Source organism: Barbatula barbatula (genome assembly GCF_947034865.1).
Source record: "Barbatula barbatula genome assembly, chromosome: 3".
Taxonomy (NCBI): Eukaryota; Metazoa; Chordata; class Actinopteri; order Cypriniformes; family Nemacheilidae; genus Barbatula; species Barbatula barbatula.
In genome coordinates this window covers 1,103,088-1,175,176 of record NC_136764.1, presented here as the reverse complement: position 1 = coordinate 1,175,176, position 72,089 = coordinate 1,103,088, and the positions used below count along the sequence as shown (strand labels likewise).

The 72,089-nt window shown below is 38.4% G+C and overlaps 5 protein-coding genes across 5 annotated transcripts in view; 4 read left to right on the top strand and 1 right to left on the bottom strand.

The window, feature by feature from the left end:
- Nucleotides 1-14,071: 14,071 nt before the first annotated feature.
- Nucleotides 14,072-14,578, bottom strand: LOC306892168 (uncharacterized protein; the record flags this gene model as incomplete). The annotated part of the gene is made up of 2 exons (XM_079453041.1): nucleotides 14,072-14,347; nucleotides 14,492-14,578. The coding sequence occupies 2 exons, from the start codon at nucleotides 14,576-14,578 to the stop codon at nucleotides 14,072-14,074; spliced, it is 363 nt and encodes a 120-aa protein (XP_079309167.1).
- A 638-nt stretch (nucleotides 14,579-15,216) lies between these two features.
- dis3l2 (DIS3 like 3'-5' exoribonuclease 2) lies at nucleotides 15,217-31,132 on the top strand. Its single transcript, XM_079453020.1, has 21 exons — nucleotides 15,217-15,307; nucleotides 16,235-16,864; nucleotides 17,931-18,067; nucleotides 18,152-18,205; nucleotides 18,324-18,425; nucleotides 20,648-20,786; nucleotides 21,863-21,951; nucleotides 22,222-22,451; nucleotides 22,539-22,712; nucleotides 23,141-23,220; nucleotides 23,327-23,439; nucleotides 24,658-24,765; nucleotides 24,848-25,081; nucleotides 27,552-27,631; nucleotides 27,820-28,003; nucleotides 28,079-28,165; nucleotides 28,251-28,398; nucleotides 28,650-28,780; nucleotides 29,052-29,156; nucleotides 29,372-29,476; nucleotides 29,647-31,132. The coding sequence occupies exons 2-21, from the start codon at nucleotides 16,255-16,257 to the stop codon at nucleotides 29,749-29,751; spliced, it is 3,015 nt and encodes a 1,004-aa protein (XP_079309146.1). The 5' UTR covers nucleotides 15,217-15,307; nucleotides 16,235-16,254; the 3' UTR covers nucleotides 29,752-31,132.
- Nucleotides 31,133-32,609: 1,477 nt separating this feature from the next.
- LOC306892167 (uncharacterized protein) lies at nucleotides 32,610-36,884 on the top strand. The gene is made up of 5 exons (XM_079453040.1): nucleotides 32,610-32,712; nucleotides 32,864-33,087; nucleotides 36,042-36,253; nucleotides 36,328-36,487; nucleotides 36,569-36,884. Exons 2-5 carry the CDS (start codon nucleotides 32,877-32,879, stop codon nucleotides 36,718-36,720), a joined length of 735 nt encoding a protein of 244 aa, XP_079309166.1. The 5' UTR covers nucleotides 32,610-32,712; nucleotides 32,864-32,876; the 3' UTR covers nucleotides 36,721-36,884.
- A 20,294-nt stretch (nucleotides 36,885-57,178) lies between these two features.
- acap2a (ArfGAP with coiled-coil, ankyrin repeat and PH domains 2a) lies at nucleotides 57,179-66,067 on the top strand (the record flags this gene model as incomplete). Its single annotated transcript, XM_079453024.1, has 24 exons — nucleotides 57,179-57,231; nucleotides 58,205-58,262; nucleotides 58,438-58,557; nucleotides 58,632-58,685; nucleotides 59,721-59,779; nucleotides 59,858-60,041; nucleotides 60,258-60,302; nucleotides 60,392-60,487; nucleotides 60,564-60,638; nucleotides 60,888-60,899; nucleotides 61,506-61,618; nucleotides 61,938-61,989; nucleotides 62,068-62,168; nucleotides 62,282-62,390; nucleotides 62,872-63,077; nucleotides 63,353-63,422; nucleotides 63,497-63,591; nucleotides 63,910-64,103; nucleotides 64,187-64,288; nucleotides 64,380-64,463; nucleotides 65,208-65,431; nucleotides 65,527-65,636; nucleotides 65,740-65,850; nucleotides 65,935-66,067. 24 exons carry the CDS (start codon nucleotides 57,179-57,181, stop codon nucleotides 66,065-66,067), a joined length of 2,460 nt encoding a protein of 819 aa, XP_079309150.1.
- Nucleotides 66,068-71,683: 5,616 nt separating this feature from the next.
- Nucleotides 71,684-72,089, top strand: part of eif2b5 (eukaryotic translation initiation factor 2B, subunit 5 epsilon) — a 7,172-nt gene continuing 6,766 nt past the window's right edge. The window contains exon 1 of the mRNA XM_079453025.1: nucleotides 71,684-71,869. Coding sequence (XP_079309151.1) covers nucleotides 71,738-71,869 — 132 coding nt within the window. The 5' untranslated portion in view covers nucleotides 71,684-71,737. The remainder of the gene's footprint in view (nucleotides 71,870-72,089) is intronic.

Here is a 72,089-nt window from a genome sequence, read left to right as displayed (position 1 = left end):
TGTGTGAAAGTTTGTTTGTGTTTTTTAAATGAATGAGAGAAACCATGTAAATGTTTGTGTGATGTTTCTTCTAAGAGTTTGCTTTGAAAAAGTGTTCAAGACAGACATCTATATTTAATTAGGATAGCTATGCCTAGACGAACCGTCTGAAATGGGTAAACCTGTCCTGAGGGTTCTTGTTATGCTAAAGGGTTGTTTGATAGAGACATTTGGTAGACAAACGCCGTTACATGTCTACTAGTGTTGTTAAGACATGTAATGAAACAAACATAAGATTGAGTAAAAATAAAATAGAAAAGGTTATAGCTCTTCATACACTTATAAGAGGTGCTACTTTTAGCTGATTTACCAATAAATAGTTATTGTAATGTTTTAGTGACTATTTTTCAAAAATCTATATGATGGTTTTTGGTTATACCTTAATCAAATTACCTACTAGGTAGACATGGAATACACACACTACCACACAGCTTTTGGGTCTAAGTCTTTAGTTTGTTTTATGTCTTTTAATCTGTTAAATGTGTGGTTGTGACATAGTTTTGTAAGAGTGATTTTGTTTTTAGTTTGTTTTATGTCTTTTAATCTGTTAAATGTGTGGTTGTGACATAGTTTTGTAAGAGTGATTTTGTTTTTAGTTTGTTTTATGGCTTTTAATCTGTTAAATGTGTGGTTGTGACATAGTTTTGTAAGAGTGATTTTGTTTTTAGTTTGTTTTATGTCTTTTAATCTGTTAAATGTGTGGTTGTGACATAGTTTTGTAAGGAGTGATTTTGTTTTTAGTTTGTTTTATGGCTTTTAATCTGTTAAATGTGTGGTTGGACATAGTTTTTGTAAGAGTGATTTTGTTTTTAGTTTGTTTTATGTCTTTTAATCTGTTAAATGTGTGGTTGTGACATAGTTTTGTAAGAGTGATTTTGTTTTAGTTTGTTTTATGGCTTTTAATCTGTTAAATGTGTGGTTGTGACATAGTTTTGTAAGAGTGATTTTGTTTTTAGTTTGTTTTATGGCTTTTAATCTGTTAAATGTGTGGTTGTGACACAGGTTTTGTAAACATTTATTTTGTTTTTATTTTGTTTATTGGCTTTTTATCTGTTAGATGTGTGATTGTGACATAGTTTTTGTAAGAGTGATTTTGTCTTTAGTTTGTTTTATGTTTTTAATCTGTTAGTGTTGTGGAAAATTGATCTTGTAGTTTTCAAAAAATTGCTCAAACAAAGAAGGTCCAGGTGTCAAAGAGTAAACTTTATTTGTTCGAATCAAACAAAGTGAGATCTTCCCAAAGCATCTAAAAATACAGTGTTTTCAACCCCATATTTATAGTGAAAAACTGGTGCAGGGGGTTCGTCTGTTACACCAATCAGGCAAATTCCCGTTATCTCTTATTTTTAATGACCAATAACCCTATTTCTGCCACCAATAGATCCCAGGCAACACAATACGTTTTTAATCGTGGAATCTTGGTTGGCGCATAGACAAATAATTAATGTGCCCATATTTGGACACTTTTCCGGTTCTCTTCCGGTGAAGCAACTTGGTGAACTCATAATGTGTCCTTGACCATGCAATGCATTGGTCAGAGGAAAGCACCTAAGTTTTCTGTATCTCATCCTCTGAACTTTATTTGAACCTTAGGCCTCAGGCCTCTAGGCCTCACAGACATCACTGGATTTTATATTGCTGTAAAATGTTGAAAAGTATTCTTAAACATGCTATATAACTATTTTATGTAAATAATCATTAAACAGGTATACTGATTGTAACATTAAGTCATTAAAACATCTTGGTCATTTGCTCACAATCATCTTGAATTAAATCATCTTGAATTAAATGTGGTTAAATATATTCTATTCTATTATTCCTATGAATACTTCTTAATGTGAAGCAAAATGATATGTAGGTTAATATTCAAATGCATGCATAAATGAAGATATAGTTAACCACAATTAGTATTTTCTATATGTTAATACGTTAAAGAAAATACTCAGATAATAAAGAAAATACTCAATATTAGATGTGTGATTGTGACATAGGTATTGTAAACATTTATTTAGTTTTTGGCTTTTTATCTGTTAGATGTGTGATTGTGACATAGTTTTTGTAAGAGTGATTTTGTTTTTAGTTTTGTTTTATGGCTTTTAATCTGTTAAATGTGTGGTTGTGACTTAGGTTTTGTAAACATTTATTTAGTTTTTGGCTTTTTATCTGTTAGATGTGTGATTGTGACATAGTTTTTGTAAGAGTGATTTTGTTTTTAGTTTTGTTTTATGGCTTTTAATCTGTTAGATGTGTGATTGTGACATAGTTTTTGTAAGAGTGATTTTGTTTTTAGTTTTGTTTTATGGCTTTTAATCTGTTAGATGTGTGATTGTGACATAGGTTTTGTAAGAGTGATTTTGTTTTTAGTTTGTTTTATGGCTTTTAATCTGTTAAATGTGTGGTTGTGACTCAGGTTTTGTAAACATTTATTTAGTTTTTGCCTTTTTATCTGTTAGATGTGTGATTGTGACATAGTTTTTGTAAGAGTGATTTTGTTTTTAGTTTTGTTTTATGGCTTTTAATCTGTGATTGTGACATAGCTTTTGTAAGAGTGATTTTGTTTTTAGTTTGTTTTATGGTTTTTAATCTGTTAAATGTGTGGTTGTGACTTAGGTTTTGTAAACATTTATTTAGTTTTTGCCTTTTTATCTGTTAGATGTGTGATTGTGACATAGGTTTTGTAAGAGTGATTTTGTTTTTAGTTTGTTTTATGGCTTTTAATCTGTTAAATGTGTGGTTGTGACTTAGGTTTTGTAAACATTTATTTAGTTTTTGCCTTTTTATCTGTTAGATGTGTGATTGTGACATAGGTTTTGTAAGAGTGATTTTGTTTTTAGTTTGTTTTATGGCTTTTAATCTGTTAAATGTGTGGTTGTGACTTAGGTTTTGTAAACATTTATTTAGTTTTATGGCTTTTAATCTGTTAAATGTGTGGTTGTGACTTAGGTTTTGTAAGAGTGATTTTGTTTTTAGTTTTGTTTTATGGCTTTTAATCTGTGATTGTGACATAGCTTTTGTAAGAGTGATTTTGTTTTTAGTTTGTTTTATGGTTTTTAATCTGTTAAATGTGTGGTTGTGACTTAGGTTTTGTAAACATTTATTTAGTTTTTGCCTTTTTATCTGTTAGATGTGTGATTGTGACATAGGTTTTGTAAGAGTGATTTTGTTTTTAGTTTGTTTTATGGCTTTTAATCTGTTAAATGTGTGGTTGTGACTCAGGTTTTGTAAACATTTATTTAGTTTTTGCCTTTTTATCTGTTAGATGTGTGATTGTGACATAGTTTTTGTAAGAGTGATTTTGTTTTTAGTTTTGTTTTATGGCTTTTAATCTGTGATTGTGACATAGCTTTTGTAAGAGTGATTTTGTTTTTAGTTTGTTTTATGGTTTTTAATCTGTTAAATGTGTGGTTGTGACTTAGGTTTTGTAAACATTTATTTAGTTTTTGCCTTTTTATCTGTTAGATGTGTGATTGTGACATAGGTTTTGTAAGAGTGATTTTGTTTTTAGTTTGTTTTATGGCTTTTAATCTGTTAAATGTGTGGTTGTGACTTAGGTTTTGTAAACATTTATTTAGTTTTTGCCTTTTTATCTGTTAGATGTGTGATTGTGACATAGGTTTTGTAAGAGTGATTTTGTTTTTAGTTTGTTTTATGGCTTTTAATCTGTTAAATGTGTGGTTGTGACTTAGGTTTTGTAAACATTTATTTAGTTTTATGGCTTTTAATCTGTTAAATGTGTGGTTGTGACTTAGGTTTTGTAAGAGTGATTTTGTTTTTAGTTTTGTTTTATGGCTTTTAATCTGTGATTGTGACATAGCTTTTGTAAGAGTGATTTTGTTTTTAGTTTGTTTTATGGTTTTTAATCTGTTAAATGTGTGGTTGTGACTTAGGTTTTGTAAACATTTATTTAGTTTTTGCCTTTTTATCTGTTAGATGTGTGATTGTGACATAGGTTTTGTAAGAGTGATTTTGTTTTTAGTTTGTTTTATGGCTTTTAATCTGTTAAATGTGTGGTTGTGACTTAGGTTTTGTAAACATTTATTTAGTTTTTGCCTTTTTATCTGTTAGATGTGTGATTGTGACATAGGTTTTGTAAGAGTGATTTTGTTTTTAGTTTGTTTTATGGCTTTTAATCTGTTAAATGTGTGGTTGTGACTTAGGTTTTGTAAACATTTATTTAGTTTTATGGCTTTTAATCTGTTAAATGTGTGGTTGTGACTTAGGTTTTGTAAGAGTGATTTTGTTTTTAGTTTGTTTTATAGCTTTTAATCTGTTAGATGTGTGATTGTGACATAGGTTTTGTAAGAGTGATTTTGTTTTTAGTTTGTTTTATGGCTTTTAATCTGTTAAATGTGTGGTTGTGACATAGGTTTTGTAAGAGTGATTTTGTTTTTAGTTTGTTTTATGGCTTTTAATCTGTTAAATGTGTGGTTGTGACTTAGGTTTTGTAAACATTTATTTAGTTTTTGGCTTTTTATCTGTTAGATGTGTGATTGTGACATAGTTTTTGTAAGAGTGATTTTGTTTTTAGTTTTGTTTTATGGCTTTCAATCTGTTAAATGTGTGATTGTGACATAGGTTTTGTAAGAGTGATTTTGTTTTTAGTTTGTTTTATGGTTTTTAATCTGTTAAATGTGTGGTTGTGACTTAGGTTTTGTAAACATTTATTTAGTTTTTGGCTTTTTATCTGTTAGATGTGTGATTGTGACATAGTTTTTGTAAGAGTGATTTTGTTTTTAGTTTTGTTTTATGGCTTTTAATCTGTGATTGTGACATAGCTTTTGTAAGAGTGATTTTGTTTTAGTTTGTTTTATGGTTTTTAATCTGTTAAATGTGTGGTTGTGACATAGGTTTTGTAAGAGTGATTTTGTTTTTATTTTGTTTTATGGCTTTTTATCTGTTAGATGTGTGATTGTGACATAGGTTTTGTAAAGAGTGGATTTAATAACTTCTAATAAATGTAAGTGTAAAGCCCGACAACTTTGTGTTAACTAAACTCAAATTTTAAAACAACAACTTAAAATATGTAACATGGTAACACAAAACCGTATATTCACCTTTCAAGTAATAAGATTACTTTCAAGTAATAAGGCTAAAACCTAGGGTAGCATCAAATCTTTTAAATGAAGAACTTTCTAAAAGCTGAAACCAGAGGAAGTCTATCTTGGGAGAGCTATATGTTGTTAAACATTTAAACCCCCCATTAACAGCGTTTCGCAAGACACATTGTCTGCATAAGTGGCCCCATTTCCCTGCATGCTATAGGCATTTTTAAGTTTATTAGTAGTTTTTTCATTTAAGTCTAGATTTTTACATTTAAAAGATGTTCTTATGTCTAACACACAATCCTGAACAAAATTAGTCAGATCTGTCTGAAAAAAGAAGATTTTACACATATAGAAAAATACGGTGGTAATTGCAGAGTGGCCTTCTCTAGCTATTATTTTTAATATTTCTGTTGGTTTGTGTCAGAAAATAAAAGTATATTCAATACATGTATTGAGTGAAAAGCATGCAACATAAGAATCGTCTGACAATTAAATAAAACATCCCCAGTTGATTCATCTTATACTTTGTTTGTGTAAAGTTTAGATCTTTAGCAAACCTTTTGTTAAATACTATCAAATAAAATGCTCTTAATGTAATAATGTAAATTGTAAACATTTACTGTCTAGCCTCCTTGGTTTCTTTGCTATCAGGTGTTCAACATGAAATAATGGCGATAATGGTTTGAAAATAAAAACTAAAACATTTACTGTAGTCTCAGTCTTTTGCAGGCTCATAAGTTAAGCAATGAAAAGTGGATGTGGGGTGTTTTTTGAGCTCCCCCAAAAACCTATTACCATAAACACATCCGTAGCTACATTTCTTTAAACAGAAGCTACATTTAAACCCCAACGCTGTGACACAGTCTGTACTCAACACGATGCGTAGAAGTTATTTGACTAGGTAGTCAATCTAGAATTTTGAAAAGAGTACTAAACAATTGTATTTTAACCTTGATTCAGAACTAAACTAGCATTAACCTTTTTTGTAGATCTCTCAAGATCTTCGGAAACTAAACATTTATTATATAAACCACTGTAGAACTAAACAAATTGAAGATATTTACTAGGTTTTTTTTTTCTCATTCCTTGTTTTAAAAGTTTAACCCTAAACCATAAACCATGTTTGATTTGATTCACAAACATGAAAACACAAACCTTATTGGTTCATTGTCTTAAGCCTATACCATTGTTAGAACGCATCCCTTATAGGTGCTAACAAAAACAATATCCCATTCCTCCACGACCAAGAAGAACATGTCAGGCATGACTTTATAAATCATTGTGCCATAAACTACTTTTTGTTTAAAAGTCATGCCTGACATGTTCTTCTTGGTCGTGGAGGAATGGGATATTGTTTTTGTTAGCACCTATAAGGGATGCGTTCTAACAATGGTATAGGCTTAAGACAATGAACCAATAAGGTTTGTGTTTTCATGTTTGTGAATCAAATCAAACATGGTTTATGGTTTAGGGTTAAACTTTTAAAACAAGGAATGAGAAAAAAAAAACCTAGTAAATATCTTCAATTTGTTTAGTTCTACAGTGGTTTATATAATAAATGTTTAGTTTCCGAAGATCTTGAGAGATCTACAAAAAAGGTTAATGCTAGTTTAGTTCTGAATCAAGGTTAAAATACAATTGTTTAGTACTCTTTTCAAAATTCTAGATTGACTACCTAGTCAAATAACTTCTACGCATCGTGTTGAGTACAGACTGTGTCACAGCGTTGGGGTTTAAATGTAGCTTCTGTTTAAAGAAATGTAGCTACGGATGTGTTTATGGTAATAGGTTTTTGGGGGAGCTCAAAAAACACCCCACATCCACTTTTCATTGCTTAACTTATGAGCCTGCAAAAGACTGAGACTACAGTAAATGTTTTAGTTTTTATTTTCAAACCATTATCGCCATTATTTCATGTTGAACACCTGATAGCAAAGAAACCAAGGAGGCTAGACAGTAAATGTTTACAATTTACATTATTACATTAAGAGCATTTTATTTGATAGTATTTAACAAAAGGTTTGCTAAAGATCTAAACTTTACACAAACAAAGTATAAGATGAATCAACTGGGGATGTTTTATTTAATTGTCAGACGATTCTTATGTTGCATGCTTTTCACTCAATACATGTATTGAATATACTTTTATTTTCTGACACAAACCAACAGAAATATTAAAAATAATAGCTAGAGAAGGCCACTCTGCAATTACCACCGTATTTTTCTATATGTGTAAAATCTTCTTTTTTCAGACAGATCTGACTAATTTTGTTCAGGATTGTGTGTTAGACATAAGAACATCTTTTAAATGTAAAAATCTAGACTTAAATGAAAAAACTACTAATAAACTTAAAAATGCCTATAGCATGCAGGGAAATGGGGCCACTTATGCAGACAATGTGTCTTGCGAAACGCTGTTAATGGGGGGTTTAAATGTTTAACAACATATAGCTCTCCCAAGATAGACTTCCTCTGGTTTCAGCTTTTAGAAAGTTCTTCATTTAAAAGATTTGATGCTACCCTAGGTTTTAGCCTTATTACTTGAAAGTAATCTTATTACTTGAAAGGTGAATATACGGTTTTGTGTTACCATGTTACATATTTTAAGTTGTTGTTTTAAAATTTGAGTTTAGTTAACACAAAGTTGTCGGGCTTTACACTTACATTTATTAGAAGTTATTAAATCCACTCTTTACAAAACCTATGTCACAATCACACATCTAACAGATAAAAAGCCATAAAACAAAATAAAAACAAAATCACTCTTACAAAACCTATGTCACAACCACACATTTAACAGATTAAAAACCATAAAACAAACTAAAACAAAATCACTCTTACAAAAGCTATGTCACAATCACAGATTAAAAGCCATAAAACAAAACTAAAAACAAAATCACTCTTACAAAAACTATGTCACAATCACACATCTAACAGATAAAAAGCCAAAAACTAAATAAATGTTTACAAAACCTAAGTCACAACCACACATTTAACAGATTAAAAACCATAAAACAAACTAAAAACAAAATCACTCTTACAAAACCTATGTCACAATCACACATTTAACAGATTGAAAGCCATAAAACAAAACTAAAAACAAAATCACTCTTACAAAAACTATGTCACAATCACACATCTAACAGATAAAAAGCCAAAAACTAAATAAATGTTTACAAAACCTAAGTCACAACCACACATTTAACAGATTAAAAGCCATAAAACAAACTAAAAACAAAATCACTCTTACAAAACCTATGTCACAACCACACATTTAACAGATTAAAAGCCATAAAACAAACTAAAAACAAAATCACTCTTACAAAACCTATGTCACAATCACACATCTAACAGATTAAAAGCTATAAAACAAACTAAAAACAAAATCACTCTTACAAAACCTAAGTCACAACCACACATTTAACAGATTAAAAGCCATAAAACTAAATAAATGTTTACAAAACCTAAGTCACAACCACACATTTAACAGATTAAAAGCCATAAAACAAACTAAAAACAAAATCACTCTTACAAAACCTATGTCACAATCACACATCTAACAGATAAAAAGGCAAAAACTAAATAAATGTTTACAAAACCTAAGTCACAACCACACATTTAACAGATTAAAAGCCATAAAACAAACTAAAAACAAAATCACTCTTACAAAACCTATGTCACAATCACACATCTAACAGATAAAAAGGCAAAAACTAAATAAATGTTTACAAAACCTAAGTCACAACCACACATTTAACAGATTAAAAACCATAAAACAAACTAAAAACAAAATCACTCTTACAAAAGCTATGTCACAATCACAGATTAAAAGCCATAAAACAAAACTAAAAACAAAATCACTCTTACAAAACCTAAGTCACAACCACACATTTAACAGATTAAAAGCCATAAAACTAAATAAATGTTTACAAAACCTAAGTCACAACCACACATTTAACAGATTAAAAGCCATAAAACAAACTAAAAACAAAATCACTCTTACAAAACCTATGTCACAATCACACATCTAACAGATAAAAAGGCAAAAACTAAATAAATGTTTACAAAACCTAAGTCACAACCACACATTTAACAGATTAAAAGCCATAAAACAAACTAAAAACAAAATCACTCTTACAAAACCTATGTCACAATCACACATCTAACAGATAAAAAGGCAAAAACTAAATAAATGTTTACAAAACCTAAGTCACAACCACACATTTAACAGATTAAAAACCATAAAACAAACTAAAAACAAAATCACTCTTACAAAAGCTATGTCACAATCACAGATTAAAAGCCATAAAACAAAACTAAAAACAAAATCACTCTTACAAAAACTATGTCACAATCACACATCTAACAGATAAAAAGGCAAAAACTAAATAAATGTTTACAAAACCTGAGTCACAACCACACATTTAACAGATTAAAAGCCATAAAACAAACTAAAAACAAAATCACTCTTACAAAACCTATGTCACAATCACACATCTAACAGATTAAAAGCCATAAAACAAAACTAAAAACAAAATCACTCTTACAAAAACTATGTCACAATCACACATCTAACAGATTAAAAGCCATAAAACAAAACTAAAAACAAAATCACTCTTACAAAAACTATGTCACAATCACACATCTAACAGATAAAAAGCCAAAAACTAAATAAATGTTTACAAAACCTAAGTCACAACCACACATTTAACAGATTAAAAGCCATAAAACAAAACTAAAAACAAAATCACTCTTACAAAAACTATGTCACAATCACACATCTAACAGATAAAAAGCCAAAAACTAAATAAATGTTTACAATACCTATGTCACAATCACACATCTAATATTGAGTATTTTCTTTATTATCTGAGTATTTTCTTTAACGTATTAACATATAGAAAATACTAATTGTGGTTAACTATATCTTCATTTATGCATGCATTTGAATATTAACCTACATATCATTTTGCTTCACATTAAGAAGTATTCATAGGAATAATAGAATAGAATATATTTAACCACATTTAATTCAAGATGATTTAATTCAAGATGATTGTGAGCAAATGACCAAGATGTTTTAATGACTTAATGTTACAATCAGTATACCTGTTTAATGATTATTTACATAAAATAGTTATATAGCATGTTTAAGAATACTTTTCAACATTTTACAGCAATATAAAATCCAGTGATGTCTGTGAGGCCTAGAGGCCTGAGGCCTAAGGTTCAAATAAAGTTCAGAGGATGAGATACAGAAAACTTAGGTGCTTTCCTCTGACCAATGCATTGCATGGTCAAGGACACATTATGAGTTCACCAAGTTGCTTCACCGGAAGAGAACCGGAAAAGTGTCCAAATATGGGCACATTAATTATTTGTCTATGCGCCAACCAAGATTCCACGATTAAAAACGTATTGTGTTGCCTGGGATCTATTGGTGGCAGAAATAGGGTTATTGGTCATTAAAAATAAGAGATAACGGGAATTTGCCTGATTGGTGTAACAGACGAACCCCCTGCACCAGTTTTTCACTATAAATATGGGGTTGAAAACACTGTATTTTTAGATGCTTTGGGAAGATCTCACTTTGTTTGATTCGAACAAATAAAGTTTACTCTTTGACACCTGGACCTTCTTTGTTTGAGCAATTTTTTGAAACTACAAGATCAATTTTCCACAACACTAACAGATTAAAAACATAAAACAAACTAAAGACAAAATCACTCTTACAAAAACTATGTCACAATCACACATCTAACAGATAAAAAGCCAATAAACAAAATAAAAACAAAATAAATGTTTACAAAACCTGTGTCACAACCACACATTTAACAGATTAAAAGCCATAAAACAAACTAAAAACAAAATCACTCTTACAAAACTATGTCACAACCACACATTTAACAGATTAAAAGCCATAAAACAAACTAAAACAAAATCACTCTTACAAAACTATGTCACAACCACACATTTAACAGATTAAAAGACATAAAACAAACTAAAAACAAAATCACTCTTACAAAAACTATGTCACAACCACACATTTAACAGATTAAAAGCCATAAAACAAACTAAAAACAAAATCACTCTTACAAAACTATGTCACAACCACACATTTAACAGATTAAAAGACATAAAACAAACTAAAAACAAAATCACTCTTACAAAACTATGTCACAACCACACATTTAACAGATTAAAAGCCATAAAACAAACTAAAAACAAAATCACTCTTACAAAACTATGTCACAACCACACATTTAACAGATTAAAAGACATAAAACAAACTAAAAACAAAATCACTCTTACAAAACTATGTCACAACCACACATTTAACAGATTAAAAGACATAAAACAAACTAAAGACTTAGACCCAAAAGCTGTGTGGTAGTGTGTGTATTCCATGTCTACCTAGTAGGTAATTTGATTAAGGTATAACCAAAAACCATCATATAGATTTTTGAAAAATAGTCACTAAAACATTACAATAACTATTTATTGGTAAATCAGCTAAAAGTAGCACCTCTTATAAGTGTATGAAGAGCTATAACCTTTTCTATTTTATTTTTACTCAATCTTATGTTTGTTTCATTACATGTCTTAACAACACTAGTAGACATGTAACGGCGTTTGTCTACCAAATGTCTCTATCAAACAACCCTTTAGCATAACAAGAACCCTCAGGACAGGTTTACCCATTTCAGACGGTTCGTCTAGGCATAGCTATCCTAATTAAATATAGATGTCTGTCTTGAACACTTTTTCAAAGCAAACTCTTAGAAGAAACATCACACAAACATTTACATGGTTTCTCTCATTCATTTAAAAAACACAAACAAACTTTCACACAGTAATGTGACCCTCGGTGGTGTCATGTCAAAAGGGTGAAAAACACCCTTTTTAGGTAGACAAGTCGGCTATAAATCTGTCGTTTTTAGATTGACAGACCATAAAACCATCCTATTTTAGAGTGACATGCCGTAAAACCCTCCTATTTTAGAGTGACATGGGGGGGTGCCATGTCTTATCACCTTGTTACAAAATTTAACTAAAACCGGCCGTGACACATTCATTCCATGTTACAAAAACTATTTTGAATGACATAGGGATATGTCTCATCACCTTGTTACAAAATTTAACTAAGACAATCGAACATATTACAAGGGTTAGCCTATCAATGCCACTATGTATGCCTCTAACTAAACCTCTAACTCTCTCTAAATTTACTCAAAACACATTTCACAGCAGGTGTCCTGATAGAAAAAGCAACCAGGTTGAAATGGTGAGGGGGACTAACCCTGCAGGAAAAGTGGGGGCCATAGGAACCCCCTACATCAGATGTCAGTAAGATTGACAGGCTATAAAAGAACCATTTGAGTGACAGCTGTCAGGATGACAGACTTGACAGGAGGGTCATAAATCAATCAAAACATTTTTGACACATAGTATATGATTATACTACTTCTCTCTCTCTCTCTCTCTCTCTCTCTCTCTCTCTCTCTCTCTCTCTCTCTCTCTCTCTCTCTCTCTCTCTCTCTCTCTCTCTCTCTTTCTCTCACGCTTTTATCCAAAGAGTTCGGGGAGAAAATGAAATCAAAGAAACTTAAAGCTACACTGATCTGGATCATCTCTATTCTGTTTTCTTTTGGGTTGAGAAGAATAGACAAATGTTAACAAATGGTAATAAATACATTATCAGAGAGTTTATATTTCGAATATATATCTTAGATTATCAATGTATAAATTATCTAATGAAATCTGCATTTCAGCATTTTACACCAATGTTCTGCCATTTATTTCCATACAAACATTGAAACCGGTTTCGAATACTTAACATAATCATCTGATGCCTTTATGATTTATTTAATGTTTTTTTCTACAAATATTTTAGTGTAAATTTAAACTTTCCAGTCCAGTTTTTTCCCTTTACCGGAGTGATGCTGTCAGTTCAACAACTCGGAGAATCAAATCAAAGATCACTTCAATTCAACACTTTCAGCAGTAACACTTTTTGGAAACACTTTCTTATCATTTATTTCTTTCTTCCACAGTGATGTGACTATTTTTACAAGTACAATATACAAGTACAATTTTGTTGCCACTGCAGTTTGTAAATGTGTCAAAAATAAATACTTTCCCCAAAGAAGTCCCATAAAACACTGAATCTCTTTACAGCGAAAAATGTTCACGATAAGACGATGGTTCAAAGGTGTAAATAATTATGTACAAAGTAGAATCGCAAGTGTTCTAAAATGTCAAATTAACACTCACAGTGTATATATAATCTAATATAATTAAAGTGTGGATTATATATACACTGTGAGAGTTAATTTGACATTTTTAAAGTGTGGATTATATATACACCGTGAGAGTTAATTTGACATTTTTAAAGTGTGGATTATATATACACTGTGAGAGTTAATTTGACATTTTTAAAGTGTGGATTATATATACACTGTGAGAGTAAATTTGACATTTTTAAAGTGTGGATTATATATACACTGTGAGCGTTAATTTGACATTTTTAAAGTGTGGATTATATATACACCGTGAGAGTTAATTTGACATTTTCAAAGTGTGGATTATATATACACTGTGAGAGTTAATTTGACATTTTTAAAATGTGGATTATATATACACTGTGAGCGTTAATTTGACATTTTTAAAGTGTGGATTATATATACACTGTGAGAGTAAATTTGACATTTTTAAAGTGTGGATTATATATACACCGTGAGAGTTAATTTGACATTTTTAAAGTGTGGATTATATATACACTGTGAGAGTAAATTTGACATTTTTAAAGTGTGGATTATATATACACTGTGAGCGTTAATTTGACATTTTTAAAGTGTGGATTATATATACACTGTGAGAGTTAATTTGACATTTTTGAACACTGCCGATGTTGCTGTGAAAGAGTACATGTCCCATCAACTCATTATTAATCCATTCTGCATCGGGTAAGCAGTCCATTCTGCACCTCAGTCATTCTTGCAGCCCATTCCACTGATATCGCTGATTCTGTCCATCTTGAAACCGAAGCAATTCTTCCGTTTTTCTCTGTTTTTAGCGGGTTGTTTTTTGCGCGCATTGGTCTGATCGCCCGACGCCGGTCGCTGTTTCGCTCCCTTGACGTTCGCGTTCATCTCGTGCGGTTCCTTCGCAGCGCGAGACCTGTTGGACCCTCGCGCCTCCACCGTTTCATTCCTCGCCGTCTGTCTCGCGCTCCGGTTCTCCGCTGGGAGGGTTTTTGTAGACTGAAACAAAACATCATACGTCATCACTAGTTATTCCAAAAGCAAGTGTGCAAAAGTGGTATTTTTGAAAGGGGGCTGAAAAAAAACGTAATTTTTTTTTAAATGCGAACCCAATAAAAATGCAAATTCTATCCGCGCACAAACCTTGTACTGGACTGTGGTGAAGGGTTTTGCATAAAGTGACAGACTGACCACGCACAGTCCGCAGATCAGCGTGTAAATCAAATCCATCCCCGCGACTCTTGCGAACATTCACGTGAAGACTGGATCACACATGCCCACTCCACGCACCGTTTTATAATCCAGCTGTGATGTCACGAGTGACATCTCGTAATCATTTCAGTTTCCTTCTTTCGATGATGATGTCCGACTTGTTAGAAACATTCAAGTGTTTTCAGGATCGAGCAAACGTTTGACATGTTGCTTATACTCTCGCAAAACATTGAATCATACTTTCCTGCCAAATATTGAGGGTTTATCTTGTTTGCATACGTGGAAAGAGGTTTTTGTGTTCATAAAAAACATTAAAGTAGCCCCATAAACAGCTTTGCTGCTTATAAATACTGCAGATAGTTCTTATCTTTAGTGAAACAATATTGTGGAGATTTGCATTAAATCGATTGCCCAGGCTTAAAAGTAACTTCCTGCAAATATAAAGTATATGTTTTTATTCTAATATTGATCTTTATCAAATTGTAAGTGAATGCAGACATATTTTCTCACACGCGTCAACGAAATAATTGTGTTTTCTCAACAAAATCACGAAAACCCACCCACAAAACTGCAGTTCCCACAATGCAACCGCGCTCCAGTAAAGTAGGTGGCGGTAATGCACCGTTACGTTGGCTGCCGCCCGCCGTTAAAGAAACAACAACAACAAGAAGAAGAAGAAGACGAAGACGCGCAGTTAGTGTTGTGGTCCAAGGTCTAGCGAGAACATAAACCTCAAATACACACGCGGTGAGTCCTACATGTGTGTTATAAAACGATCACATACTTTATAAGTATACTTTATAGAAAAGTGCAAAGGATTGTAGGGGTTTACGGAAGCCTGTATAGCAGTGTGACTCATAAAGCCTTGTGCTAAAACATTATGTAAACGATGCCATTGTGTAAGGAACCGAGTCTGGAATATGACTGAACATGATTAACTACGACATATAATCACATTGTTTTTGAGTTAAATAACAGGCTTTCTTTTTTACTTCTTGCGTTTAGCCTATACGAGGTTAACGTACATTGTCTTTGACCACACCAGTAACACAGAACAGTCATAGTGACGTGTTTGTGTGTGTGTGTGTGTGTGTGTGTGTGTGTGTTTGTGTGTGTGTGTGTGTGTGGTGTGTGTGTGTGTTTGTGTGTGTGTGTTTGTGTGTGTGTGTGTGTGTGTGTGTGGTGTGTGTGTGTGTGTGTGTGTGTGTGTGTGTGTGTGTGTGTGTGTGGTGTGTGTGGTGTGTGTGGTGTGTGTGGTGTGTGTGTGTTTGTGTGTTTGTGTGTGTGTGTGTGTGTGGTGTGTGTGTGTGTTTGTGTGTGTGTGTTTGTGTGTGTGTGTTTGTGTGTGTGTGGTGTGTGTGTGTGTGTGTGTGTGTGTGTGTGTGTGTGTGTGTGTGGTGTGTGTGGTGTGTGTGGTGTGTGTGGTGTGTGTGTGTTTGTGTGTTTGTGTGTTTGTGTGTTTGTGTGTTTTTAAATGTTGTGATCAAACACAAATTCTAACATTTGTCTTGAAAACATTTGACTATGCAGATTATTGTTGGTACTTTTTATATGTAGTCATTATGTGGAAACACCTTTACGTTAAATCATAAACAGACTCATAATTGAGAGCTTTCATTGGCTCTCTATACTTGACCAAAGCTAATTTTGTTTAAAGTTGATTTTTTCTTACAGCAAAATTTTAAACGGAGATAATGGAATCATCACCTAAAGTAAAGAGAACCACTAAACCCCGAGATGGGAAAGGTGGAAAAAATGTGCACAGGTCCCACAAGGACACGCATCCCCAACATCTGAATCAGCATCATAATGGCAAGTTACGATCTCAAGACTTTGAAGAGCAGCAGACAGAGGAGAACGCGAGCACGTCAGTAAGCAGGTCTGTTAAAAATGAGGTTAACCGGCGGAAAAAGGCAAATTCAGAGTCATCTTATTCCAGCGATGGCTTGCCGTCTCAACAGAGCGGACATCAGGCCGCAAGCGCTGATGACCAGGGTGGGAAAGCTGGCGCGCTTGAAAAGAACGCCGCGGCAGAGGTACAAAAGGCCGCCGTGTCCAAAAAGTTACCCTCAAAACGGCGACAGAAGAAAAGTGAGAAAGACATGAAAGCGAGTCTGGTGGGATCTGAGGAAAGCGACGCTCCACAGTTGAGCGGTTCATGTCCAGAGGAACAGGCCAAGAAGAAATCAAAAAAGAGGAAATCAAAAGGAAATTCGGACAAAAAAACCAAGGAGGCGTGCGGTCCGAAAGTCGACAACGTGGCTGCTGGGAATTCACAGAGCAAAAAAGCTCCTCAGACTCCAGGTATTTTGTTTCAAATCCAAGCCTCATTTGTACCCAAAATGTTTCATTGACCTTAAAGTCACGGTGAAATGAAAAATACATTTTTCATGTATTATTGCAGTGTTTGTTTTAAATATCTTATAGGTGTGAGACTCTTTTTCTAAAATGTATCTTCCCCTAATAATCTTCTTCAATCAAAATCTTGACAACCCATGCTTGCTCACTTAGATGATTCGGGCTGTCTCCTTTCCTCCATCTGCTACCAGTTCAATTTCAAAATGTAACCCATCAATTTACAGTAGAAAACACATCTCACGGCCGCTACTTGATATTCTGTTTACATTTTCCAATGCCCATTTTACGCTTATGCATTTGGCTGACGCTTTTACATTGCATTATCCTATACATTTATACACACGTATGTGCAATCCCCTGGGATCCAACCTACATTTTGTGCACATGCAACATTTCAGGCCCCTGATGTTGTGCATTAGCTCTGTTTTTATTTATTTTCCATTACATCGTTTTCAGATTGAACATCTGACTAAAATGAGTGGCATGTTGTGTGGTGTTAAGTTATTAAAGCAAGTGATTCCACAGTTGTCGTAAAACACTTGGATATCTACCAGCTTTGTTATTTAGCTTGCTTATAGATATATATAGTTATGAGCACCGTTATGTGTGTGTGTATATATATATATACACACACAGAACCATGTTTGTCCGATTCGTTACAATTTGTATTGTCACAGTTTAACTACACCATGGTTAAACTGTAGTTACTTAAATGAAACTATTTTCAATTTGTGCTCACTATGCTTTACTTCAAATACCAGAGTTAAACCATGCTTACTATAGTAAAGCTATGTTCATTTTCACAACAGCTTTTACTGAGCAGATCACAAGTTAACACATGTACATTTCTGAAAATATGCACACAGGAATTGACAAGAGGTTTAAATTTAATTTCAAGTATCATTTTAGCTTCTGATCCGATTCCGAATTAGCGATTCCCAACCATAGGTATGAATGACACCTGTTTTAGTACAAAGAAATGGAGTGTAAAATAACGTTCTTGATTTCACAGTTCCTAAAGAAAGCGTGCGACTAAACAACAAAGATAGAAACGCCGGAAGTGGTAGAGGTTCACGGAGGCAGCTCTTCGAGCACTACATGTCTTTCGAGAACGTGTCCGCCGGCCTGAAGAGAGGAGAACTCATTCAGGTAATTACATGCAAACGTATGTAGACGAGCGCATATGTAGCATGCATTCATCATAGTCTGAACATTCATGTCGTTTCGTTCAAGGGTGCGCTGAGAATAAATCCTAAGAGGTATAAAGAAGCGTTTACACCGTCTCCGGTGAGTACCGAATGGTTCCAGAACGCACACATTCTAGACGCTGTTTGTTATTTATATCACTTTACAACGTATAGGTTACTTGTAGTTGTGTCCGTGTCATTCAGATGTGTTGTTGCAGGATGGCTCGGCTGATATCTTTCTGGACGGGATTGCAGCTCGTAACAGAGCTCTGAACGGAGACGTTGTTGTTGTGAAAATCCTCCCCCCGGAACAATGGAAGGTACTTTTATCATAATTGACACGGCGTTTGACAGATTTAGTAACTTTAATGGCAAGATGCGCTCCTATTATAAAGACTCATCAGGCCTACAGGCGCGTGGATTCGACTTGAACATTCTTTGATGTTCTGTAGCCGTCAATTCATGACTTGTTGTCTCTGGAACAGAAAGAGAGGTACTGCCTTACATAACCCATTGCTAAATGTTACCTAGCGATGATTATTTCCAGAAAAGCTTCAGCGTCGTGTTTCAACGTGTGGTTTTGTGAAATCAATTCTTCTAGTAGTTGAATGTGGACTGCTAGAAAAGACACGAGACTCGGCAAAGCCTTTGCGCTCACTAGATCTGAGATTATTAATGATTGTAGCAATGACGATACATGTTTGTGTATATTTATATCAATTTAATGATTTATCTTGATCTTATACTTTGTAAGTCCAAGCATGATCTGCCCTAAGGCATTTCAAAGATCCCGTGTTGTTTCAATCGGCTGTAAGTCTTTATATATATTCATTTAAATGTAATATTTTTCATTGGAAAGTGTCCGTGTATAAGCCACATCGCTGAAGCGTGATCGGGTCCCGGTGCATCTAGATATGTGTGCATGTGTGGGCAGTTTTGTGTCAGGAAATCTAAAATGCTACAAGGCAAGATGTGTCAAGAAGACGCTTTGTAAATAATCAGCGGCACAGGAAAGCAATTAAACTGAGAGAAAATGTAGCTATCAGACCCTCAAGGCACAGATATATTTATTCTGAGATTTGCCGAGTCATGTAAGGTGATCCACTATCATCTAAAGTCAAGTATATGGATAAGAACCAAGAACCTTTCAGCCTGACTTCATGCTGGCTCAGAGAGACTGTGAAACCACAGCTGAAAAAGCAACACAGGTTTTACTCAACTTATCACATTAGTGCACATACACTATAAAAATATAAAATATCTCTCGCACAGATTTGTTGTTAATGCACAGCGACGGCAATTCATTTATAATATAAAATAATATATGTCTTTGCACTGAGGATTTTTGTTTTGGATTTATTTTGTAAACACATACATATAATATTTAGGAAATATCTGCATGTGGATAGTTTTTCTTTAAAACACCCTTTCTGAAGAGACATAAGTTTCAGGAAATATGACCCGTCACTTTATTTGTCAATTCATTTTTTACTCAAATGTACTATGGTACGACATGGAAATATATTACTAACATATATACAAATATATAATAACAATATACAAATGGCAAGTGTTGTGTATTTAGTATGAAATTGTTAAATTACATGATTTCCCCCCCCGTGACTTTGTTTTCAATAAATATGAGACACAATTTGCTGTCATCCTTTCAAGATGACAGTCTTTTAAGAGGAGTCATTTACATTTAGTGTTTTGAGCGATGACGATAACTCTCCTACTGCGATAGCTAAACTGCTCTTTAACATATTATGAGATTAAAACTCATTTGTGGTTCTTTAGTATGGTAGTTATTGTTTTTATATGAATTAACACGTTGTTAGACAAACCATTACAATCTAAGGTACAATAGAAGAAAATTTCTGAATGTTTTCACCCAGAATTTCTTTTCTACGTCAGTCAATCAGTATGTATGTATAAGGCTGCTCTTTCTATAAGGAATCATGTTGATCATTCTCTTCTGTGTGAATCTTTGTTCATTTTCTCTCTAGATCCGCGTGCTGTCTCTTCCTTTCATTCTCTCAAAACCAAACCACCACATCTTAGCAAATGTGTTGCAAAAATGATGTTCGTGGATTTGCAGCATTTAAAATCTGGATATGGTGTCACACATGGTTTTCAGTGACAGGGTGTTTCAAGCTTTTAGAAATATAAAGGATACTAGTAAAATGATCGTTTTCTTTTTAATTCATAAAAGTTTAATTTACTGAACCATGCTTGAGACAGACTTGGGACAATTTTGAGATTTGGCTCAAAATGTGTAAAAATGTAATAAAAAAGCCGTTGTTTATAACAATAGGTCCATGTAAGATAAAGATATGCTTAACCATTCACTGGATTTACTATCAAATGCATTTTTATTTTGTGTGACAGGGAAAATACCTTGTCACGTCAACAACCCATGTTTTTTCCTTTTTAAATGCTTTTCTTAAATATATACATGTACACTATATACTATTATAAACATAGACTTTTATTCTGGATGCAGTTCATCAATTAAACCTGACGTGGTTAATGTATTTTGCAGGCAGTCAACGGAGACACAAATGGAAGCAGTTCAGCCAGTCGGAATCTGTCAAAGGTTCCTGATGTCATAGCGAAAGCCCGTTACGATAAGGGTGATGAGGTGGTCGCAAAAATGGAGAGTGTCAGTCTTCACGATAAAGGTATGTTCATTTTTAACTGGTCTTTAGACTTTACAGGGAGCTTTTGGTTCTGCAAAATGATGTAAAGCTCATAGCTTTGTAATCGGAATTTAGATTCTCAATAGATTGTCAATGTGCATGTCAGAAGATTAAATAAACGGTTTTGTTTGCTCCGAACCTGTACAAATAAACCATATGATTGGCTCATAGCTGTCTTTGTTGTATTACTGTAATTGTTAAAGCCAAACCTCCTGCATATCAGCTCAACAATGAGTGTATAAGGGACTTTTATTGTATATGTCTCTTGACTAATGCGAGTTACAATTAAAACTGTTGAGTCACTCATTGAGAAAGAACTAAACAGAATCAAACAGCAAAGAGCTGAGATCATTTTGCTCTTTATCAAGTCCAGATCTCTTTGTTTGCACATGCCTTCCGAAGTTGTCTACATATGCAATCATTAAACGTTTGTAGCTCAAAGACTGCAGCGGATTCCAGAGTGTCAGGACTGATACGAGGCATGTGGCGACTGAAGTGAGCAGGCAAAGAAAGACATGATTGTGTTTGCCGAATGAATGAGCAATTCACCTCCCTTTTCCAAAACTCAGATCCTCATGACTTATTGTTATGTCCTTAAATGACCCTCGTCTTGCTGTTCGACAGTCAGATTTAGTTTACAGTCGAAATTGCAGTTTGCATCATAGTTCAGCTGCATTACATTTATTGTCCATAAATTGATTAATTTGAGGGATGCTTTGGTCCGAAAAGAAAAGAATAATACAACACAAGCAATTCATAGGAGACCGTGACAACAAAACTGTTTTACTGGCCAAAAAATGTAAACAAAAGTAAATAAGGGTTTAGAAAGTAAGTGATTAGGTCAAGTGCTCCTAAGAAGTGTTTTTTGAAAGATCGATTAGACCGGAAGAAGAGATCTTTTGAAAACCAGTGGTAGGAGTGTTCAATAATAGGACTGGGACCAAATACCGAACCCTGAGGTACGCCAATGTGATACGCTGAAGTACCGAGTATACAGACCAGAAAATCAACCAGATTAATTCAGCAATCAAATGTATTCTGTTTTTTCTTTATTATAGCCCCTGTCATGATACAATCTGTCAAAAATGTAAATCCATCCAACAGTTCTGAATCAAGCTCAGACAAAAATGTTCAAAGAACTGGAAAGGTTAGTCATTTGTTCAAAAGAATATTGAGTGTTCAATTTTAAGGACAACACGATTGTTTTGGTTATTCATTACAGTATTCGTGAATTTAACCATTGCAAAAACGTTCGTGTTGGTTGTAATGTGTATAAACAAATGGTTAAGGATGATGTTTAGGCTTACCCTACCTAGAGTGTATTTAGGTATTCATCATATTAATGCATAAGAAATTATCATAAAAATAAATGCTTGAGTTATTTATGTTCTTACCATTGTACATGGATGTATTTCAGGTTGTGTATATTGTGGACCAGAAGCACTCCAGGGCAGCGTCAGGCTTCCTCAAATTTCTCCCCGGCAAGAATTTTGCCATGTTTTCTCCTGTGGACCACCGGGTACCGAGAGTAAACGTACCTCTAACAGACTGTCCTGCCGACTTTATCTCTAGACCTGGGGACTATGAAAACATACTCTTCGTCTGTCGAATCACACACTGGTCAGCAGACAGCAACTTCGCTGAAGGGTGAGTTCTCAACATGGAGGTTCTTCGGATTCTGTTAGTGAACTTGATCTTTTTATCAGATTTAATGTTGCTTCTCTCATGTTCAAGGCGACTTATGAAATCATTAGGACAGGCAGGTGAAATAGAGCCAGAAACGGAGGGCATCCTGACCGAATATGACGTGGACTTTTCCGAATTTTCCAAGGAGGTGTTGGGATGTCTCCCTCGAGATCTTCCCTGGAGTATCCCTCCTGTGGAGCTTTCCCGAAGAAGAGATCTCCGGTAAACTGTTTTCCTGTTCCCTATAGAGCTTGTCAATCGACGTTTGCATGCTGGGGCGGCGCCTCCATCTTGGGAGGTTGTTTACTAGCGATTGATACATGATACATGTGATGGGATTTCCTTCGCGTTGTTTACAAGTCGGAAAACTTAAAAAGTCTAGTTTCTGTCCAAGATGACTGTGTGACTTGCTCTTGCAGTTTGTAACACGGCACAACCGACCCGCCATATTTATGTCTTACTCAACAACATTAAACTGAACTCACTAGCAGAAAAGAGCCACTAACACCTATAAATATGGCCGCGGCGACACCCAGCATGCAACACGGCGTTACGGCAGCGCCGCATTCTTTACAAAACGAGCTTTGCAGACAAAAGTGTGTATGTTTAAATAGGAAACTATGCCTTATTTTTGCAATAAATCTTTTCAGAGAAGAATGCATTTTTACGATTGACCCAGCTACCGCCAGAGATCTGGATGATGCACTGTCCTGTAAACAACTCTCAGATGGTGTGTTTCCTTACTCTGAATTTGAACATTCACGTTTATCAGTGTTTTTTATTGGTTTATTTACAATCCAAGAGATAAGTCACAATTTCTCTTCTTTCCCGTTTAGGTAATTTTGAGGTGGGTGTTCACATAGCAGATGTGAGTTATTTTGTGGAGGAAGGAAACGCTTTGGATCAAATCGCCAGCCGAAGAGCCACAAGTGTCTATCTCGTCCAAAAGGTGAAATGGATATTTTCTTTTTATATAAAACAGGGGAAAGTTACAAATTGACCAACCAATTGATATTAAGTTGGTGCAGTTGTAGATGTTACTGAAATCCAGTCTGAGTGTTTGACAGCGTGGCATTTTGTTGGACATGCACATCAAATCGCTCGAGATCTGAAAGATGATCTGAAATGGGAGAAGGGTGTCGTGTCCAATAAGCATGTTTGATGAAAAGCTTAATCCATCATTCTCCACCAAATTGAATTGAAGTTGAAAATATCAATGATCATTAAGCAGACGATTATATTGATATTAGATTAGTTCTTGCATTTCTTGCAATGTGTTCATGAAAAATTTGGGGATGTGATTATTTACATTTACATTTGGCAGACGCTTTTATCCAAAGCGACTTACATAGCATTATTCTTTACATTTGTTGCCAAGTATGTGCAATCCCCTGGGATCCAGGGGACACAACCTCGGCGTTGTTAGAAAATAATGTCACTATTTAAAGGGATGGTTTACCCAAAAAAGACAATACAGTTTATTTTCTCACCCTCAGGTTTTTCCAAATCTGTATAAATGTCTTTTATAAAAGGAAGATATTTGGAAGAATGCTTGTAACAGATCTATGGGAGTCAATGGGGGATTGGATCTGTTTGGTTGAAGACATTCTTCCAAATATCTTCCTTTGTGTTCAGCAGAACAAATAAATGTACAACCTTCTTGCCGTCTCGTTTTTAAAAGCACATACATCTTTTTCTCGCTCACATACGACGGCTCTTTACTCTTTGATTTATCACAGGGTTGTAGACTATTTTGAGCTTGCTTTGTTTACGAAATAATAGGATTCCTGAATGAGATCATGGAATTTCGACTTCAATAAGTCTAAAGACAAGTTTATATTAGAAACGTAGAAATGTGCTTTGTTTCCATGTGATAAAAACAAAGCTTAAGGCTAGTTGTCTGTTTATTGGCCTTGCGGTAGGTACAATGATACCCGGTACGTTTCATTGATCTCAGTTCAACAGTTTCATCAGCTATACTTCTTTTTTATCCCAGCAAAACGAACACACAGATCAAATGTGATTGGATGAGATCTTGGCCTTTGGACGATGTATTCTCAGGCACTTGCAAATGTTAATCTCATGTTTTTACACGTAAGGACATGTTATAAAGGTATATATATGTCTGTATTAGTTTGTATGTTGACACGCGAGTGTTTGCCTGCAGGTGATCCCCATGTTGCCTCGTCTTCTGTGTGAGGAGCTGTGCAGTTTGAACCCTCTGACAGATCGCTTGACCTTCTCCGTCATATGGAAGCTGTCTCCAGAGGGCAAGGTACCTTTTGTCAGATAAACCTTCAGTCCTCTCAAATGTGAATCCGGTGTTTTCTATAGTGTTGCTTCTGAATGTCCTGCAGATCCTAAGCGAATGGTTCGGTCGGTCGGTCATCCGTTCCTGCATTAAGCTGAGTTACGATCACGCTCAGAGTATGATCGAAGCCCCCGACAAGAGCTTCAGTGCCGATGAGCTGCCGCCCTGCTCCCCGGACCGCTCCATCCAAGAGATACAAGAGGCCGTCATCAATTTACACGACATCGCCAAACAACTCCGTGCTCAGCGATTTGAAGGCGGAGCCCTGCGGCTTGATCAGGTCAGACAGACCAATGTGACATAATCACGCTGTTATTCTTTCTCTCTGTTCGAGCTCTCCATCTCATCCCTGTGAGGATATAAGCAGACGTGTATTGGATCAATAAAAGAAATGTCTTTAAAAGGGAAGGGTATTGACGAGACCGCTAACTAGTCTATTTTTGCATTCTGTATCAGTCAGTGATGGGTTATTTTGAAGTAATTAAAATAAAATACAAATCTATAAATAAAATAGAAAAAGCTGATTTATTTTTAAAAACATCAACAGTTTATAAATGGAGCATCTTGTATGTAAAATAATTGCACAGGTCTTTATTATTGAAATTAGGCGCCGTGTCCACCAATGTGTTTCTGCTGGCGTACGGCTTGCTTTTTCTATTGTTTTCAATGGAAACGCCTTGTTCTTTTTAAACCAACCAACGCACCTCCGCTTGAAAGAAGACGCTGGGTTCACACCAAACGTGAACAATCGCATTCCACGCTCTTTTATTTTTACACGCCGTAAAAGTTTATTGACAAATATTTACAACCTTCGTGGAAGACGAGATCGATGCTTGTTCACGGCAATCGCGCCGCCAGATTAGCGTCATTCGCACCACCTGCCTCGAGTTTGCCTCTTTGCATTGACTTCGTCTGTAATTTATTCGCGCAAAACGCTGATTTTTTTGCGTTTGGTGTGAACTCGACATTAGTCTGAACCCCTAGAGAAAACTTCAAAAAATTCAAACATAATATATTATCATAATACAGTTGCAAAAGTATTCATACCCCTTTAATCTTTTTTCACATTTAGTTTTTAGTCAATTTTCCAAGTTGTCACACATCAGTGTTTTGTTTTGTCATTATGTAGTGAAGATTCATATAAGGGTGGATGTAGATATTGATCAGATTTTTCCTTACACAACACTTTGTAACCTAGAATTGAAATAAACATACGAGAACACGCGTCTGCTTTGACTACAGCGATGGATCTGTTAGGATGGTGATGTCCTCGGGCGTTTCCGGCTCGCTCGAGTGTTTAAGGGTTGTGCACGACACCGGCGTTCTGCCATAAAGCTGTTCACCTGCTCTCTATCTCTGTTTATACAACATAAGCTCATGATTCACACAAAACCACCTGAGAGCTATTTCTAAACTGAGGGTCTTTCATTTACATTTCTAGAGCAAATAGATTTAGTATTTTCTCTTTTTTGCTAAATTATTATTTCAGATATCACGGTTACATAGTTACACCCATAGAAAGTGCCTTAAATCTGTACAAATCTGTCGTCTTATCTTACTCTGACTTGCGATGGTAAGCTTATGAGATGTGTGACCCTGTCAGGCTAAAGTCTTAAAATCTGTACATCTGTCAACGTTTGATTTCAGAGATGTCCATTTGTGTATACAGTATGATGTATATAAAGAGGCAAAAGGTGCCTCGGAGGACACATTTGGATATTAAAGAATATAATTGTAAGTTGAGTTTCAACTGTCAAAAATAATAAGCATCCAAAGAACACTGGTTCACTTCCAGGGACAGATTGTATTACTGGGCTGTTTGTTCATTATGTATAATTTATTAATCACGAGAAAGGTGACAAATTACAATACTAACGTCTGTCAAACACTCAGGACTTATAATAAGAGTTAAGAGTTATTATAGTTTTGTTTTTAGCTTCATTCAAATTTTAAATTGGCTTTTATTTTTACTTTTTCAGGTTTTATGTTCATCTTAGTAAAAGTTTTAGCAATTCAGTTTTATGCTTTTGATATTTTATTAAACATTTGTTTATTTTTTATGTTGCTATAAAAGTGCTTAAAACATATTTACGTTTATTTCGTTTACTTTCAAAATGGTGTTCGTTTAGTTGAAGTTTTTCCAATCAATATCTGATTCCATTTCAATGAACAGAAACCTTTTCCAAAGTTTTAAATTTGCTAAACTAGAATAACCTTGGGACCGAGGTTTGGCTTTAACATCTTGTCGAGTCTTGTATAGCGAAGCTACATTTATTGTGAGCTCGATCCTTTTAATTCCTTGCAAACCGTAAATCTTTGATGCCATAACCGTGTGCGTAATAAAAGACTTCCGTGACCATAGCACAAATGAAGTTAAATACCGTTCAAAATATCCGAAGTCAATCGACAAACAATCCGAACGTTATGTAAACTTGAAAAATGAACAAAATAATAGTAATACAAATGTTTTTTTTAATAATGGAAAGAACAGAACATTAATAGTAATAGTAAACACATACTGTTTTACAGCAAGGGAAACATCTCTGTATTTAGATTTTATGAGCAAAATAAAAGTGCACGATTCCTTTAGCATTTTTCACAAAAAATCCAAGTAATCTTAAATCTGATGATAAGGTTATGACTACCAGCACTCGGTTTTTGTATACAATATACATTACAAGCAGTTTATTGCTCCAAGTCTTTGTCATAATAAGTTTGTACTTGAACATGTTGTCTTTTCACTAACGCAGATGAAGCTGTCCTTCACTCTGGATCATGACTCCGGCATGCCTCAGGGCTGTTATGTCTATCAGTATCGGGACAGCAACAAGTAAGCCAGAACACAGACACACACGCACGCACAATGTGTGGGTTCCCTCGTGTAAAGGCAGCTTTGTTCGCTTCTGTTCTTCTTCTGCTTGCCATTCTTTCCCTGCTCTTGAAGTTCTCCCCTTCTGTCCCAGTATTGCATAACGTGCCACACATCCATATAGAGCGTTTGAGTCCTTTGTCACACAGACTGGTGGAAGAGTTCATGTTGCTGGCGAACATGGCGGTGGCCCATCAGATCTACCGGGCGTATCCCGAGCTGGCCCTCCTCCGCAGACACCCGCCGCCTCAGAGCAAGATGGTGGATGACCTGCAGGAGTTCTGTGATCAGATGGGCATTGACCTTGACCTCGCCTCATCTGGAGCTCTGCACGTGAGTAAACGAACACGGGCCTGCGATGTGACGGTTGATGTGGTGAATGTTCAACGGGTTTGATGTGCTCGACAGCGGAGTCTGAACGAGCAGCTCGGCGATGACGAGTACGCCGCAGCCAGGAAGGAAGTTCTCACTCATATGTGCTCCAGGCCCATGCAGGTGAAGATGCGCTCCTGTTAAACACCATGCGCAAACGCAAGAACAGCTGATAGATATTGAAAGATGATGTTTTCGTCGTGTTTAGATGGCGGTGTATTTCTGCTCCGGAGCACTGAGTGATGAGAAGCTCTTCCGGCACTACGCCCTGAACGTGCCGCTCTACACGCACTTCACTTCTCCTATACGACGCTACGCTGATGTCATAGTGCACCGCCTACTGGCCGCCTCCCTCGGTGAGTTACCCTAGCGCCTTGTGACTAGCGTTAGTCCAGGGGATAATTCTGTTGTAACGGATGGTTGGCAACAGCAAGTCTTTCATTGTCAAGATGTCGAGATGGCAAAGAGAAAGCCGCCTCTTGTGTTGATGTCTGAAGGTGGCCAAATATTTGCAATACACCGGTGTACCACTAGACTGCAGTACATCATTGGAGATTTAGAGTTATATGCTGATGGGCTCTCGCGCTTGCTCTCTCCGTGCTGTCAGATTGCGGGCCGCGATTGGGTCTCAAGGGGGAGGATGTCCACAGACAAGCTTCCCAATGCAATGATAAGAAGACCGCTTCCAAGAGAGTTCAAGAGCTGAGCTCTGAGCTTTTCTTTGGCATCTTTGTGAAGGTAACTGTCAGGGCTTATTTCATTTCAAGACTTTAAGTGCTGCTAGTACAAGAGATGAACGCATAAATGCAGAATGTCCCCGTTGCTGATTCTGATGTTGTGTATATCATTGTGGTTTTGGGCTAAATGCAAACAACGCTCACAAACCATTTACTTCTCTAATGTATATTATATTTACTGTAGGTTACTTGATTCATAAGAAACTAAATGATTGAATTGGGTTATAAATGAAGACTTGGTTTCTAAAAGAAAAGGGTGTTGTTGTTTACAGGAGTGCGGTCCGCTGGACTCTGAGGCCATGGTCATGGGAGTTCTGGATCAGTCCTTTGATGTCCTTGTGCTTCGCTATGGAGTGCAGAAACGAATTTACTGTAACGTATGTCAAGTTGTTTTTTTTATTTTCGTGGCTAGCGATTTATAACACGAAAGGTTTTAGTTTATAACACAATATCTTGAAGAATTTAGGAACACGAACAGTTCTGTGGCACCTTTGACTACCATTTCATGTATCCAAACGATCAAAATATGTATTTCTTCTGAACCATTCATGACATAATGAATAATGCATAGTGTCCTGTCTCTGTCGTGAAGTCATTAGAAGGACTGAAGTCGTTCCACTTCCGTAAAGTTGGGAAGAGACCTGAGATGACGCTTGTTTGGGAAACCGATGACCCAGCGAAGGACTCAATACAACAGGTGCCTATTTCACGCTATGTTAATCATGTTAATGCCATTAAACATAATGTAAAGATGATCTTCACCTGACAGATGATGGTTCAATAATGGTTCTCTGGACCTTATCTATAGAAACTTGTGGATGACCACAACACCCGTGCAGCATGCTCATGTGTGTTTCTCTTCTGTAGGAGATCTCCATCTTCACCCGTCTGAATGTTCAGCTGAAGACTTATGGACCTCCGATGAAATACAGCGCTGTGCTGCAGAGACCCTCAGACGACACGGATTCATAAACACACGTTCATATGAATTTGCTTATACACTTTGATTTCCGCAGGTTTCAGTAATGTCAAAACCAGAAGACGTGTGTCTATAGCGATTCAGGTCGCTCTTCTATTTATTTTCTAAGCACCAAGAGACCACGAAGTCTTTTTCCATTTTAAGAGATCCTCTTTTTAATTTAGTTCACAAAGCTTTGGATTTCGTTTGAGTCGTAAATGTTCGGTGTGTACATCATTTAAGACTCAGGAAATGAGGAAAGTATTGTTTTCAGGGATGTTGCCAAATAATTGAATCCTGTCCCCGGTCTGGAAATCCTCAAGATTTTAGTCGTTTCGATGCCGGTGTTTCATTTAGACCCTTTTGACGTTGTGTGCTTTATAACATTTTGGCATTGTTTTTGTTTTCCTTTAAAACTACTAGTACGCAGCCTTTGCATGAATGAGGATCACTTCACACGTGGTGTTTTGTCAACTTCAGAAGTTGCTGTTATGTTCATGATTATTTTGTTTTCCCAATGGGAAGCATTGATCCCTTAATGAAAAGGCTATTTTAATACGTGTTTTTTGACTCGAGTAGTACAGAATTGTGGCGTAGTAGTAGTAGTAGTGTGCCATGTAAGCATTTTTTCTTTCTTTTAAATGATGAGATGAACATGAGCTTTGACGCCATCAGTTGTTTACTGTCATTTTTAAGTATTTTAATTACGTTTTTTACTTTTTAGTTCAAAACACTTCACCTCAGAGGACAGCTGTGTATTGGCTGGAGTTCACGTAAAGCCGTTACCCCAAATTCATTTGCGTGCATTCTATTATTTGACATATTTTAAAGCCGTTTTAGGGTGTAATTTATCCTATTTTTAGGCCTTTCATTGCACCGTTATTTTTCTGGTTATCTGACATTGCAGACATTGCCAGTGACCAGACCGTGTCGGAATAAGTAATGAATTCATTGCATTCATATTAACATCTACTGTGTGCTGTAATATGTCAGACTTAGGACCCAATATAGGAGTTAAAACTAAATAAGCAATAACCGTATAACGTTGTCATTAGAATTATATTCATGCAGATTAACAAGAATGCAATGCACTGCTTATTTATTTGCTTCTGGTGACGTAATAACATAAGCTGTTGTGTGTTGAGTGTCCGTGGATAAATCATCTCAGAACTGAATATTATAGCATTTAAAGGACCGTTGTTGTTGCTTTCACTTCTGTAAAGTGTCAAACTTGATGTTAATGCACATTTATTGCTCTAAAACTGCAGTCTTGACATACATGTAAACATTGTGAGTACTGTGGCGTGTGGCATACGTCAATCCGTGATACAGACCGTGCAACTAATAAAACTCATCTACACCAAAACCTGAATATGGTCTGTGGTGTTTACAGATAAATGTGTCTATGGTGGTGTAGTCTTTTATGTTAAGCGTATACGTGTTGTTCCAAACCGCTTGTCTAAATAACAAGAACGATGCAATTGATAACGTAAACATATTTATATGCTGTCTTCATATAATATGACTTATACATGTCAACACATTTAATTTAAGAGTGAACAGTATGACGAATGCAAGTAATAAATATGACCACTAGGTGTCGATATTGACCAACGCAAGCAGTGATGTGACCGTAAGTACCGTTTTAATTGGTTTTGTAAATGTATGTGAATAATCATGTGGCAGTAAAACGTGTTTGTGTGGTTTATGTGGCTGTGTAGCATTATAAAGTAAAAGAGGGAATTAAAAAACACGTAACACCTGTATCGTTATGTTATTGAATTAACTTTATAAAATACAAACACTTTAAGAAGCAGTTTACAATGATGGTTGCACTATTTTAATGCGCAAATAGAGACCGTCATTAAATCAATTATGACAAATCCGGAAACACTGTATGACCGTCCATATATGGTGGTGCATGACGTCATGCTTAACAAGCGGCACCCGCCTACCCCGGAACCGGATAATCTAAACCGGAAGATGATATGGTCCAAGCAACAAAAATATCTTCTCTCAAATAAAGTCAAAAAATTATACTTTTAAATACTCCATAACATTTACCCTGTCAACACTTTTCTAAAGAAAACATTTGGATCTGACTTTGACACCAAATGCATTGTTTTGTCAGAATGACACTGAATCTCTTCTTCGCTTGTTTTGGTCGCGCAACTGTATTCAGCAACTTTGGAAACACGTTGGTTTGTTTATTTCAAATACTATTTTCAAGGGTTTTTTTATGAATCCAAAAACTTTTATTTCTGGATTTTTTTAAGGTGACCATAATGCTTGTTTTATAATCAACCTAATTCTTTCTCTGTGTACATTTTATATACATAAATGTACATTTTCTAATAGCAAACCTGTTTTTATAGTATTTCTACAAGAGATAAAACTGTATTTAAAACAATTATGTTTTCTTCCAATATGAAAGGACTTTTCAACATATTTAATTTGTAATTTTTGTATTATTTGTGTAACTTTCGGTTTTTAAGCATTTTTATTCCTCGGCTTATAAACCGGCATGAGAATTGTTGTAATTGTCTGGTTGTTGTATTCTGTGTATTTTAATGTTTCATGTCAATGTACAGCACTTTGGTCAACATAGTTGTTTTTAAATGTGCTTTAGAAATAAAGTTTGTATTGTATTGTATTGTAACTCCCTCTCCTGTATTTATTTGTGTTTTGTCCTATTATTCTTCTGCATTTTTTTTGTCTCGTTTTGTCTGTTTCGAGCAATGGTAATGCTTTGTTTTCTCTCTCTTCATTAATCTAAGTGTTTCTTTATGTTAAGTTTCTGTTGTAACATTGTTTTGTTATAACAAAATATTCAATAAAGCATTTAAATAAAATACCCTAGGAACCGGAAGTTGCGTAGAAGTCCTACGCTCATATTTACCAATACGCACACACACAGTGTTGAACTTCAAGCGCGTTTGTTTTGTTTTTCTCTCGCGCGTCTTCAACACAGTGAGGTAAATGTTTGCTTTCAAAATAAATTAAATATCAACTCGCAGATTTCACGGATTTCCGGCTGCCGGTCTCTACCGCAGAGCAGCACGATTTATTTATTTATTTATTTCGCAGTGATTTTCTGTTCAATGTTTTGATTGGTTTTAATTCCAGTGTTCTTCTCGTCATGGAGCGGAAGTGGGCATTCAGCAGACGCAATAACATCAGAAGAAGGGCAGTGAAAATAGTCAATAAGGTGTTTGATTCTTTGGAAAAGGAGATTAATGCTCAGACTGACAGAAGAGTGGAAGCGAACAGCGGTGGTCAGTCACAGTGGCGTGAAGAGACCCCGAGTCTCCAGAGAAAGAGCCCAGCGTGCTGCGATCCGTTCATTAAATGTAAGATTTCCTTTGGACGATTCCGTGAAGATGTCAACCTTACCGTGAAATAATCAAGTTTTTAGCAACGGTACTTATACAATGCTAACAGCACAGAAATAAACATTTAGTGTTTCTTATGCACACGTGAAGTCATTAAGGATGCAACGACTCAAGATGCGATTCACGATTCTGGTCTCACGGTGCGATTCACGATTCTGGTCTCACGGTGCGATTCACGATTCTGGTCTCACGATGCGATTCACGATTCTGGTCTCACGATGCGATTCACGATTCGATTCACGATGCGATTCACGATTCTGGTCTCACGATGCGATTCACGATTCTGGTCTCACGATGCGATTCACGATTCGATTCACGATGCGATTCACGATTCTGGTCTCACGATGCGATTCACGATTCTGGTCTCACGATGCGATTCACGATTCTGGTCTCACGATGCGATTCACGATTCTGGTCTCACGATTCTGGTCTCATGATGCGATTCACGATTCTGGTCTCACGATTCTGGTCTCACGGTGCGATTCACGATTCTGGTCTCACGATGCGATTCACGATTCTGGTCTCACGATGCGATTCACGATTCTGGTCTCACGATTCTGGTCTCACGATGCGATACACGATTCTGGTCTCACGATTCTGGTCTCACGATGCGATTCACGATTCTGGTCTCACGATGCGATTCACGATTCTGGTCTCACGATTCTGGTCTCATGATGCGATTCACGATTCTGGTCTCACGATTCTGGTCTCACGGTGCGATTCACGATTCTGGTCTCACGATGCGATTCACGATTCTGGTCTCACGATGCGATTCACGATTCTGGTCTCACGATTCTGGTCTCACGATGCGATACACGATTCTGGTCTCACGATTCTGGTCTCATGATGCGATTCACGATTCTGGGATTCACGAATTTGGGGTTCACGATTCGATTCACGATTCTGGTCTCACGATGCGATTCACGATTCTGGTCTCACGATGCGATTCACGATTCTGGTCTCACGATGCGATTCACGAGTCTGGTCTCACGATGCGATTCACGATTCTGGTCTCACGATGCGATTCACGAGTCTGGTCTCACGATTCGATTCACGATTCTGGTCTCACGATGCGATTCACGATTCTGGTCTCACGATGCGATTCACGATTCTGGTCTCACGATGCGATTCACGAGTCTGGTCTCACGATTCGATTCACGATTCTGGTCTCACGATGCGATTCACGATTCTGGTCTCACGATGCGATTCACGATTCTGGTCTCACGATGCGATTCACGAGTCTGGTCTCACGATGCGATTCACGATGCGATTCACGATTCTGGTCTCACAATGCGATTCACGATTCTGGTCTCACGATGCGATACACGATTCTGGTCTCACGATTCTGGTCTCATGATGCGATTCACGATTCTGGGATTCACGAATTTGGGGTTCACGATTCGATTCACGATTCTGGTCTCACGATGCGATTCACGATTCTGGTCTCACGATGCGATTCACGATTCTGGTCTCACGATGCGATTCACGATTCTGGTCTCACGATGCGATTCACGATTCTGGTCTCACGATGCGATTCACGATTCTGGTCTCACGATGCGATTCACGATTCTGGTCTCACGATTCTGGTCTCATGATGCGATTCACGATTTTGGGATTCACGAATTTGGGGTTCACGATTCGATTCACGATTCTGGTCTCACGATGCGATTCACGATTCTGGTCTCACGATGCGATTCACGATTCTGGTCTCACGATGCGATTCACGATTCTGGTCTCACGATGCGATTCACGATTCTGGTCTCACGATGCGATTCTGGTCTCACGATGCGATTCACGATTCTGGTCTCACGATTCTGGTCTCATGATGCGATTCACGATTCTGGGATTCACGAATTTGGGGTTCACGATTCGATTCACGATTCTGGTCTCACGATGCGATTCACGATTCTGGTCTCACGATGCGATTCACGATTCTGGTCTCACGATGCGATTCACGATTCTGGTCTCACGATGCGATTCACGATTCTGGTCTCACGATGCGATTCTGGTCTCACGATGCGATTCACGATTCTGGTCTCACGATTCTGGTCTCATGATGCGATTCACGATTCTGGGATTCACGAATTTGGGGTTCACGATTCGATTCACGATTCTGGTCTCACGATGCGATTCACGATTCTGGGATTCACGATGCGATTCACGATTCTGGTCTCACGATGCGATTCACGATTCTGGTCTCACGATGCGATACACGATTCTGGTCTCACGATTCTGGTCTCATGATGCGATTCACGATTCTGGGATTCACGAATTTGGGGTTCACGATTCGATTCACGATTCTGGTCTCACGATGCGATTCACGATTCTGGGATTCACGATGCGATTCACGATTCTGGTCTCACGATTCGATTCACGATTCTGGTCTCACGATTCGATTCACGATTCTGGTCTCACGATGCGATTTTAATCACGATTTTTTTAACAACTTCCATTTTATTATTTCTCTTATGTTGCACATAGTTTGCAGTCCTGCTGTTCACAACACGAACTGCCATTCTTTTGACATCTCGACACATATTATAATCGTTTTCAACAGACTCACGGTGAATCGTTATACATTTAAGCATTTGGCAGACGCTTTTATCCAAAGGGACTAACGTTGCATTATCCTAAATGTTTTTGTTGCTAAGTATGTGCAATCCCCTGAGATCAAACCCATGACCTTGCCGTTGTTAGCGCCACGCTCTTACCACTGAGCTACATTAAGCATTTGTTTTATTTGAAGTGCAGGATTTTTCAGTGTTCAATTGATGACATAACAAATACATTCTCCAGGCATTTTTCCGTCAAACCCATAACGCAAAATGTCATGTCCATAACGCTGCCCCTTTCTTTTATTCTGTAGTGCAAGTGATTTGGTATTCTTACATTGCTTGTGTTTCATGTGTCAGCGCTTCTTCATGAGGTGTTAAGAAACCAGGAGATTCTTATGGAGCAACAGAGGAGCATCATGATGATGGTTCAGGATCTCCAAGTAAACAACGACAGTGAGATGGCAGATGAGGACCATTTAAGTCAAAGACACTTTCCAATTGAAGACCTCAAGGCATTGACTGAGCTTGAAAACGAGCTTCGATCGTGTCCGGAAACCAGGCGAAAAATGGTGAATGAGTGCGTTTAATAGCTGTATTCGATACAAAAGATTGTTGTTTAAGGTGTTTCAGCATTGTTTTACAGGTACATGAGCTTGGATTGTTGGGTGGAGTGGATGTGAAGGACACAGTGTGGCGAATCATGAAGCAAGCCATCAAAAACGACTTTGCCAAAACGGTGAACTGGAGAGGTGTTAACGGGAAAACACCTTTCCAAAATCTGGAGTTTAAAAGTGTTGTGATTGGTAAGAAAGTGAAGAATCTTCATGTCATGATTAAATGTTTGTTTGGTAGTTGCTTTAAACTCCATTGGTTGTATATTCTAGAGGCTGTAAGGAGAAATCCCTCGTGCGCACAGACGACTGAGCTGGAGGTTGAAAATGTGATTAAACGCTGGTTTCATCTCGCCGGTGACCGTGAGGGCGGAAGAAAAAAAAGATCACAGTCGCAAAGTATTAAAATTGAAAACTCATTTTAAGTTCTTGTAAATCTCGACAATAACTAACAAGACAATACTTGCACTCGACATTTAAAGTTTGTCACTGGATTTGTTCAGTGTCTAAACATGTTTTCACATTCTGGTTTTTATTTGCACATCCTTATATTTGTCCATCTGTAAATATACATTTTTATTTAACCAGTTTTAGTTTTTTCTGCTTTATTATTTAATATTTTGTATGCATTACATTATTGTTCCATTACACATAATTGACATATGAAGATATAGCAGTTGCAATTGTTAACTCTGGCTTAGTTTTGGGTCTTATGGTTATTTTATGTGGCACAGTACCACCTTAACCCCCGACTCACAAGTATAATTTGGATTCTTGTGGCATAAATTTTCACCACCTCATTTTTTTTCATCAAATATTTTATTCCTATTCATAATACCTGACGCTTCATGTTTTATTTAAACATGTATAGCTTGAACGTTTAGTTCTTTAAGTCAAAGTTTTTGTCAAATTCGTTTTATTACAGAATCATTCATTTTGCTTTTACATGTTGGTATATTCTGTTTGTGAACGTAGTCGAAGTACAACAAACTGTTCTCTCAAAACGATATTTTAAATCCGGTGTTTTCTAGCAGTATAGACCAATATCAATCAAATAAGTGTTTCTAACATAAATGTGAAGATCAGATGTTCATATTTCAACAATATGCTGACATGAGCATTTTTGGAGTGTGAGGTTTCAAACTAATAGCCTTGTTTTCATGACGGGTTAGTAAGTTGATGTTACATGTGTTGTGATTCCTTGTTTTAGAGACTGATTCAAATATGGAAGGATTTGCACATAGTAAGTCCAGACAGACTTCGATAGGTTAGATGAAAATGTGTAGTTAATGAGATACAAAATCATTTTGTTTTGTCTCAAAAGCAATTTAGCAATAACCACCTGCCTTAATAGATCAAATTGTGATTTTGAGGAAAGGTGTGTGCATGTTTATTTACAGAAAAGGACGCGTCTAGACTCCTGCAGGAGGTGAGGACTATAATGCTTATAATAATGGGTAGACAGTGGAAAAATGATTCCCGGTGTGAACATTTGTTCTCGTCATTACTGCAACATTAAGCAACACAATTGACCCTGTATGAACAACAGAATGCTTTCTTAAAGTGCGTTTGAATGTTTTATTTTCTGTTTTGCTTTTGACCTAAATATTACATTCATTATTTGGCTTCCTTGGTACGCGTGAATCCTACTTTTAGAGTCATCACTTTGTATAAGCAATGCAAGGCCAATATCTGCTATGTGATTATTACAGTCAGTAAAGGAAGTTGATTTAAAAAAGGTTATTTGTAGTTAATTTGCATGATATTGCATAGCACCCGACACACCGTGTTTAAACTGTCAAAATAATGCTTTTAAAATCTGGTTTTCCTTCAATTCATGGAATCAGATTAATGGTTTGTGATGTTGACCTGCTCAGCTGCTCCAGCATGTTTGCTGTAATCCTTCACTTGTCCACTGGGACGCAAACAAACACGTTACGTTAATAAAGGCGTTTTAAAATCGTGTTACGGTTTCGCGGTTTTGCGTAATCGTGTTACGGTTTTGCGTTCTCATTCGATCACGTGATAACAACACTTTCACGCGCAATACTGCGGGATCGCGTCTGCGCTTCTGACTGGAGAAGCACCGCCTCATCATAACACGAACTCCTCCCCCAGTCTTACTGAAATGATGTACCAGAATCCCTTGCGATCAAAACGACACCACGCGCAGAGTTCACCGCCGTCCGGTGTGCTGTCTCAAAGCATGCGTTGTGTTCCTCAGACCCACTGTAGGTATCGCTTCTCGGCCTTTTGGCTAAGATCAAGTGTAGTATCTGTTCTTATCAGTTTAATATCTGATACGTCCCCTACCCGGGGACCATATATTAAATTGATTTTTGGAACTGGGAGATGGAATAGGGGCTTGCCCCGACCACTCCACGCATCGACCCGGTATTGCAGTACCTCCGGGAACGGTGCACCCCCTCAAAGAGTGAAAAATAGATCACATGTGTTATCACGCATAATTGATAATACCGGACTTCACTGTCTGTAGACAAATAACATTTCAGCGTAATTTAGTTTGAGCTAGAAGTGCAATTATCGACTGCAGAACATATCGTGAATAAATACAGAATGCAGTATTAGAAAATTATTATACAGTGGTCATGGATTTTGAAAGTACTTGACAGTAGGTATATTATATGAGAAATTTACAGTAGGGTTGTACTTTGAACACTATATACAGATGGCTATATACTGAAAGCAGAAATGTACAGGTGGCTATGAGCAGATAATAATTTAGATTAATTAGTGTAAGTGCATAAATTATAGACATTAGCTATTAAAGTTGCAGTGCAATAGAAGAGTTAATAAAGTTATTGAAGGTGCAGTGGATGAGTTAATAAGGTTACAGTGCAGTAGATGCAGTTAATAAAGTTGCAGTGCAGTAGATAAAGTTGTAGTGCAGTAGATGCAGTTAATAAAGTTATTGAAGTTACAGTGCAGTGGATGAGTTAAATGCAGTTGAAAGTAGTACAGTAGTGCCAATGAGCATTCAGTATAATATTTCTGGTGTGCAAGTGAGCAGTATAGAGTGCAAATGATGCTGTGTGTGTAAAAACAGACGCAGATGCAGGGAATCAATATTAGCATATAGAGTTAAACTACAATACGTCACTGTTGTAAATGTATATACTCACCACGACTGGATTTACGATAATAGATGATGAGCCTTGGAATGTTATATTATACTTCAAGTCTGATTCAGGATCTGATCTCATATATAACGTTGTTCATACTTGATCATCATTTGTGAGTAGGGGGAGGCTGCAGACCTGGAGCCGGTAGATATACGCCCCAAGCAGTTTACGTCCCTGTTGTAACTCATGCGTCCAGTAGGGGGAGAAGGAAATACGGCGAAAAGCACTATATGGGGAGGGTGCAGACCTATGACCTACTGTAGAATAAATGTATTATTTATATTTATTTATAAACTGCTTTTATATGCAGGAAACTGACTGATATATGATGTTGTGAATTTATATTAAGTTACATTTACATGTATCAGTCTTACAGCCTTTCAAGTGGGCCACAAAGTTGTCACGTCTGATTTGTATGGAGAAACAACAATGGTAGTGTAATTGTGACAAGAGATGTATACATGTTTGGAACAACTAGAGAGTAAAGATAGCGTATGATAAAACACACATTAAGTGCACATACATTTGTTCAGATCAGTAAGCTATTTTAAGAAAACTGTATATTAAGATCTACATTAGAGAATTAGATCATCTCATTTATGAGAAACAACTCAAACCAAAATCTAAATTCAAACCATATGGGACCAAAGTTTTTAATGTGGGTTTTATCATGCATGACGTATGTATGCATTATTTGACAAAATACTTGAGTGAGTGTGCAGTTTAACTCTTTTTACTTAGAGACTTAGAGACTTCGAGAAGTGCATTTTTTAACAGCTACGGGGGTTCGTGTCGTGCCTAAACCCCCCTTAGCTGTTATAAAATGTACTGTAACCCACTGCTTCGCAGGGCTTATTGCTTTTATAAAACGGTTATTCCATATGTGTAGCAAGGTCTCATAAAATAAAGTAAATACAATTAAATTTAGACTATGTAATGCAGTCAGACTTAGAAGTCGGCTCGGCCAATCAGAATCAAGGACCAGAACTGACTGTTTTACAATAAGTGTTTGTGTCCGGTGAAGTAAAAAACAGAAACAGTGAGCCCGATGCATTTGATGGCTGGTGAGAAATCTGACGCGAACGGTAAACGCCTATCCTCTTATTTGCTCGTCTGTACACCCCCGGGACCTGGAACATGAGTACATTGAAATTAGTGCTAACATGGCTTCGCATCTAACAATGACGAACGAAATGATGATGGTCCGATCCTTATCTGAGTGAAGCAATGTCGTTGTTTCAACAAAAAATTAATCTGTATTTGGAAGATGAAGAAATATCAGATGCAGAGAAACAAGCAAGAAAAATACGCAGAGACATAGGTGATGAAGGATTTAAGCGACTCAATGCAAGTGGACTCAGTGATACACACAAGAGAAATCCTGAGACCTTGTGGATTTCTTTGAAGGACAATTAAAGCTAGACTCAAACTTCAGAATACACAGGCTTACGCGATGTTAAATGTTAATTTTATAATTCTTTTTTTTACTGAAATGTCAGAACCTCAATGACGTATGTGGTTGACAAATGCGACTCTCGGAAGACGCACCCAAATCCTGGCAAGGACACATGGCACATTTGGTCACCCTGTCTTTGATGCATTAAGAAATGACCTCTACAGTAAGCCTAAAGGCTATCCCATTGCTGATGTACTAGCAGAGGAAGGAAGTATGAAGCCTTAACAGCTGGAATTGGAAATGAACAAATAAAGCAACTCAGTTTGTCACACATCAGATGGTTCCACATTAAACAGCGTGGCAAATAACTTCAGTTCCTTTTGTTTTACTTTCTATCTCTCCAAATGATTGAAAGCAGAGAGCTGAGAAGCTGATTTGGAACTTGGAGCTTGACGTTCAGCTCTGACAGGTACATGGTTATGTCCACCATAAAGGCCAAATCACCCAGCCACTTGGCATCACTGAGTTCCACAAACGTTTTTCCCTTAATCTCCATGAATTATTTTACTTCTTCCCTCAGATTGTAAAACCGTGTGAGCATATTTGGGCGACTCAGCCATCGCATCTCACAGTGGTAAAGATCCCTCAACAACTCTTTAAACTGGCGGCTGTTTACCCCTCTGCTTTTGATGAAATGTATGGTGGATTCGGCATTTGTCATTCCACTTTGGAGCTGCAGGGAATGTGCACACAGACTCTCTTGATGTGTGATACAATGGCATACAACTAAATCACATGGATCGAGACAGAGACGACTCATTTCTTTTTTGATCAATGCAGTTAATCCCTTTTGCGGGCCAAGCATGGCAGGAGCTCTTTTTGTGGCAAGGCCACTTAACTTTTCAAATGGTAGTTCAAATTTATTCATTGCCAAAACAACTGGCTTAAACAAATCCTCACTTTTTGTAACCCCATTATAATTGGTTCTAGGCTAGCTAGAGCGGGAAAACAAACAAAAAATCTCCTCTTCGTGGAGAGGATGTTTTCTCTGATGATGACTGCTGCATGAAGTGGAAGCTTAAGGAGAGCACGGTGTTGCTTTGATTAGGTCTGATACGGTCGCTCGTGCTCACGCCTCCGACGTCACATACGTCAGACGCACGTATGCGTCTTTGCTAACCCCCAGAAGAACAAATGCTCTAATGGTGAAACCACTAGCATAATGAATAAACGTAACACTGTGGATACTTTCATTTGGTTTTATTTGTACAGATTGTAATGTAAATAAAAATAACGTTATTATATAAATATATACTTCTGTACTGTACATATTTGTTCTGTAAGTAATGTGCATGCCTGTGCATTCATCCATATCTTTGTTCTTAGTGTGTATGTTTTTTTGTGTGTAGGTAAAACATAGTCGTATGCAGCTGTGAAATGAGAGTGAACAGGAAGCGAGTCTGCCTAGTTTGTGGGGATGCTCTTGCAGTGATGAAAAAGGCAGATCTCGAGCATCATTACAGCGCGAAACATGCTAATCTGGATGCGTTGCGAGGACTAATGCGCTCGGATAAAGTTATCCAAGTTATCTGTCCTCCAGACCAGATTGTGCCAGCCCCTTCTGCCCTTAGCTGTCTGACATCCTTCATGATGAGCTAGCCAAGGCAGAATCTAAATCCTGGGTCCTGATTGTGCTAGACCTATCTGCTGCGTTTGTCAATCACCAGATACTGCTATCAATTCTGTCATCTTTTGGAATCCCAGGCTCCCCTATCCGCTGGTTCAAATCCTACATCTCCGGCCGATCCTTCAGAGTGTCATTTAGGGGCTCGCTGTCCAGTGCTCACCACATGATCACTGGGCTCCCTCAGGGATCAGTGCTTGGACCGCTTCTTTTGATCACATTGCAAAGACAATGCGATCATGCCAATATGCCTTTTTCAACATTCGAAAGATTAGACCCTATCTCACTTGTGCATGCGGCACAACTCCTTGTCCAGGCTCTGCTAGTCTCAAGGTTGGACTACTGCAATGCTCTCAAAGACTACCAAACCACAGTTGGTTCGATATGCCGCAGCACGCCTCGTCTTCCAACAGCCCAAAAGGGCTCATGTGACACCCTGTTCATCTCTCTACACTGGCTACCGGTTGAACCCCGTATCAGTTTGCCTACAGGACTATCACTTGATCTGCACCTGCATACTTTCACACCCTTCTTCACTCCTACACCCCATCAAGAACCCTGCGTTGAGCGGCGCCTTGTATTGACATCTAATAAGGGCACTAAATCCCTTTCCAGCTCATTCTCCTTCACATTTCCTTCCTGGTGGAACATTTTTCCTATGCGGTCCTATATCTCTTCTGTGAATACTTGAAAGACAATTTAATAAAAAAAACACTAACCCTCTAAGTACACTAACCATCTTCTCTCAACAGGTAGTGGTCTAGCTTTTGTTGAAACTAGTATCTTTGTATTAGCACCTATTGTACTATCGCTCTTTTATGACATTTCCCTTATTGCTCCCCGAACTCTTTGTAAGTCGCTTTGGATAAAAGCATCTGCTAAATGAATAAATGTAAATGTGAGTTGTCTACTATCGGACTTTTGAATCTCGAGTCCTGCGTGTTCAAAATTTGAAGAAAAGTCAAAGAGATCGTTTTTCCCAATAAGTTTAAGTAGAATTTATTATCAGATGTAAAAGCTTCTTCCAGCTGGGGCTGTCACTCAAACATATATATTGAGCCGAACAACTGAATACACACTTCTGGGTTACAAGTATTTATAAAGTATGTGACGTCGATTCTATCTTCGGGCTCCTCCCCTTCATCGGGCGGGCGTTGAATCCTCCGGAACCAATCACCTCGGGACATGTAAATCTGACTCCATTCTCCCCCAACTATTGGCTCCTGCAAAACATTTTGAAAATAGCCGGTCCTGCCGAGAGATGCGATTGACGCACACACACATACACTCACACACTTGTTATCTGAGACCCTGCTTCTGCATTCCTCAGAGCTCATGTTACACACTTCTGCCAGCTAGCTTTCAAGACAAAGAACCCAGCACAGCATGGACATACTCATATCATTATATTTAACAGTAAAAGAACAGTAAACATGAATTTATAATACATAAAACATCATAATCCCAATAATCCCTCTCTTGACCTCGACAGAGGTCAAAATTCTTGGTCCTCCGTGTCGTCAGTATAGCTGGATAACAATGGCATATTAAATGGTTTGGGGCTTTCCGGTCTCTCAATAGCTGAAACTATTAAACGATTACACAGTGATCTAAGGCAAGGAATGCAACAACAACCACACGTAATCAAAATCGCTATGAATACCCCTATAGACATCACAATAGACATTACTATTGCTTTCCATCTTCCCAATGTTTTGTCTAGCCAATCTCCAATAGGATTATTTACTCCTGAATGTTCCTTCATCTCTATAGACAAAGTTTTCAAACCTTCCAATGCCCTCGTCACTGATCCATCTGGGGCAGTATTATTGGGAATGTACGTACAACAAAGATCACCAAACATTACACATACTCCTCCCTTCTCTGCCAACAGCATGTCCAGAGCCATACGGTTCTGTATAGCCATCAGTGAAGTTGGTGCTAGCTGCTCCGCTAAACCATCTACGGCATCCCTTGTCATATTCGCTAACCTCATCACATTATAATGCACATAATTAATCCTATCTACATTCTTGTTTGGGGTGACTGGAAAAAGGGCAGCTATTATGGGTATATTCTCAAAACCTGCTGCCACTTGGTTTGCTAGTTTATACTCATCCGGCACACCTCGTGGAATGCCTATCGCATCAATGTATGTCGGGCTATTTAATGATAAATCAACACTTGAACCTATTGCTCTCCGTTTTATGATGTGTCTCCTACGTTTTCTTGTCAATGTTGCTGAATTTATAGTTTCCGTTCTGACTGCTCTGTCACCTATCAGAGTTATTGGGGCTCCCAGTCTTACCAAAGCACACACTCCCTTTGCCTTCTCAGGTATCCTAGTAAACAATCTTCGATCTCCACAATAATAATACAAACCTGCTCTAGCCCACGTACCTATTTCAGTCCCATTATCCACTATGATGTGATCACACCACTCCTTATTTATCTCCCCCAGGTTGCTGGTTGGTGATAGACGTTTAATATCAAAACAGGTATAATTTGCTTTCTTTGGTGTAAATGGACCTGCCCGTGAAAGGTTAGTTATTGGTGGGAATATTGCTGCCAATGTGGTACAATTTTTTGGACTGGCCATCCGTGTCAATGCCAGCATACACTCATAGCCCCACGTATCATTTTGGTACAACGGGGCTGGTTCAATATATAAATGAGGTCTTGCATTAGCACATCCAACACAATCATCTAACCTCTGCTCTCTGGCTGTGGTAATTATCCATTCCAGCCACAAATTATTTTCCCCATATCCTGTAGCTCTCTCTATCATATCTTCTGGTTTTAACATGGTGTAATCTATTTCCACCACTACATTCTTTTGTCCTACCGATAATGGCTCAGCTACTGTCTCATTTCTTTCCTCCTCAGGTGAACTGTCTATAACAAATTTTATTACTGCTTTTTTATCTGTTCCTGGGCTGTGCACCCCCATTATAAGGAAAAACTCCCCTGTATAATTGGCTGATCCCGTTCTGGTGGATATTGAAAGGGTGAGTGGATTTTGACTTGCACTGTAATCTCTCTGCATTTTTAAATCAAATTTTGCCGAGGTACGGGTCCAAAGGCTAGGTTGTTCCGGAGTCCAAGCACCTGTATATGCGATTACCTTATTCCATGATGGACACCATTCACCCCTATAGGTTTGCCTAGACTGGGACACCTTACAAACACTATCCATATTCCCATCCATGCATATATATATATTGTACCCCCTCCATGAACTATTTTTTCCCCCACAATTTATGACAGCGCATAGGTCGAAAGTAAATGATGTAGTCTTACCCCAAACATAATTAATTACGAGTTGTTCACACGGTAACCTCGTATCGGCTATGGCTTTTTTGTGTCTCGATTTTGATATGGTGTTGTTGCCTTCCTGACCCTTAGTTAGGCTAAAAATTATTCCTACTATAACTCCTGAAATTATTAATAGGATCCCCGACAGCTTACAGTTTTCCCACAGCTTCATCTTGTTGCCCTCTCTTGGACTTTAAAGGAATAATAAACACACTCTTGGAAATTAAAATGGTTAAACACACAATATACTTAATGGGAATATGCAATTAAGGAAAAATATATATGGTTAAAATCACACAAAATAAAATGGTAAGGAATGACAATATAAAAATCACAATAGTAATATAAAGGTATAAAAAATAGTAAATATTAAAAAATATGGAAAACAATAGGTATGAAAATAATAAATATGAAAATCACAATAAGAACAATATATAATATGGTTATAAAGAATATATGGTAATACGTATTTCCCCTTGAGTATTCACTCAAAATTTATTGCACTGGAAAATGATTCTACTGTCCTTCTCTTTGGTCGCAGCTCATTCACCCGGGACACCTGTCTTGTGAATGATTTGCAATTGTTATTGTACTGGTGGTGTTGTGATTTCACCTGTGGCTTCTTCAGCCTCCGATTCTCCTTCCCTCTCTTGGACCTGTCTACGCAGGTCCACCCGTGTCTCTGCAAGATCCCTTGAGGGGGGGTCACAAGCTACACATGAGGTTAAATGAAACCAAGTGTCACCCTTGCCCTGCAATCGAACACAGTGTGATGTCCTCGCTGTCACCCTATAGGGTTTCGACCACCTCGGCTCATTCCACTTTCTCCTGAACGTCCTCAGCCTCACCCACTGTACCGTCGTAGGAGGGGGGTCTGCTGCTGGAGATGGATTGACCTGGCATGAAAAAGTCTTAATGAGAGCAGTCAGTTTATCAAAATAGACAGCGTGAGATAATGGTGTCACAATGGCATCCGACAGTGCATTCCGTGGCCCTGGAAACTGCCGACCTGTAAACAATTCAAAAGGGGTGAATCCTGTGATTCGGTTAACAGATGATCTTACTGACATTAAGGCCAATGGCAAAGCTGACAACCAATTTAGTTTTGTCTGTGCACAGATTTTAGCCAATTTGAGTTTTAGTGTGAGATTCATTCGTTCAACCTTACCTTGGCTGGCAGGATGCCAGACTGCACCAAATGCATGTTTGAGGCCTAGGGCCTTTTCGACGACTCGCAAATGTTCATTCTTGAAATGACTGCCATTATCTGATCGTAAACGCCGGGCGAAACCATAGCGCGGAATATAATGGTTAATTAAACATTTTATCACCGCCGTACTGTCTTCTCTGCCTACAGGATAAGCTTCAGGCCATCCAGTGAAATAGTCTACGATTACCAGAAGATAACGCTTACCCTGTATCCTCGTGATCATATCTGTGAAATCAATCACGATTTCGTCCCCCGGACCACCGGTCAAAGGAAACGAACCCCTTGTTGGTTTAATCGTGGGTTTAACGTTATATCCCTGACAAACTTCACACGTGCTCACATGTGCTGAGACCATAGCTTTTAAAAAAGGATGCCACCAATATTCAAGCGCTCTCATCATCTGTTTGTCCCCGACATGGCTCACTCCATGAACCTCTACCATGATGGAATGACACAGACTCGCTGGGAGCGCCGGACGTCCATCCGGAGCTTGCCACAGTCCGTCAGAGGCACGAACAGCTCCATGTTGTGCCCACACAGAGACTTCTTCGGGGGTACAGCGCTGATGCTCTTTACAAAGGTATTCCCTTGTGAATCTCGGCAATAAATCATTAGATGTTCTTTCTGATGTGCACATCATCTGCGAGGACACATAACCAGCAGCAGCTTTTGCCGCCAAGTCTGCTGCGTCATTGCCTCTGCTCAAAGAGCTATCCACCTTAGAGTGACCAGCGCATTTAATCACTGCCACCTCTGAGGGGATCATCAGAGCCTCTAAAAGGTCTCTGGCTTCACATGCATGTGTTATTGGTCGACCTGACGAAGTGATAAAGCCACAACGTTTCCACAACGGCATTTCTACGTGTACAGCTGTAACAACATAAGCAGAGTCAGTATAGATGTTTACACGGTGTCCACCAGTATGTCGCAAGGCTTTGATCACTGCTATCATTTCTGCCCTCTGTGCTGACTGCTTCCCCTCTAACCTTGCTGCATCCCTCGTAATCATCTCATGTCCTACCTGCTCTACCACTGCATAAGCCGCTTTCAAACTTCCGTCCTCCGCCCTGAAACAGCACCCGTCAGTGAACAAAATCATGACTGGCTCAGGGCCAGTCAATGGTTTTGCAAACAAACCTGGTCTGACCACTGATGCCCTCTCTGTGATCGGTGCACAGTCGTGTGGTTCTCCCTCCTCCACCAAATCTGCCATGTTAATGCCCTCATGCGTGTATATGATATGGTCGGCGAGCAAAATTGCTGCAATGCGTCGCTGTCGTAAAGGGGAAAATGTGAATGATTCAGAATTAACAAAAGATGCGATTGAATGCGTGGTTAAAACAATTAGGTGGTGGCCCATAACAATGTGAGACGTTTTCTTCACTATCTTTGCCAGGCCTGCGACAAACCTGCTGCATGGTGGCTGTCTTTGTTCTACACTGTCCAACAACATGCTAACATACATCAACACTTTTCTGCCCCCCTGGTCTTTTTGATAAAGTACCCCATGTGCACTTGACCCTGTCTCAGAGACGTCTAAGTGAAATGGTGATCTGTAATCGGCACTACTGAGATTAGCTGCATGTGCCATCTGTTGTTTCAGGTTAATGAACGTCCGTTCAGCTTCCTGTGTCCACTCAATGTCTGCTCTCAAATTCTTCATACCCTGTTGTTTTACAAGATCTCTCAAAGGGGCTGTTAATGAAACATACATTGGAATATAGTGTCTACTATACCCTGTTAGGCCTAGAAATGACAACATCTCTTTAACCGTGGTTGGTTTTGGATGACTCAAAATTCCTCGTCTATGGGCTACAGTTAGCGTGGAGCCCTCTGGGGTGATCATGCGACCTAGAAATGTAACACAAGGTCTGCAAAATTGCAGCTTTTCCTTGCTTACCTTGAAGCCACTTTTGTGTAATTGTCTTAACACAGCTTCGCTCCCCTCCAGGCATCCTTGCTCTGTTTTGGCTGCCAAAAGGAGGTCATCAACATACATGATCAACACACAGTCTCCAGGCAAACTACAGTCCTGTAATTGTTGTTTTAATGCATGGTTAAAAATTCCTGGTGATAAAACAAACCCCTGGGGTAATCTGTTGTAAGAATATTGACAACCTTTGTATGTAAAAGCCACACACGCCTTGCATTCCTCTGCTAAAGGGATACAGAAAAATGCGTTAGCCAGATCAATACATGTAAACCAATTGTGCTCAGGTGTTATCACAGAGAGTGCAGTATACGGATTAGGCACTGTTAACGATGGTGTAGCCACAACAGCATTGATTGCTCTCAGATCATGTACCAACCTGTACTTATTCGTGCCTGGTTTTGGCACCGGAAAAATAGGTGTGTTCCACCTAGATTTGTATGGTGTAATAACACCCCTCTCTAGGAGACCTTTTACTGTTGCGGCCACACCCTCGTCCGCCTCAGGTTTGTTGCGGTATTGTGGAATCCAGATTGGGTCAGGTGTGCTTAACTGAAAGTAAACTGGAGACATGTTACAAAAACCTACATCTGTTGGGCCCTGAGACCAAAGATCCTCAGGTAAATTTTTTATGATGTCTGGTGCTCCCACACTATCTGACAGCTCCCTGCCATGGAATCTAGAAACCTGCACATGCTCTAGAGCTCCAGTGTCTCGTGTGGCACCTTCTATCCAATAGGCTTTGTGTTTAGGTGAATATTTAACATCTGATTTTTCCGTGGGCTCCCAATCCTGGGTGGCTAACAGTGTTTTTGTAATCTTACCTAGCTCCCTGGCTTCATGGCTTGGGTGTAAGGCTAACGATATGTGAGGTGCTGCTGTGTCTGCCATCTCATACCACTTCAACTGCTCTTCTGTCAGCTTCACTGGAGCCATCACTCCTTCTTTACTCACAAAAATTCCAGCTCCCTCCAACACCCATCTGTCTCCCTCCACTTCCTGAAACATGTCTTCATAAATGGTTATGTCATTTCTGTCATAAAACAATGTACAATGCAATGGGTCTATGGGGGGTAAATAGATATCTAAATTTGAAATCCATGAACGGTATTTGTTATACAGTTCCATTGCTGTGCCCCACTGTGTATCATCATCTAATTTTACCCAGTATAGATCAGCTGCCTCCTCCTCCCCACACGAGGTCAGCATCCACTGGCTGTCTGTCGTATTACCTGATAGGGAACAGTTAATGGTTGTACCATCTGGAAATGTAACTATTACCCCTTCTGCTGAGCACAGAATGCTAGCCCCTAATTTTATTAATAAATCTCTACCCAAAAGAGGAATGGGAGCATTGCTGGAGAAAAGGAACGAGTGTGATAAGCATTGATTTGCCACTTCTACTTTAAATGGTTGTGTCATTTTTAAGCTTTCACTTCCCCCAGAGAACCCGGTGACTGTCACAATTTTGTCACTCAGATCAGATTGTTTTATGCCGCCTGTGACAGTCGAATAGGTGGCTCCGGTGTCCACCAGAGCTTTTAATGGTTTGTTGTTTACCATTAACGAAATGAGAGGTTCGGCCCTAGCCCTCATTTCGGTTCTCTGGGGGCCCCTTCAATAACTGCTCGCGCCATCCTCCGGGCCCGATGGCGGGAACATCGGCACCTGTAGGTTGGAGGGTGGTGGAGGGTATTGCCCCGGGTTGTATGGGGTTTGTGGTTCCCTGCCGCGACCACCGGCACCACCTCTTCGAGGACCCCATCCCTCCGCAGGTGGTCCGTTAAACTGACCTGAAAGCTGTGGACACTCTCTCATCCAGTGGCCTGCCTCACCACACACGTAACAATTTCCCTCGCCCTGCTGCCTCCCTCCATAAGACCCCCTCCCTCTATTACTACCCCTCCAATTGCTCCTTTGTCTATTTCCCCTCCCACCTGCTGCATGGGCGTCTGTACCATAGGGTGGGCCGTTATATTGGTAAGGGGGTGGCTGATAGGGTTGTTGTGGCATTTGCTTACTCTTTTTTGTCCCTCCCTCATTTTTTGCTTGTTCTAACTGTAGTTTTAGCAACTCTATTTTTATCTTTTCTAATTGTTCTTCCTCTTTTCCTGTTTTCTCTACAGCCCTATCTGTGTGGTGGACTAAATGCCTTTCCCATATTTCGTTACTAGCAATTGGAATGTCAGGGTTATTTTCCATTATTTGCTTAACACCACTAGGGGCACCTGCCATAACCGCTGCTCTGAATATGTCTCGTGTAATTGGGTTGGTTAAACTATTTTCTTCCACCATCTGTTCCCACTCAGCAGCGCACCTGAAATAATATGCTGCACCTGTCTCACCTGGTTTTATGCGAAACTTTATGTTTTGGTATACGGTGGGTGGCAATGGGTACAATCGACCGAGTGCCCTGCCCACCATTGTGATTACTTTTGAAAAATCAAGATCATTTGGATATTGTAATGTTTGGGCTTCGAGTTCAAAACTCCCCATCTGAGAGGCTGTCAAAATCTGACCCAACAGACACCTTATGTCACCCAAAGCCAAAACGGTACCATGACTCAAGGCCGTTAATTTACTTAACCACTTAGAGCCCCCTGATGTAATTGGAGGAAGTTTACTGGAAATAGCAGTCATGTCACTGTGTGACCAGGGCTGGTACTGCACCCCAGTGCTCTTTGCTAACAATGGGGCTTGTACGCCTGGATATAATTGATTACTATGATGACTCATTGCCTGCTCTCTCTGCTCTGGTACGTTAGGGGGGCAATGATCAATTGAAAAATTAGACAGCTGCTGCTCTTTTTCCCTTCCCCTAGTACGTTTTGCTATTGGCTCCTGATCCATCACCATCGTTCCCTTAATACATACTGTATGCATCGTGCCCTGGGCCTGACCTGTTGTTTCTATAGGGCCAGCTGCTCTACAACTTCCCCTTTCATCTTCACTTCCTACTCCGTTCTCACTACCATCACTTCCCTCTGGAAGTTCCATATTCTCAGCCATGTGGCGCATTGTCTCATTCACCTGAGCTCGTGCCGCATGTACCTGTTCTGTCACTACCTTGCCCAGATGTTGTACTTCCTGTCGAAGTTCTTCTAATTCTTTTAAATTACAGTCTAAAACTCCCTCTCGTACCTCAAGCACGACCTGTTGTTTGCTGTGAGTCGTATTTGGTGAGATGTAGGGGGGGGGCTGAGCAATAGGCGGGGCAAGAGGCGGGGCAAGAGGCGGATACAATGGGCGGTACTGTTCAGGGGGCGGTGCTAGTGACTGGGTCTCTCTGTTTCCATCCTTCACTTTCAGTCTAACATCATCGTCTGTAGCTTTCCCTTCTTTCCTATGTCCAATAGGTGATATAGCTGTCGCCACGAGGGCAAGACGACCCCATTTTCTTAAATGTTTTTCTAAGTCACACCCTTTACTTTTATATCTACTTGCATTATACCATTTAATCGTTTTTTCATCACCTTTATGTCTGACTAACCTACAATGAGCCTTTTTCTCCATATTTCTTATTTTCGGGGCCAGGGGCACTTTGAATGTCTCTGCCTCTTTCGTCCATGCATAATTATCACACAATTCTAACCAACATTCCTGAGCTTCTCTTTGTCTCCCTTTTTTCTCTCTTGGTTCAGCCTGTGCTATCATCATCTCAGCGATACTCTGCCATTGCGCTAATACGGTCGGACATTCGTATTCATCACACTCCTTTTGAAACTCTGCCATTCTATTTATTTATTTACTTATATATATATGTATTCAATATAACTTTCCTACTAGTTCCTTTACGATCGTCTCCTTACACCAACTTAGATTATACACATACACAAGGCCTACACACCACGTGCGAATTTTCCGTTCACTTATGCATTCAACTAAACACCACGTCTAAATACTTTCATCCCCAATACCATTCATACAAAGTAAATAATTTACGGATCTCTTGTCCGAAGGACTTTAACCTAAATGAATTTGTGATACGCCGATCACGGGATTTCTTTCCCAACAATTATACAGAACTTTAATCTGTATTTAATTTATGGCTTCCTTAGCCAAGGGACTCTAACCCGTAAACAGAGTTTAATCTGTTTTAAAACAAGACTCTAACTTGTTTTAAAAGAATCTTTTAAATCTGATTTTCCTTATTTCAATTTTACTCGTCTATTCATCGAGATGTTCATCAAATTTAACACAGAAATTTAGTATATCCAATAGCAGAATTCGAAATAACAGGTTTTCTGCTTACCTTTGTATTTTAGCCGGCCTTTTGTGTTAAATCTGAATCGTCTCGATATCTTTTTTTCCTCCCCCACGGGGTCCGCCGAAATGTGGCGCCAAAACTTCTCTTTGTCCTTCAAATCACGTCGTCGGGGTCACCAACTATCGGACTTTTGAATCTCGAGTCCTGCGTGTTCAAAATTTGAAGAAAAGTCAAAGAGATCGTTTTTCCCAATAAGTTTAAGTAGAATTTATTATCAGATGTAAAAGCTTCTTCCAGCTGGGGCTGTCACTCAAACATATATATTGAGCCGAACAACTGAATACACACTTCTGGGTTACAAGTATTTATAAAGTATGTGACGTCGATTCTATCTTCGGGCTCCTCCCCTTCATCGGGCGGGCGTTGAATCCTCCGGAACCAATCACCTCGGGACATGTAAATCTGACTCCATTCTCCCCCAACTATTGGCTCCTGCAAAACATTTTGAAAATAGCCGGTCCTGCCGAGAGATGCGATTGACGCACACACACATACACTCACACACTTGTTATCTGAGACCCTGCTTCTGCATTCCTCAGAGCTCATGTTACACACTTCTGCCAGCTAGCTTTCAAGACAAAGAACCCAGCACAGCATGGACATACTCATATCATTATATTTAACAGTAAAAGAACAGTAAACATGAATTTATAATACATAAAACATCATAATCCCAATACTACATTTTTTATGTTCATTTTTGTGAATTCTTTAGACTGTTAGCTGTTTTGCTTGTTTTAGAGACTGTGCCAATAGTATAATCCATTAATATTTGAATCATAGTAAAACTTTAGAGTTCAGATTGTAGAGTTTGATGAAAATGTGTAGTTAATGAGTTACAAAATCATTTTGTTTTGTCTCAAAAGCAATTTAGCAATAACCACCTGCCTTAATAGATCAAATTGTGGCTATGAGGAAAGGTGTGTGCATGTTTATTTACAGAAAAAGACGCGTCTAGACTCCTGCAGAAGGTGAGGATTATAAATATGGTTAGATGGTGGAAAAATGATTCTCAGTATGAGCAACACAATTGACTGTTTAAATGAACCCAGAATGCCTTCTGCCCTTTTTGTAGTTTTTAAGGTGCTTTTAAATGTTTTATTTTCTGTTTTACTTTTGACTTATTTTACTTTTGATCATATTCATTATTTGGCTTCCTTTGTACGCACGAATCCTACTTTTTCAAAGTCATAATTTTGTATAAGCAATGTAAGGCCAATATCAAATCTGGATTAATCAAATGCCCTGAATTCTGCCGTTTGATTATTACAGTCAGTAAAGGAAGTTGATTTAAAAAAGGTTTATAGTTTAATAAGGTTTGTAGTTCATTTGCATGATATTGCATAACATCCAACACACGTGTAAAAAGTCAAAATAATGCTTTTAAAATCTGGTTTTACTTCAATTTATGGAATCAGATTAATGGTTTGTGATATTATCGATCTACCCCTCTTCAACTACCTCTTCTGATAGGTTCCTGTCACTTTAAACAGACTAATAAGCTCTTTGATCTACATTACATCTGCACTGTTGTATATTTCACTGGTTGTATCTGCCATTACCTATCTTCTTTTATTTATTTGTTAAACATACATGCTTGTAATAGATGTATTTGACATACGTGTATATTCTGTATATTTTATTCTGTGTTAGTGTTATTTGTATGCACCATGGGTCTGAGAGAAACGCAATTTCAATCCTCTTTATAAATGTGCAGAATTGACAATAAAGCAGACTTTGACTTGATGTTGACCTGCTCAGCTGCTCCAGCATGTTTGCTGTAATCCCTCACTTGTCCACTGGGACGCAAACAAACACGTTACGTTAATAAAGCCGTTTTAAGCTCGTGTTACGGTTTCGCGGTTTTGAGTAATCGTGTTACGGTTTTGCGTTCTCATTCGATCACGTGATAACAACACTTTCACGCGCAATACTGCGGGATCGCGTCTGCGCTTCTGACTGGAGAAGCACCGCCTCATTATAACACGAACTCCTCCCCCAGTCTTACTCGAAGAAGGTTTTGCTGTTTAAACTGAGATCGAACAAACAAACACTCATAAGAAAGACGCGCGCGCTGCAGAAATGATGTACCAGAATCCTTTGCGATCAAAACGACACCACGCGCAGATTTCACCGCCGTCCGGTGTGCTGTCTCAAAGCATGCGTTGTGTTCCTCAGACCCTCTGTAGGTATCGCTTCTCGGCCTTTTGGCTAAGATCAAGTGTAGTATCTGTTCTTATCAGTTTAATATCTGATACGTCCCCTACCCGGGGACCATATATTAAATTGATTTTTGGAACTGGGAGATGGAATAGGGGCTTGCTCCGACCACTCCACGCATCAACCCGGTATTGCAGTACCTCCGGGAACGGTGCACCCCCTCTTAGTGTGAAAATCAGATTATATTTAATAAATGATTATTTATAGTTTCGAGAAGTTAATTAGTTAGCTTAAAATTAAGGTTGTCATCCAAGCACAGCATCTCATAAATGAGCGTCCAATACGGCAGCGATTTATGAAAAAGTCCCGCCTTCCTCTAGACGAACCAATGTCTAAACTGTTCAGTGAATGACGTGCTCGTCAACGTTTTCGCATGCGCAGTAGCAATATGGCCATTGTGTTACAACAGTTTAGTCAAAAAGTTATATATAAAGCACTTTTTACAATTTCCATTGTTACAAAGCTGTACCCACAAGAAAACATTGACTATAAGCGAAACATATAAGGTTGTGCAAGTGAAAACAGGTCAAATATCAGACACACAATAAATTCCTATATGCAGTGTTCATTAAATAAGACTTCATTAAATCAAATTCTAGCGCCCCCTCGGCCAGGCAAACAGTATGCAAACGGTGGCGAGGAACCAATGTTTACGGTGCAGTTAATGTTAGTTATAATCGTTGGTTGTAAATATCTTGTTTTGTTGTGACTAGCGAGCGATTTAAAAGATACCGTCAATCCTCTATTCACAGTGACCCGGAAGTGGTGCATATATGTCCGCCAGTGGGGAGGATTCTCCTTAAAGGGACACCACACCCAAAAAATGACAATTCTGTCATGAATAACTCATCCTATAGTTGTTCCAGACATGTTTACTCTTGTATGTTGGGTTGAACACAAAGAGAGATATTTAGGAATAATGCAAACAACTTTGACTGCCACAGTTGGAAATAAGTGAACTGTCCCAGAACTGTTTGTTTATCCTCGAAATATCTTCGTTTGTGTCCAAGAGAACCTTAGAATACTGTAAATATTTTCCTACTATAGCAGTCAACGGCGCTTATGCATGTCTGGATAAATAGAGGGGGCGAGTTTTCATTTTTGGGTGGAGTATCCCTTTAAATGTACTTCGGTCAAATATGGTACAAATCATATATCGCGTATCAATGCTTTTTATTTACGGCGTTCAATGACAATGTCGTTTAATAAAGTCTTATGCTGCGCTCAATACATCTCGGATTTGGGATTTTCCTCTACAAACACGGAAGTAACGTCTGGATTTACTAACGTTAAAATATGACGTTAAACATCGAGTATTTATTAACATTAAAAGAGTGTGTCTTTAACGCTGCATTATCTCTCCAGCTCTGGTAACGCCCACTTCGCCAACGTTTAAGCCAATCAATAAGGCGAACGTTCGCTCCCTAATTAATAATCACGAGCTGAGCCTTCGCTGTGGTGCTATTGGTTAAACGGGAGCCGGATGGTGCGTGTTGCTCCTGTATCCTCTGGGATGCTTCATCGTCGGATACCTTAAATCCAGCCGCTCTCTAATGAATGAAATGAACGCGTTTGCAATCATTTCTTCATTCGTCAATTGCAGATAGTTTGTAATTGATGTTTTAAACCCCAAATCCCCGTGAAGAGTTGTGATTTGTACCCAGCTCCTTCTGGATCACCTTCGGACGTCAGTAAATATAATTCATTGGTTTATCGAAATGAAAGTGACGGTGGATTTTGAAGAATGTCTGAAGGATTCTCCTCGGTTCCGGTGAGTCTGATGATAACACATACAAACGTCCCGTAAAGAAACACGAGAATGATGCACAAAGCGCCGCTCGTCTCAAAACCCAGTGAGCCGCCTACCAAGACAGCATCCCTCGAGCTCGCTTGCACGTTCTTTAAGTCCTTTAGATGCTGACTAGGTAGGCTGCTCACTAGAGCTTGAGCCGCAGGGGCTGAGTTTCACCTCATCCGAATTATCGATGGAAAGATGCGCTGGAAGAGACACAATGTCTGCTAGAAATATTCATCTCTGTTGTGTATTTATATATTCTGGCATTTGTGTTAAAATAGATAAATATATTAAAAGATAAACATCGTAATTTATGCATTTGGATTGTATTATAATGACTTTGTTGTATTATTTCTATTCATGTCCAACAGGAGTGCAGTGCAGGAAGATGCTGGTACTGTAGGCCCAGTGATGCTCTACAGATGTCATGAATATGCATGAACGTGCACCGTGCACTGTTCATATTTATTACTAATATAAAGCAAATCTTTAAATAAGATTTTTTTTTTTGCAAAAAAGCAAATGCAGAATGAACTATTTTTCATAAAGTTATTAATTTTTGGCTTTAGGGAAATCACACAGTTCCTAACTAGAATCTCATTATGTCTTTATTTCATAGTTTTGCTCATTGATTATTTTATTTATTGCTTGTTTAATCGCTTGACCTTGTTTAATGGACATAATATTGAGTTCATTCTGTAGAGTTTAGCTTTAACTCTATAAACAAACAAACAAACCTAAGGCAGCTATAGTTCGGATTTCTTGTCCAATCAGATTGATGCATTTGATAAGTGACAGAGTCCCTTATATGAATGCTCATCTGTAGAATGCTATTCACAACGACGGACACGTTAAGTGCACCGTATCCTGTAGGAATGAGACGTCATCTCTTGAATGTCTTGAATGAAGTCGGCTAACTTTGAGATCATTTGTTTCTTGATGTTTGTAGGGCCACGGTAGAGGAGGTGGAGGGAGACGTTGGAGAACTGGAGTCAAAACTTGACAAGGTGACCGGCTCGCACACTTTAAATGACTGTTCCTTAGTTGGCAGATCGTTGCATGGATGGTGCATTGGTCATTTGGTTGGAAGCGCGTAAATGTGCATTTGATCCAGTTTCTGGATGTCTCATTATAAATCGATCTGTGTGTACTCGAAGTGTTGTTAACGTGATTGTTTTGTAGCTGGTGAAGTTGTGTATCGGGATGATAGATGCCGGACGAGTGTATAATCAGGCCAACAAGCAGTTTGTGAATGGAATCAGAGAACTGGCCCTGCAGTCCACCAGAGATGAGGTCATCGGGGTAAGAGCCGGTCATTTCTTTAGTAAATCATGTCAAAGTGTTGTTCTTCTAATACTTCTGCGTTTGTCTTATAGTGCAGTTTAGCTGTGTTTGCTGAGACACTGAAGGAGATGAACAACTATCACACAGTAAGAGACCTGAAACATTTAGATGACATTTCTATTCCTTAATGATACGACGATGAGCTTGATGATATGAGAAATGCGCCTTGCGCCTGGCATTACAATACAGAGGTTATGAAAGGATGCGATGACATATCAACCTTGTAACTGTAATGAATAATGTGCACGTAATTAAACATTAATTTAATTTGTTAAATTGTAATATTAAGGTTTTTAAAATAAGTTTTAAAATTGTAATTGTAATAAATATAAATATAGGAAATGTGTAGAGTTCCAAAATTAAATATTTTAGTAGCTGTATTTTTAACTGCAGTTTGATAATAACTAGTTTGATTGATATTAATTTGAATGCACAATACAAAACATGATTTCAGATGATCTCATTTTGAAAATATTATATTTCCTATAATTTAAATATAAAGTTGATGAATAGGGCAATGCGATATCATGCTAAAAGTGCGATATTTCTTTTTCTAAAGTCAATTTCAATTGCATTAAAATATATTAAAGAAATTATATTTTATAAAGAAATATATAGAATATAGTATTAAATAAATTATATCTATGTATAATTTTTATATATTATAAATTAAATGATATATTTCACATTATTTTAGGAAAAGGAAAGCATCACTAAAACTTCTGAAAGTGAACAGCCATGTTTTACTGTTGCATTAAACAAATCTGACATTTTGTAAACAAATAAAAATAAATCGCTCGCCACGCAGATTGTTGATTGACTTGCGTCAGAGCATGCGCACGCTATCATGCCGCTATCGTGCCAGATAGATACTATACTATCCGTATCGACCTAAAACTTTGACCATACATCACTTTTTGAAGAATTAAATAGCTCATTTATCGCAAACCATCGCAATATGCACATTATCTCTGATATGTATATTTTTATACAATTGTTATCCGAACAAAATGCTTTTGACTTTGTTGAGGGTTAAATTCATCATTCCTTCAGAAGGACCAATAAAGTGATATTTCTTGATTTGTGTCTAATGGAATATTTTCTGTTTTTCCATTCTTTAGATTTTATTCGATCAAGCCCAGAGATCCATCAAGTCTCAACTTCAGGTTTTTGTGAAGGAGTGAGTGTCCGTTTCATCCGATGTGTCTATTTTGGTGACAGACGAGGACCCCTTTTCACCTCAAATTGTTCTTTTCAGAGACTTGAAGAAGTTTAAAGACGCTAAGAAGCAGTTTGATAAAGTGAGTGAGGAGAAGGAAGTGGCTCTGGTGAAAAACGCTCAGGTGCCTCGTAACAAACAGCACGAGGTGGAGGAGGCCACCAACATCCTGACCACCACGCGCAAGTGCTTCCGTCACATCGCCCTCGACTATGTGCTGCAGGTCAGTCATCTGTGAGCCAACATCCTCACTCTTTATCTTTATATCTTTTATCTATATTTGCAGTAAATGTTGACTTTGGAGACATTTTATTGACCTGTTCACACTTCTGATCAGACTATTCAGGTTCAATGAAAAAAGCTTTATTCTTTCAAGAGCGTTCAAATTAAAAACCTATTCATGTGTGAATATGAAATAATCAATGTTTACAATTTTCAGATTAATGTGCTTCAGTCTAAAAGAAGGCTGGAAATCCTCAAATCGGTAAGACTCTCGAAGCCAAGACAGATTACAGAAAACCTCTCAAATGTTTTGGAGAGGAACCCTTGCCAAGTTCAGTTCTGTCTCTGCAGATGTTGTCCTATATGAACTCCAGCTTCACGTTTTTTCATCAAGGATATGATTTGTTCAGTCAACTTCAGCCTTTGATGAAGCAGCTCGGCGGTCAGGTACACGCACACAGACACGCGTCACGTATGTTCAGATGTGAAGCTCGTGGTGTTGACGTGACGTCTGCTTTGTCAGTTGGATCTGCTGGTGGTGGATTCAGCAAAGGAAAAGCGAGACATGGAGCAGAAACACTCCACGATCCAACAGAAGGTAAAACAGACGAGTTCGACTATTGGAAACAGACTTGGAATGATGACTGAAATGATGTATTATTTTTCGCTTTATTTTAATGAAAACGCATTTGCTGATTTGTAATCTTGTCGTTGATGCGAATGAAAAAATGATATATGTTCAAAAGCCTCATACAGTTCTGATATAGTTTCCTTACCACCTTCCTTTGAATTCATTCAATATGAAATCTTTTTTTTGCTAACTCCTGTTTGTCTTCTGCTCTTTCAGGCTGCTTTGCAGGTGAGCCTTCCATATGATCTCTCTTTTCTTTTTAAAGTTTTTTTTAACAAAAGGTTTAATTCAACCAAATAACCAAGATATTCCAGTAAGCAAAGTACAGATAATGTACTGACAATAACTAACAACCAAGTGCGTGAACACTAAAACACACAAAGTGGATGAATTAATCTAGAAGACAAATGCTAAACACGAAGAACACAGAAGCGACAGAACCAACTGCAAAATGGTGAATAGGGTACCTTAGGAGAAATGAACTTTTCACTACACCCCTAATGCACGATTGCAGGAAAAAATATATATGTTTGTATTAAACATTTACGGAGCAACAGATTTTGTGTGAAAATACATCGTAAGTGGTTCATTAATTGTATAAATGTATGAGGGGGCGCGGGACGGCCTTTTACACACAGTATTGATACAAATACTTTACATAAAAGTCCTTGAATAAAAAAACAAAAAGAGAGGCACAGTAACCATTTATTATGTATTTGCACCCAAATGTGTACAAAACAGATTTAATGATAGGCTGAAATAATATGAGTAGATGGTGTATCTAACTGAGCCTGAAACCTCGCTGTAGTTGTTTACTGCTCTTATTTTTTGAAGGATTTCTCCACCGAGGACACAAAACTAGAGTATAATGTGGATACAGAAAATGGAATAGCTATGGAGGGATATCTCTTCAAAAGAGCGAGCAACGCCTTTAAGACCTGGAACAGGTAGAGCTAAACATTTTGGTTTCTTCCTCCGTAGTTTTGCACGAGCATTTCAGAATCGATTTAGTTTCCGTCTCCATTCATGATCGATTGACCCTGTTTGTTTATCTTTTTATTTTGTGTTGCTTTATTTGTCCTCATCTCCCGTGTTGCCCCGCTCAATGTTGAAACGAAACAAAAGCTGAGCATGCAGGTACCATAATACACATTTACGTTGGGTAACGTCTTCATCCCGGATATTCTCAATACTTGCTTTAATCACCTCGTCTCCGAAACATTTAATCCGGCACCCGGTTTAACTTGAGCTGTTGTCTCTTCTCAGGCGCTGGTTCTCCATTCAGAACAGTCAGCTGGTTTATCAGAAGAAGTTTAGGGTAAGTCAGCGTCAAGGCTCGATTCAGTTTGACGCGGAGGGCATGAAGAGGATAACTACAGCGTGTGTGTGTTTTTAGGATAACCCCACTGTAGTGGTGGAAGATCTGAGACTGTGCACTGTCAAACACTGTGAGGACATAGAGCGACGCTTCTGTTTTGAAGTCGTGTCCCCTTCCAAGTATGTCCAACAGCCTTAGTAGTGTCATTGGAAGATATAGCTCAAGAAAATGAGTATGTGCGGCAGTATGAGTTGATGCAAGTTTGGCTCACATGACGTGTGCTGTTCATCAGGAGCTGGATGATGCAGGCTGACTCGGAGAAGCTGCGGCAGGCGTGGATCAAAGCCGTGCAGAACAGCATCGCCACTGCCTACAGAGAGAACGGAGAGGAAGATACTGTTGTGAGTCAATGTGTTATACTAGCACTGATCTTCATTATTATGGGATGAGAGATCGCCACGTGAGATATAGCGCATCCTATAATGTTATCAATGTAATTACCTGTTATGAATATATTCTTGAGTCATTCTGCAGGGTTTTGACTCGATAAGCTTTGCTCAAGCGTTTCTGTTGTTCGTTTAGTGTAATGTAGCTCAATTAGTGGAGAACTGGGCTAGAGACGCAATGGTGATGGGTTTCATCCTACAGAACACACACAAACCGATAAAAGACGTGTAGACTGTAGGGCTGTTAAACGATTATTCACGATTAATCGCATCCAGAATAAAAGTGTTTACATAATAAATGTCTTTGTACTGTGGATATTAATATTGTATTTATAAACACATACACATATATATAAAATATTATATGTAATATTTTATATATAATAAAATACTTCGTAGCGTCAGCTTTGAAATCATTTGTGTGTTTATTTTGTAGAGTCTGGACCGGCACTCGTCTGCGTCTCTGGGCAGTCTGGACTCAGGCTGTGAGTCGGTGAAGCCGGTTAAGGGTGAGAGCGCTCTACAGCGGGTGCAGGCCATCCCTGGAAATGAGTTCTGCTGTGACTGTGGACAGTCGGATCCACGCTGGGCCAGCATCAACCTCGGCATCACGCTCTGTATCGAGTGCTCTGGCATTCACAGGTACCTTACCAACCACCCGCCCTTCATATAAGATGTTGTATTCGGCCTCTGGCGGGGAGTGAAACAAACGTAGAACATTTTGTGAGTGGGGTCCGTCTGTGCATTTTCCGACGAATACACTTCAGGATGTCAGGATGGAGATCTGATGGCGGATGTGGTGAGACAGGGCTGCTGTGATGATTCTTTTTTCTTTTGGCTTCAGAACCCGATAATGATAGATTATCAATGTCTTTAACTCGCCTCCGCTCATTTCGTTTTTCATATTTTGTCCCCAGGAGTTTAGGAGTTCACAACTCAAAGGTGCGATCTCTCACGCTGGATTCATGGGAGCCAGAGTTACTCAAGGTATAATTTCATTCTTCTACATCATTCTTATGTAATGCGCACCACGGTTCTAACAGTTTTTTGTTGGTTTGCAGTTAATGTGCGAGCTGGGAAATGGTGTCGTCAATCACATCTATGAAGCTCGGAGAGAAGAGATGAGCGGCAGGAAACCTCAGCCCGGAGATCCCAGGTGATATTTGTCTTTAGACAGTCCTGAATGGTGTCTTAAGCTCAACCGACACATCAATTTAGGGTGGATAGGTTCATCAGGTTTATAATAATGCAAACAGCTTACATAAAGGAACAAATGACGCAAAGTGTGAATCGGGCCCATGGCTTTTTGGTGTATTTCTGTGAGATGTAGGCTATTCCAGAGTTTTCTCTTGACTGAGCTTGCGTGTGATGTTGTTATATAAACATGACAACTGTTCTTTGATTGGTTAAAGAAAGACACATGGGTGTGGGACCAAATGGTGAGGGATAATTCTTTGTATATGTGACATTAAAGACAGGAGATCGAAGCCTTCATCCGAGCTAAATATGTAGAGAAGAGGTTCGTCCTGAAACCGACGGCTCAGCAGCAGAAAGAAAAGATCACGGCGTTGAGGAAACATGACAAGCGTGTGAAGGGGAACATGGAGTTTCTGCCCCCGCGGCCGCCCCCTCCAACACCTAAACTCCGCACCACCTCCAGTACCTCAGGTGAGCACACTGCTTTTTGCTTGCTGAATAACATCCTCTGTTGTTAACTCATCTTTCTGAACGGTGTCATCATCTGTCATCAGCTTCCCTTAGTGGTCAGGAGGTGCGGCGCGACTCCCTGTTCTGCCCCGATGAGCTTGACTCTCTCTTTTCTTACTTTGACACGTCCTCAAAGCTGCGGAGCCGTAAGTACAGACTAACCTAACCCCTCCCATCATCTCAGACCAGAGGTCACCGTTTGGATCGCATATTGAAGAGCTTGTGTTTCTGTGGCAGTGAGGAGTACAGACAGTGGTATTCAGAACAGTGCAGACGGGAGCAGAGAGATGTTGGCCACCACCCCGTCCAGCAATAGCCTGAGTGAAGCAGGCGAGTTCAACACTCAACAAACATCACGCGTAGAAAATGTCATTTGTAGCATCCTTGTTTTTTAATAATGAACTCAACTATGAACCTTGTGATTTAATATTACCTCACTTAAAGTCCCCCTGAACCAGAAGCTGCGATCGTTTTCACTTCCGTATGTTGACGCGTTTCTGAGTGAAATTTTGAGTTTTGAGTGAGAAATATAGTGGGGGTTGCTTTAGTCTTTCTCTGCGATTTGATTGGATGTATAAAAACACCCTGTTGTATTTAGAAATAGAACTGGCAGCAGACTGACAATTGAAGGGGAGGAGTTAACAGATGCTCCGCCCAAGCCGTCTAACATACGTAATTTAAGGGGCGATTCACATTTCGCCGCTTTCTCTAGTCAAATGATCCATGCGACCCAACTGTTTCCATCTCAACGCGGCCCCTAATTGCAAGCGCCTGCCACGCGTATACATTTAAAATATTATTAAGTTATGTTGTGACCCACATTGATAACCTATTTACAACCAACGCCGCAATATTTCATGAAAAAATAGGCATTGTCATTTTTTATTTCACTGGGACTTTAACGGTGATAAATGAAGACATTCAGACTGGCCAAAAATGCATAAAAACACACATAAAAAGACAAATGAAGGTTGATGTAGTTTACTTTATGCAATACAGTAAAATGAATGATCGTGACTCATTTCAGTGCAGTAAATGGCACACATCCTTCTTATAATATTACAGCCCAGGAGCCCCAGGAGAGTGATTCACCCATGTCTGTGAATCAGATGGACTGTCCTCCTGTGTTCTCTGAGTTGACGGATTTCTCCGCTGGTCCTCTCCTGTACTGGGCGTCCTGCGCCTGCAGTCTGACAGACATGGTGGAGGCGCTGGCTCACGGAGCCGATGTCAACTGGGTCAACGGTGAAGACAACAATCGGACTCCGCTCATACAGGCCGTGCAGGGGGTTTGTACATCAGTGTCTGTCTGATTTTACAGTACATTGTTAGGTAGGACGTGGTAAAGTCCAGCACTTTTTAATATATGTCTGTGTGTGTTCAGGGTTCATTGATCTCCTGTGAGTTTCTACTTCAAAACGCTGCCAACGTGGACCAGCAGGATATTCGTGGCAGAGGACCACTGCATCACGCCACCATACTCGCTCACACGGGGTAATTCATGTAGAAACGAATGAAACGACTCCAAACGTCCGACATTTGCTTCTTTAGACGTATAGTAATAACGGTGTTCTTCTGTGTGTTTTGGTTCTGTCAGTCAAGTTTGTCTGTTTCTAAAGCGAGGGGCCAAGCAGAACGCCGTGGACGTTGACGGCAGAAGTCCACTGTCCATCACCGTAGAGGCTGCCAACGCAGACATCGTCACTCTGTACGTTAGACCCATAAATTGTCTTAAAGCTTCTGTTCGTACCTTTTTCCTGTCAGACTGTAAGAGTGTTTTTCTTTCTGTCAGGTTACGATTGGCAAAGATGAATGAGGAGATGAGAGGCCAGTCGGGTCAATACTCTCATTCTCAGAGTCACACCGAGCAGCAGTATAAAAAATGCATTCAAGAATTTATCACTTCACAACTACAGGAGTCGTAAAGTGTTCCTCCTACAGATGACCGTATAACTAATGTAAAGCATTTACACTGAACGCCACAGCTGTTGTCCTGTTGAACAAACATCATCCTTTAGTTGTTTTTATAGAGCGTCTGAATCGTATTTATTGCTTTTGAAGCCAAGTGACATCAGCGGTCACCAGACAGCACAAATACTTGTATTAACATGCATTTCTTTGGTACGTTTTCAGATTTTGGACCTTTTTAAACATTTCTTATCGCACTGGTGCTTGTTTAAGACCGAATACTTGGTCTATTGTTTTTCAAAACCAAATCAAGTAGTCTAAAATGGAAAAGTAAACGTTTTAACATCAGGATGGTGCTTGTTTGTTCCTGAGCAGGTTCAAACGTTTTGCTCCACGTCAGTATTTTCTAATGGTCCCTTATTATTGAAATAGGTACCTTGAATTGTACAGTATCTCAAATTGTAAATGAAATCCATGTATGACTAAAGCATAAGCCCCGGGTTACAGTGCCTTATAGTTGTTATCAAATGTACTGTAACCCACCGCTTCAAGGGTCGTAATGCTTTTATAAAACGGTTATACAATATGCGTAGCGAGGTTTCATAAAATAAAGTAAATAATGTGATATTTAGGCCATGTCAGCAGTTATAAATCAGGGTCTTTTATAACGGCTTAGAACTCGGATCAACCAAATCAGAATCAAGGACCAGAACTGACCATGTTTACATGTGAATTTCCATTGAACTGTGGAATTTGGTCATATTAACCCAACAAAGACTGTAATCCAGCTCAAAGAAGTCCAAACATTTCTGCGACATGTTAAAACGTAAGACGTTAATCCGAATATTTACTGTTCCTTTATACTGTATCTGCAAACATTAAAAGGTTTCACATCAGGCACATTAAAAACATCGGAGTTTTGTAAATGTCCCATCATGACACTGAAGTTGGTCAGACTTTTGTGTGACATGAGAATTCTTTCAATGAAATCTGTAAAGAATTACTAAATATTATTCTTCATTTATATTCTGAATATGACGATTAAGTGCATGCAGGAACACAGTCTCGGCAAGAATATGAATCTTAATCTGAAAAATGATGTGCGTGTAAATGTGGTCAGTGATTTATACAGAGTCTAAATGTGTTATGATTTAGCATTGATGTGCGGCGATACTGTACCTTTATCTTCAAGTTTATAGACGGTTTCAAAGCGACAACATGCGCGTGTTTGTGGACTGCCGTTACACATTAGCAAACAAACGAGCGTCTGTAGATTATTTCTGATAACACGATAAAGAAACCGAGGAGAAGCGTTACTCGGCTAAACTTGCCTCTCTAATATTTTGAATTGAGACTGCGATTCCGAGCCCAACCGCTAGATGTCAGTGTACCATAGGGTTTCTCTATATGCGAAAAAACTACTCGACCCGTTCAACAAATGATTTCATAAAATGAAGATACAACTAAATTCAACAAAATCGTTTATTTAATACAATTATATTATATTATACAATAGAATAATAATAAAAATTAACATAAATAAAATAAAATAGAAATAGTTATAGTTATATTATTAGACACTAGCCAAACACAGACCAGAAGTTAACTGCAGTCCTGGCGCGCGGGTCCGATGAAACGGTCTATAAGGACTCATCTTTGGATTTGTTTAGCATTGCATGTCAATTCAGTTAAATGGAAATGTGTCTTGTAATTTTGCGTATTTACAAAGTTTGGTGTCAAATTCCAAACTACCTCTAGCATATGACATCTTAAAGACATTAAAAGAGAACATTTGGTGAGACAAACACTTTGATCCCCTGTTCGGAGAATCTCAATCACATTTTGTGGAAAATGACAATTCTGTCAGAAATTCCTTACTTTAGTTATTCTGAACCTGCATAAATGTCTTTGTTTGGTTGAACACAGAGAAAGATGTTTGGACGAATGCTTGTAACCAAACAGATTAACTACAATAGTAGGAAAATGACGATGAAAGTGTGACAGAACTTTCCTACATTCTTCAAAATATATTTTGTGTTGAACAGAACAAAACAATTATTGAGTCATTTTTCCTGCTATGGGAGTCACTGGGGTTTGAGATCTGTCTGATTATAAGCGTTCTTCCAAATTTCTTTCTTTATGTTCATCAGAACAAAGACATTTACACACATTTGGAAGAACTCGAAGGCGAGCAAATGATGACAGACTTTTCACATTATTGGGTGAAGTGTTCCTTTAAAAAGCAAAGAAACTCTTCCGTCTTATCATCAGTCAAAAAAGACATCTGTCTTCAATCACAGGTGCATTATTGTAACTCGCATGTGCTTTTGAAATGATACGTGTTGTTCACATATATAACAGCGACTTCTGGCCAGGTGCTCATTTGAACTCATGCTACTGTAAATATTATCATCACGAGTCATCATATAACCTGATGTAAATACATTATATGAAGCACATTTAACCGGACCAGTTAAGTGAAAACCAGCATACCCAAGTGACATTTTCCAGACTTCCAGTTTTGGATTTTAACGTCATTCTCGAATCATTTGAATATTGCAGCGTTATGCTGTGATGCGTCTGTCTGGGCTAACCAATCCAAAGCTAAAGATTTGAGAAAAGTTTGAGCTTGTAGTTACAATGTCAACAACTGGGACGTCATGGTACTTTGGACTTGTATATGTTTTGTATCATGTAGCCTATAAAGATCAGTGTCGGTGCTGACAGAGGAGCAGAGCTTCTTCTGAGGACGCTTGACGCGTGTGTCTGAATGCAGTAGTGTGAAAGCACACTTGGAGGAGACTATGTTTGGAATAACGTACTATGAAAACTTCCCGTATGCGTGAAATATCTGGAAGTCTTACACAATGCAACGCGCTTGACCTCGATTATGGATGGCAAAATGATGTTAAATTAAACATGCGATAAAACGAGGTCCCGTGATGTAGCGTACAACTGTTCCACATACTGTTTGTCTTGAAATAGTATGCAGCGCAAGTAAATCTGGTATTCTATTCCAAGCAACAGCCGAGCAGTAGCAATACACTGTAATCGCTCCATATGTTACACTGTAACTGTATGGACAACATGCTGTTCTCTTATATTTTACTCGCTGTGTCTCCACCGCTGTTACCTGCTGAATTATCCGTTTTGTGCCACAGTTTTGCTTTTATCACCTGTTGTCTGTCGAAGTGAAATATTGGCAAGGCTGTTAAAGGACTTCTTTTCTCTTCGTTTCTTATGTAAACGTCATTTATGAGAGTCTGGAGTGAAGCTTCAATGAGAAAAGGGCTCGATGAATGACCGGAGTCTGCAAACTCATGTTGCTCATGACTGTCTGTATCGTATCAAAGAATGTAGAACGGAACAGGACCAACCGTAGTAGAGACAAGAACCATTTGTAGATCCATTATCGCATAGTGTAAACCATGTGGATGTAAGTATGTTTGTTTTGTCTCCACTGGACCAGCAAGGGGGTCTTACAGAAGAGACGCTGCTGTTTCTTTCCTACACCTTCACTCTGGAGATTGTGCCTTTTTCTGTTCTTTCAGTTTTCTTGTCAATCTGCACTTTAACTAATAAATCTGTTTGTTGGCAAACTTCATGTTTGGGTTTGTATTTATTGATTATTCATTATTATTACAATCAGTAAATAGATAAATCAGCATGCAGTGGGTCAAGCGTAGCCTTAAACTAAGTTTCAGAAGGTTTCCGATCATTTCGTCCTGTGGTGAGATGATCCACCTCCTCCTTGACTTTGTAGGTCAGTGACACAAACTTCAATGGACAAAGCTCTTTGCAATGGTGAAAATGTAATCTTCTTGCGATCAGCAAATGCTTAAAATGTCTTTAAGTGGCAACAATGTATTTTTCTGGTTGTACCAAAGTCTTAAGGTTTAAACACACTACAAGACTTGTTGCAGATAATCTGTGCCAGTCTGCGGATCTGATCAGTTTCTAGTGAGTTTATTCAGATTTTAGAAGTATTGTCGTGTATCCAGCCATTAGTAAACTGTCTGTAGTAACTTGAGTTGCCATCACTCAGCAACGTTGCGACCTGACTTAAGAAGTTCTTAACAACTCCAGTGAAAACCTGGACACCAGCGCTGGTGAAAATGCAGAATGGGTCTATCGTTTGTTTGGTCAAATATGTTTTATTCAACCATCGAATAGTCGTAGATATAACTACAGAATCCAGGAATCATTTTTAATACTTTACATTAACAATTCCCATTGAGATAACAAATGAAAGGGTCCCATATCTTGTGAAACTGTACGACAGGGTATCTAGTTCATTCCAGGTGTAACATAGACGTCAGTTCCTTAAGCCGTTGTTAACCGTTTAGAATGGGTATACACTACACCGTTAGACCTTAACGGGCATTTTTACAGTAATATTTTGCCTGTAAGTAGGGATGTGACGATTCAGCGTGAGCCGATTGAAAATGGATTATATATATATATATATATATATATATATATATATATAGATGTTAAAAGAATCGCAGTTCATGTTTTGAACAGCGGGGGCGCTGTTTTTCCGGCAAACTTGGTAAATGTGGATATGCTGATATTTCTTAAGAAGGTAAAGTGAGGAAAAGCACAGACAAAGTCTTAGTTTGTTTATGTTAAAGACACTTTTGTGTTATTCATTTGACATAAAATACGACAGTGTGCAACATTAGAGAAATAATAAAAGGGCAGTTGTTCATTTTTAATATGTCATCAACTCATTCTTAAAAATAACAACATTACAATTAATATCAATCAAACTGCAGTTGGTTAGTTTTGATTCAAGACAAACTAAAGAAATGCAGCAAACTAACACAATAAGAACCTGATTTTAGATTTTATAGAGAGTTATCTCATAAGTCTTCAAATACAGTTCATTCTTGTCACGCTCCATCACGACAGGGGGCGGTATGCACATATAACGTTGGCTCGCAAACCGCAAAAAACAACAACAGAAGAAGACGCCGAGCGCCTACTACAACACAAAAGTCCCTCTGCTACGCAGCTACGGCGAATAATCTCATTCTTCTCCATATTTACAAAAACATCCGTACAAGACGATAGTTTTGTTTTAATCAAACTTATGTTGCACGAAGCACAGAAAGCAGCATCCAACATTGAACTGCATGCAATTCTCAGGACGTGTTTTTCTTCTTATTGGAGACACTTGTATAATACATGTATCATATTTTCTATAATATATATATATATTATACGTTAAAATAATTGAAATTATTAAACGAATTTATTTTAAACGGCTATAATTGCTCCATCGTTATCACGTGACAATGCCAGTCACAATGCAGCGCAAGCACTTATACTAAATTGAATATTATGTTCTAATATTTGTATGTAAGCTAAGGTTGGTTTGTGAATGTTAAACTATGATTGTCTTTTTTGTTAATGTTCTACAGTGTTAATAAAAAATAAAATAAAAAATAAAACTTATACTAAATTGCACATATGAAATGGCTCTGGTGAATTTGAACTTTAAATTGAATTGAAAGTAAACCGCAAGGTTTTATGAATTGATTAAAATTATTAACGTACTTTAAAACATTCACGGCCCGTTCGAGACCGTTTCCGTGCCGCTAAACCCCGCCCCTTTCGTCACCACGTGACATGCTCGCAGCGACTCCGCTCGCTTGTTTCCTTTAGTGACGCTTCAGACAAACATGGCGGGGAAACAGAACCGCGCTAGGAAGGCAGCAGCGGACCAGGACGACGGAGAGCAGCCGCTGCAGGCTGTGCTCATCGCGGACAGTTTCAACCGCAGATTCTTCCCCATAACCAAAGATGAGCCGCGGGTGTGTGAGAGCAGCGAACACATGACATGACATCATCACAGTGAGCACATGCGGCGATCACTACAATAGCACAGAACACATCACCGCAACTTATCAAAACAGGACCGTGTTTGTATCACGGTATTCTTAACTGTTACCGTTACCATGGTTTTAAAACGATTTTAATACTATGGTAGTTTAGATGGAAATCATTAATAACACATGAATGAATACGTCATCA

Excerpts from the sequence above, each read along its gene's own strand:
- dis3l2 (XM_079453020.1), top strand. The coding sequence starts at position 16,255 with ATGGAATCATCACCTAAAGTAAAGAGAACCACTAAACCCCGAGATGGG. Across the intron at positions 18,068-18,151 it reads AGAGAGGAGAACTCATTCAG|GGTGCGCTGAGAATAAATCC; the intron begins GTAATTACATGC and ends GTTTCGTTCAAG. Across the intron at positions 23,221-23,326 it reads CTGTAAACAACTCTCAGATG|GTAATTTTGAGGTGGGTGTT; the intron begins GTGTGTTTCCTT and ends TTTCCCGTTTAG.
- LOC306892167 (XM_079453040.1), top strand. The coding sequence starts at position 32,877 with ATGGAGCGGAAGTGGGCATTCAGCAGACGCAATAACATCAGAAGAAGG. Across the intron at positions 33,088-36,041 it reads CTGCGATCCGTTCATTAAAT|CGCTTCTTCATGAGGTGTTA; the intron begins GTAAGATTTCCT and ends TTCATGTGTCAG. Across the intron at positions 36,488-36,568 it reads GTTTAAAAGTGTTGTGATTG|AGGCTGTAAGGAGAAATCCC; the intron begins GTAAGAAAGTGA and ends TGTATATTCTAG.